Source organism: Microcaecilia unicolor, chromosome 5, assembly GCF_901765095.1.
Source record: "Microcaecilia unicolor chromosome 5, aMicUni1.1, whole genome shotgun sequence".
Lineage (NCBI taxonomy): Eukaryota > Metazoa > Chordata > Amphibia > Gymnophiona > Siphonopidae > Microcaecilia > Microcaecilia unicolor.
The window spans coordinates 333,392,918-333,465,006 of NC_044035.1; the positions used below are offsets into that span (position 1 = coordinate 333,392,918).

General features: G+C 42.0%; 1 protein-coding gene across 1 annotated transcript; it reads left to right on the forward strand.

Moving 5' to 3' along the window:
* The first annotated feature begins 24,165 nt into the window (after nt 1–24,165).
* Nucleotides 24,166–42,574, forward strand: LOC115471361 (cadherin-8-like). Its single transcript, XM_030205060.1, has 3 exons — nt 24,166–24,229; nt 24,362–24,613; nt 42,081–42,574. The coding sequence occupies exons 1-3, from the start codon at nt 24,166–24,168 to the stop codon at nt 42,572–42,574; spliced, it is 810 nt and encodes a 269-aa protein (XP_030060920.1).
* Nucleotides 42,575–72,089: the final 29,515 nt, after the last annotated feature.

Genomic DNA, 72,089 nt, shown 5'->3' on the forward strand with positions numbered 1-72,089 from the left:
TCTACAAAGAAACACTGATATAATTGAGGTAAACTCTTATACAGAAATGTAGTTCCTGCACATCTGCATTTTTGTTTTTATGTTTGCCTAGAGGAAAGTATGTAAAGAATACCAGGCAAAAGGGGAAAAATGAAATACTGGTTTGTTTTTTGTCCTTTCAGTCTTAAACAAAAAACTTCAAATTGCTTTTGATTGCGATCACTCAGTGCTCCTATTCAGAAGAGCTTATCCATCACTTTTCAGAAGTTTGCTTAATATTTCCTGTGGAAAATAGCCACTGAGCTGGTCATAATGCATTGCTGAATAGAGCTCTTACTGAGCTATGTTGAATGTACTTCAGATAGGAAGTTTGAGTGTTGTAATTCTCCATAAAGTACCAAATGCAGCTACAGGTCAGAGACTAGAAAGAGACTGTATCTAAACTCAGAAAAACATTGGTATGAATTCAGCTTTGTATATATCACACCTTCTATTCATACCCGTGATTTTCATTTGATGTCATACTCCTTCATGAAAAGTGTGGATAAGTCTTGGGGAGAGAAAACAAAAGTCACCTGAAATGCACAAAATGTAAGGGTTTCACATGAGAAGTAGTGTAGGCAGCAGGGTCTTTAAAAAACTAAACAACAACGGGAGGATGAAGGAAGAACAAAATAATTAATGGCCCCGTTACTAAGCCACAGTAAAAAGTGGCCTGCGGCAGTGTAGGAGTGTGTATTAGGCGCGTGCACTGGGCAGTTTTTACCGTGTCTGCAAAAAAGGTTTTTTTTTAATGTGACAGGAAAATGGCACGTGGTAAAAATGAAACCAGCACATCTAAAACCAGCCTGAGCCCTTAACATCACCCATTGATCTAGCAGTAAGGGCTCACAAGCTACGTGCGCAGTGACCAGTTGGCGTGCGCCAACTGTTGATTACCTCCGGAAAAGGCATGCATAGGAGAAAATAAATAAATAATTCATCCAGGCTTTATGGGGGCACACCAAATCTGAAATTACCGCCAGGGGGCACACTGGCCTGGCGGTAGTCTCATATTGGCATGTGCTGCATGAACATAGAGCCTACATGGCTTAATAAAAGGGCCCCTTAATTCTTGAAAATACCCGACATGGCACCGTGTTTCGGCAAAGTGCCCGCCTCAGAGGTCTTAATACGGTTGGTCAATCTCTTTAATGTAATGTGGATAAACACGCACTGTCTTGAAAAAGACGCGAGGATGAAAATAAGGTGAATCAATCCAATACAAGGATATAAGTGTCACAACCACATTAGCTTAAAGAGATTGACCAACTCTATCAAGACCCCTGAGGCAGGCACTTTGCCGAAACACAGTGCCATGTCGGGTATTTTCAAGAATTAAGTAGTTTATCCTTCCTTCTTCCTCCCTGTTGTTTTTTTGGAAGAGCCCTGCTGGCTACATTACTCCTCTTTTGAGTATCTTTATACATAGTGAGCTACAGGTCTTCCGCTTCTGTGAATTTCCTCTAAAATGAAAGGGGACCATGTGATCAGTTCCCCTTTTCAGCAGACCATACAGCACAAATTGGGACATCTGGTGTCTTTCATCCATGTAGGACTAAATTCTATATATGGCACCTTAAAAAACCAGCACCAAAAATATTTCTGCCTAGGCATATTCTGTAAACTGTGCATAGATTTAGGTGCATTATATAGAAAACACATAGCTGGTTTATAGATTACGCCTAGCAGCCATGCCTACACATAACTCTAGGTGTGTCCATTTACACAAGTAAAAACTTGGTGAAATACAAGAACCTAATTTGGCACAGAGCAGGTGTATTCTATAACTGTGCATGTAGATTTTCAAAATGCCCAGAGTCCACCATGGCCATGCCCCTTTTTTTGCAGCATGCATTAGAATTTACATGTACCACTGTATGAATATGCCTAGCAAGTTGTGTGTGTAAATTCTAATTAATGCTAATTAGTATCTATAATTTCTTGTTAAGTGGCAGTTATCAGCACTGATTGGCTTGTCAAGTAATTAAATTGCACATGCAAATATAGAATACGACTGGATTTGACCTATATAAAATCCAGGGGGATATTGTGTATCTTTTTTTGTTTATTGATAGCTTTTGGAACTGAGCTTCACCACCATTTGCTCCACACTAGAACTGTCACTTTTTGAGGACTATCTGGCCACTTTATATTGTAGGTGGGTCTCAGAAAGTGCTGGTAGAATTGCTAAAATTGCCTTATCAATTCAAAGCGGATTACAATTTTAAGAGGCTAGAACCAATTTATCTAGGAATGCAAGTTCTATGAAATCAACAATTGAAGTGTATTAAACATTGATAATTTAGAGTATAGATAGGATTTTAGTAGAGCTGCATTTTGATTAAAAATTGTGATAAATCACAAGATTGAAAATTTGTGATTGCACTTAATCACACAATTAAAGTTTATCTATTTATTTATTTCTCTGAACAAATCACTTAAATCTTCATTGCCCCAGGTACAAAATAAATACCTGGATATAATATGTAATCCACTTTGATTGTAACCACATAAAGGCAGTATATCAAATCCCATCCCTCTTCCCTTCCCTAATCGACTGATAATCTCCCTCCCACCCACCCCCTCAGATCCACCATATCTCCCTTTCTCTTCCTTCCCTCCCTTTCCTCTTCCCCCCAGGTCCATTATCTCTTTCTCTCTCTCCCTTCATCCTATTGTTCAGCACCTCATCCTCCCTCCCCTCCACCCTCATGAGTAGCAACACAAACTTGCTGGTGAGCAGAACAAAGTTCTTTTCATGGCTGATGGAGCTTACCGTTTTGGCAGTAGCTTCCACTGGTGACCCCTCCAGTTCTGCTTACAGTCTGCAGCTCACTCCACTCCCCCCACTCAAAGTTTAACATCTGCCCCCTCTCAATTCCCCTCTCCACCTAGTCTTCCGTCAAGCCAAGGTGGTCTTCTGTTGGTTCTTAACAGTGGTTGCCTGTATCCAGGTCAGAAGCTTTCCCTCTAACCCATCCCACCCATGCAAAAACAGGAAGTGATATCAGAGGAGGCAGAATGGGTCAGAGAGAAAACTTTGGAGAAGACCACAGGCAGCAAATGTGAACTACTGGCACTGCTGGGAACCAATTAATGCATTAATCATTAATCGTGATTAAAAAATTAATTGTGATTGAAGAATTTAAATGCACTGCAGCATCTCCTGTCTCCTCCAAATGTCTTTTTGTTTTTGCTCTCTTCCACTCCCAACCCCTGTCCTCAGCATGATCCAGCATCTTTCCCTCCAACCAGTATTCAATATCACCCCCTGCATGTCAGCTTACCTTAAAAACAGTCTTCTGTAAGAGTTTGATAAAAAGCATAAAAGCTAATGGCTCAAAATATTTCCGTATGGTTCTTAGAGGGGTCTTTTACTAAGGTGTGGTAGCATTTTTAGCTCATGCTAAAATCAGCTGGCGCTAAACACTGAGATTCCCATTATGAAGGAGATTGTATATATGGCATCTACAAAATCAGTGCAGAAATCAATGCTGACTAACAGTATTCTATAAGCAACACCTAGATTTAGGTGCCATATATAGAATACGCTTAGTTGATATCTCAGCATATAACACCACATACCTCCATTTACACCAATGAAAATGTGGCATAAATCCCAGTACATAGATTTAGACACACTGGGCCATATTCTATAACTACATGTGTAAATTTTGGAACGCCCATGAAATGCCCATTTCCCCACCTATAACCACGCCCCATTTTGCCTGCACTTGTTAGAAGTTAGGTGCACTACATAACAGAATGTATTTAGTGAATTTTGCATATAAATTCTAATTATTGCCAATTAGTGCCAATTATTGCTTGTTAAGAGCTGATAGCAACTCACATTAGCTTGTTAAGCCAATTAAGTTACACACACTGTTATAGAATCCACTTGAATTTTGGCACGAATCTCTAGACACACTAGATAGAATCCAGGGGACAGAGTCAGCATGGGTTCAGCCAAGGGAAGTCTTGCCTCACCAATTTGCTTCATTTCTTTGAAGGCATAAATAAATGTGGATAAAGATGAGCCAGTTGATGTAGTGTATCTAGATTTTCAGAAAGCTTTTGAGAAAGTCCCTCATGAGAGACTCCTGAGAAAATTAAAAAGTCATGGAATAGGAGACATTGTTCTGGTATGGATTAGGAATGGTTATTGGAGATAAAACAGAGGGTGGGTTTAAATGGCCATTTTTATCAATAGAGGATGGTGAATAGTGGGGTGCTGCAGGGATCTGTACTGGGACAAGTACTATTTAAAATATTTATTAATGATTAGGAAAACAGAACGAGTGAGGTTTAACTATTCAGAGTTGTCAAAACACATGCAGATTGTGAAAAAATTGCAGGAAGACCTTTGGAAACTGGAAGAGTGGTCATCCAAATGACAGCACTCAAGAGAAAGATTTAGGTGTCATTGTAGACAATATGCTTACATCTTCTGCAGAGTGTGCAGCAGCAGTCAAAAAAGCAAACATGATGCTAGGAATTATTAGGAAAGGGAAGCAAAATAAGATCAAGAATATTATAATGCCTCTGTATCACTCCATGGTATGACCTCACCTTGAGTATTTTGTTCAATTTCAGCCACCGTATCTCAAAAAAGATATAACCAAATTAGAAAAGGTTCAAAGAAAAGTGACCAAAATGATAAAAGGGATGGAACTCCTCCCATGTGAGGAAAGGCTAAAGAGGTTAGGGCTCTTCAACTTGTAAAAGTGTGTGTGTGTGTGGGGGGGGGGGGGGGGGGGGGGGACGACACATGACTGAGCTCTCTGAAATCCTTAGTGATGTAGAATGAGTAGAAGAGAATCAATTCTTCAATCTTTCAAAAAGACCAGGGCACATTCAATAAACTTACATGGAAATACCTTTAAAATAAATAGGAGATATATTTTTTTCACTCAAAGAATAGTTAAGCTCTAGAACTCGCTGCCAGAGAATGTGGTAACGGTGGTTAGTATATCTGGGTTTTAAAACGTTTTGGACATGTTCCTGGAGGAAAAATCCATAGTCTTTATGGATAGTATTTATTTATTTATTTGTTACATTTTCCTACCTATTTGTAGGCTCAATGTGGCTTACATAGTACTGTGAGGCGTTAGTTGCCTTTCATGATGAAACAAATGCAAAGTGATGTTATTATCAAAGAGGTTCATGTGTTACAGACACATTAGGAGAATCATAGAGAAGAAGAGTTATACAGTGTTCATTACGGGCTTTCATTTCATTGTGTTGCTGGGTTCAGGCAGTTGAGTTGGGTCAGTAGGGTATGCCTTTTCGAACAGGATGGTCTTTAGCGATTTCCGGAAGCTAAGGTGGTTGTAGGCTGTTTTTATGGCTTTCGGTAGTGCATTCCATAGTTGCGTGCTTATATAGGAGAAGCTGGATCCGTAAATTGATTTGTACTTGAGTCCCTTGCAGCTGGGGTAGTGACGATTTAGGTATGTTTGTGATGGTCCAATTGTGCTTCGCCATAGATAATTTTGTGGACCAGCGTGCAGATTTTGAAAGTTATACGTTCTTTAATTGGGAGCCAGTGCAGTTTTTCTCGGAGGGGTTTGGCACTTTCGAATCGCGATTTTCCAAATATAAGCCTAGACATGGGGGAAGCCCTGCTTGACCCGGGATTGGTAGCATGAAATTTTGCTACTCATTGGGTTTCTGCCAGATACTTGTGACCTGGATTGGCCACTGTTGGAAGCAGAATACTGGGCTAGATGGACCATTGGTCTTAACCAGTATGGCTATTCTTATGTTCTTATGTTCACCTTAGTAAACGACCTCCCTTAGTTTCCTGAGAGAGTAAAAAGATTTATTTACAATAATTTGAGTATAACTAGGTGTTGTCAAATTCTACATAAAGTATTTTAGCCTGTAAGTCTAATTTATATTGGTCAGAGCAGTTTTCACTATAAAGTTCTAGAAACTCTTACTACATTTTGACAGGGTTACTGGTATTCTACTATTCCATGTCTCATATATAAAAGTGTAAAATCTAATGAAAATGTTTAGGGGATTATAAAGAATAGGTGCACATGAAAGAAGGACTGGATGATCCATGGTTTTGAAATGCGACAAGGCATCAACTATGGGTGATGTGCATGAGAAAGAAGAATTGTTTCAGGATATGTATATTCTATTTGTACCTGGGATGGAGAGAAAAGAAGTGGCATCTGGGACTGGAAATGGTATGAAGAAAGAGGACGAGGACTAGGTGAAAGGATCCTAGGGGTAGCAGATCTGAAGCATAGAAAAGGGAACAACCTTCTTATTCACCCAAAGCCTCCGAAGATCCAAGAACTTCCCTTCTTTCTTCTCCTTCCATAATTCCAGAATATTAATTTCCTTATCTTTTCTCCCTATCCCTAATACTACTTTATTCTGTTCTCCCCATTCTAAACTTTGTTGTTTTCCTTCATTCTTGCTTCCTTTTCCCTTTATTGCTTCTCCCTCTACTTCTCTGATTCCTTTTCCTTAAGAACAAAAGTATTGCCATACTGGGACAGACCGATGGTCTATCAAGCCTAGTATCCTGTTTTCAACAGTGACTAATCTAGGTCACAAGTACCTGGCAAGACACCAAAAAATTAAAACAGATAGGCTTCTTATCCTATAAATACGCAGTGAAGTTTCTCAGGTCCATCTTAATAATGGCTTATGGACCTTTCTTTTAGGACTTTGTCCAAACTTTTTAAAACCATGCTAAGCTAATTGTTTTTACCACATTCATTGGCAATCAATTCTAGAGTTAAAATACACATCGAATGAACAAATATTTCCTCTGATTTGTTTTAAATTTACTACTTAGTAGCTTCATTGTGTGCCTTGTAGTCCTTTGTATTTTTTGAAAAGTAAACAAGCAATTGACATCTACCTGTTCCACTCCGCTCAGGATTTTATAGACCTCTATCATATCTCTCCTTAGCTGTCTCTTCTCTAAGCTGAAGATCCCTAGTTTCTTTGGCCTTTACTCATAGGGAAGTTGTCCCATCCCCCTTTTTTAAAATTTCCATTCCACTTCTCTGCACCTTTTCTAAATCTGCTATATCTTTTTTGAGATGTGGTGACTAAAATTATACAAAATATTTGAGGTACGGTCATACCATGGAGCAACACAAGGCATTATAATGTTTCAGTTTTGTTCTCCATTCCTTTCCTAATAATTTCTAACAATCTATTTACATTATTAGCTTCCGCTGATCACTGAGCTGAAGGTTTCAATGTATCATCAACCTAGATCCTTTTCTTGGCAGGTGACTCCTTTTGTGAAACCTTGCATCATGTAGCTATAGTTTGGATTCTTCTTGCCTGCATGCAACACTTTTCACTTGCTGAAATTAAGGGGGGAATTCATCAAGCTGGGGTAAAGATCAGTTTTTACCGCACCTTGATTCCCTGTAGGAATCAGTAACCTGCTAGATCCCAGTAACGCAAGTTTCTGAATCCCATGGTAAAGCAATATGACTCATGGTGGTAGTCACATCATTTGGATGCCTGGCAACTACTGGTTGCAGGGAGGCCTTGGGTTTTGAAAGACACTGGCTGCAAGTTTTTGAGATTTTCCCATTGAATATGCATGAGATCTATTTGAATACAATGGAGGCAGTGCATGCAAATAGATCTCAAGCATATTCTTTGGACAAATCTTGAAAACCCAACTAGGCTGCGGCCCTCGAGGACCGAGGATGCCCACCCATGAAATAAGGGATAAGGCAGAGCCTTGAGGGACCCCAGTTTAAAGGATGTTATTTAAGCACAGGACTGCATCTTCCAAAAATAGTTGCACTTTTTCATCTATGACAGACATGAAGACATTTTGTAGTATACATAAATATTGTAGAATAAAATTAAAATAAAAGTCAATTGCATAGAATTTCCATGTTAAAGTGTTCATCTTTTTACTTGCAAGTGTTGCAAGGCAGATTGCTTTCATGTACTGTTCATTCTACTTAAATCTATATCAGGAATATTTCAGGCTATTTGAAAACTTTGATGTTCTAATTTTAGAAGGCCCTTATTCATATTTCTGTCTGCTTTTTCATTCATGTTTTATGGCTGGTGTTTTAGAAGATGATTTTATAACTGTGTACAGGTAAAAAAAATATGGTCATACTTTTCTCTCATACTTTTTCTGATCGATTTTCAAAGCAGAAATAATTACACTCTTTTTATGAGAAAAAGGCTAAAGAGGTTAGATTTTTTTTTTCAGCTTGGAAGAGAGGGCGGAGGAGGGATATGATAGGGGTTTACAAAATCCTGAGTGGTGTAGGTTAGGTAGAAGTACATTTATTTTTTACTCTTTCAACAATTACAAAGACTAGGGGACACCCAATGAAGTTACATGGTAATACTTTTAAAACAAATGGGAGGAAATAGTTTTTTCACTCAAGAAATAGTTAAGCTCTGGAACTTGTTGTCAGAGGATGTGGTAACAGTGGTAAGCTATCTGGGTTTAAAAAAGGTTTGGAAAAGTTCATAGTCGGTTACTGAGATGGATAGCAGAGCCGGTAGTGGGAGGTGGGGCTGGAGGTTGGGAGGCGGGGATAGTGCGGGGCAGACTTATATGGTCTGTGCCAGAGCCGGTGGTTGGGAGGCAGGGATAGTGCTGGGCAGACTTATACGGTCTGTGCCCTGAAGAGCACAGGTACAAATCAAAGTAGGGTATACACAAAAAGTAGCACACATGAGTTGTCTTGTTGGGCAGACTGGATGGACCATGCAGGTCTTTTTTCTGCCGTCATCTACTATGTTACTATCCAGCTTATAATCGAAAGTAATCGCCGGCTATTTCCCGACACAAATTGGGATATGGCCGGCGATTTCGCAAAAGCGGCGAAAAGCATATATTCGAAAGCTACATTTGTGATAGCTTCACCGCTTTCCCTTCGCCTTGCCGGCGAAAGTTCAAAGGGGCGTGTTGGCGGCGAAGCGAAGGCGGGACATGGGCAGGCTTGGGTGTGGCTACCAGATGGCCAGCTTTCGCGGATAATGGAAAAATAAAACCCGGCGATAAGCAGTATTTCGCCGAGTTTACTTGGTCCTTTTATTTTCATGACCAAGCCTCAAAAAGGTGCCCCAACTGACCAGATGACCACCGGAGGGAATGGGGGATGACCTCCCCTTACTCCCCCAGTAGTCGCCAACCCCCTCCCACACTAAAATTATTAAAATACAAACCTTTTTTGCCAGCCTGTATGCCAGCCTCAAATGTCATACCCAGAACCCAGACAGCAGTATGCAGGTCCCTGGAACACTTGTTGTTGGTTGCAGTGGACTGCAGAAAGGCAGAGCCAGGCCCATCCCCCCCCTACCTGTTCCACTTGTGGTGGGTAATGTTGAGCCCTCCCAAACCCCCCAAAACCCACTGTACCCACATGTAGGTGCCCCCCTTCAGCCCTTAGGGCTAGGGTAATGGTGCACACTTGTGGGCAGTGGGTTTTGGGGGGGATTTGGGGGACTCAGCACACAAGGGAAGGGTGCTATGCACCTGGAAGCTAATTTGGTTGTTTATAAAAGATGTTTGAAGTGCCCCCTAGGGTGCCCGGTTGGTGTCCTGGCATGTGAGGGGGACCACTGCACTACAAATGCTGGCTCCTCCCACGGCCAAATGCCTTGGATTTCGCCGGGTTTGAGATCGCCGGCATTTTTTTCCATTATTGCGGAAAAACAAAAGTGGCGATCTCAAACCCGGCGAAATCCAAGGCATTTTGCCGGCCCACACCGTATTATAAAAAAAAAAAAGATGGCCGGCCATCTTTTTTGAAAATACGGTTCCAGACAGCTGTTGCGCCGCCACTAAAATAGATCGCCGGTGACCTATTTCGCCGGCGACGTTCGATTATTCCCCTCTATGTTACATGAGGGAAGCCACTGCTTGCCCCGGGATTGGTAGCATGGGTTTCTGCCAGGTCTTTGTGACCTGGATTGGCCACTGTTGGAAGCACGAAACTGGGCTAGATGGACCATCGGTCTCACCCAGTATAGCTGTTTTTTATTCTTATGCAACACGTCTTCATGCAATGACTAAATTTGACACATGTACTTTATAAGTGCCCATGATTAACATCATATCAGGCCTTAATTTTATAAGAAGTCATTTCTGCTTAAAAAGCACTTGGCTACCAAAGGAAATGCCTTGGGTTTCTGCTAGGTACTTGTGACCTGGATTGGCCACTATTGGAAGCAGGATATTGGGCTAGATGGATCATTGCTCTGACCCAGTATGACTATTCTTATGTTCTTATAGAAAACCAACCTGTTTTAATAGGAAATTGCCCTAATTCTGTTTTTTATTTTCTTAAAACTGGTCACATTTTCATTCTATTGTATTTGGTTTAAGACAATTATGTTATTTGTCTGTCTGTCTTTCTTTCTTTCGTCATAATAATACAATGCCTCTATTAACAAAACATGAGATGGTTTAAAGCATAAAACACAATCAAAATATCACTTAAATTCACTTTTACAATATTTGTCCACCAGCTCCCTCTAACTAACAATAATAGATAACTAGCCACTAATAACCCATTCACAAAGATCATTATTTTAGAAGCCCTATTCCTGATTTATATGGCATTTACATATGCATATCACATACATGTATAAACCCCAATTTTAGACAATGGTATTTACAGATAGATTTTAGGCATGAATCTTGCACCTAAATTTAAGACATGCAAATGCAAATCTAATTAGTGCCAATAATTGCTTGTTGAAAAGCTAATTATTAGAGCTAATTAGCTCATTATTCAATTAGGGGTCCTTTTACTAAAGTGCGCTGAAATATGGCCTGCAGTCGTGTAGACGTGTGCTTTGGGAGTGTGCAGCATTATTTTTCAGTGCACCTACAAAAAAATGGCTCTTTTGTTTTTTTTACCCAAAATGGGCGTGCGGCAAAATCAAAATTGCCACGCGTCCACTTTGGGTCTAAGACCGTACCATCAGCCATAGACCTAGCGGTAAATAATTTGGGCGGTAATGACCTATGCGCATCAGATTCCACTTGGCGTATGTCCGCAACGTGTGCCAGAAAATAAAAAATATTTTTCAGATGTGCGTAGCGGATGCACGCCAAAATTGAAATTACTGCAAGGGCCACATGGTAACCAGGCAGTAATTCCAATTTGGCGCTTGGGCACACGTATGCACCTACATGGCTTAGTAAAAGGGGCCCTTAAATTGCATGCATAAATTGGTCACGCACCCAAATTTACACGTGCACTTTTTGGCAACTTTTCTAGAATCAGGGGGGTTAGTGCATACTAATCTTTAGTTAAAGAGCCCCATAGTGCAGTTATTTATTTATTTATTGCATTTGTATCCCACATTTTCCCACCTATTTGCAGGCTCAATGTGGCTTACAAGTTCCATCATGACATATGCCATTTCAGAGTGCAGATACAATTGGAAATATATATAGGAACATAAATGATGTAATGAACAATTAGGTACAAAAGAGAAGAACCTGCAACTGGTGTTACATATTGAGCATGAAATACGTGGAGGGGCATAATCGAACGTGAACGCCCATCTCCATGGGCGTCTATCAACAAGAACGGGTACGTGAAGGGGTGGGACAAACCGTATTTTCGGGAAAAATGGGCATCCATCTTTTTTCCGATAATACGGTTTGTGCCAGCCAAATGCATGGGATTTGTGCGGATCTGAGCTGGGAGGTTTCGTTTTTCAGCAATAATGGAAACTGAAGGTGTCCAGCTCAAAAACGAACAAATCCAAGGCATTGGGTCGTGGGAGGGGCCACGATTCGTAGTGCACTGGTCCCCCTCACATGCCAGGATACCAACCGAGCACCCTAGGGGGCACTTGTAACAATTTTTAAAAAGTTAACGACCTCTGAAGTCCATAGCTCCCTTCCCTTGGGTGATGAGCCCCCCAAATTCCCCCCAAAACCCACTGCCCACAACTCTACACCATTACCACAGCACTTATGGCTGAAGGGGGCACCTAGATGTGGGTACAGTGGGTTTTGGGGGCGGTTTGGAGGGCTCCCATTTACCACCACAAGTGTAACAGGTAGGGAGGATGGCCTTGGTCCACCTAGCTGAAGTCCACTACACCCACTAACAACTGCTCCAGGGACCTGCATACTGCTGTGATGGAGCTGGGTATGACATTTGAGGCTGGCATACAGGCTGGAAAAAAAAAGTTTTTAAAGTTTTTTTTTTGGGGGGGGGGGTGGGAGGGAGTTAGTGACCACTGGGGGAGTCAGGGGTGGTCATCCCCGATTCCCTTCGGTGGTTGTCTGGTCATTTAGGGCACTTTTTTGGGACTTGTTCGTGAAAAAAAAGGGTCCAAAATAAGTGACCCAAATTCGCGCTGAAAATGCCTTTCTTTTTTCGATTATCGGCCGAGGATGCCCATCTCTCCTCGGCCGATAAACACGCCCCAGTCCCGCCCTCACCACGCCTCCGACATGCCCCCGTCAACTTTGGCCGTTTCCGCGACGGAGTGCAGTTGAAGACGCCCAAAATGGGCGTTCGATTATACCGATTTGGGCGCCCATGGGAGAAAGACGCCCATCTCCCGATTTGGGTCAAAATATGGGCGTCTTTCTCTTTTGAAAATAAGGCGGATAATAAATTAGGCAAAACTACATAGGGAGAAAATAATCTAATTGTTAAGTATATGGTGGAGAATTACAGTCTCATTATGAATCATAATGGTATGTCATGTTAAAGAGATGTGTTTTCACAGCTTTACGGAAGTTAATTAGGTTTTGAATAATTTTCAGGTCAAGAGGTAAAGCATTCCACATTTGCAAACTCAAGTATGAAAAGCTGGATGCATGCATTATTTTATATTTTAGACCTTTACAGCTGGGGAAATGAAGATTTAGGAATGTGCATGCTGATCTTATAGCATTCCTGGGTGGTAGGTCCATGAGGTCTAACATGTAAGTCGGGGCATCACCTATCTTGTGACTCTGGGCAAGTCACTTAACCCTCCATTGCCCCATGTAAGCCGCATTGAGCCTGCCATGAGTGGGAAAGCGCGGGGTACAAATGTAACAAAAAAAAAAAAAAAACTTTTATTATTTATAAAAGTCCTTTTCTGTACGTAAAATGGTCTTTACACATGAACAAGTGTATTATAAAATGCCTTCCAGTGTGTGCTGCCTGGGTCAGAGTCATCTAAGCCTCGCTCTGGCTCAGTCATCTAAGCCACTCTCCTGAACTTTGATTTGTTTTTAATCACTTCAAGCACTGCATTATTTTATTTGCATCAGAGAATATGTTAGTTAATGACTAGATACATACAGTACATCATCCCTTTTACACTGGAGCACTGCCCGTAAGAACTAATTAAAGGCATTTGACCCTATTTCACCTATGTGAGTTTTCCAGACTTGACATCTAACACGCTCCCCTGCTACAAATGGCTCCTGTTATTCAAAATGACCTCAGAGGAAACTCCAAGGTATATAATGTATTCTAGACAGGAAACATGAAATGATGCTAGAATCTACTGTGCATACTTATTAATTTATTTAATTCCAATTAGAATAGTAGATTACAATTTATGCATTTTTGTTCATTCGTGTAATTTGATTCACTGAACTCTACTTGATATTTTCTTACAGTGTTTAATATTCCTTGACGTGTCTACTCAGCCAAAATTAAGTTTGATGTACTAAATGTTACTCCTAAAGATTGAGAAATGGAGAAAAAAAACCTTAGTAAATCCGTTTTCCCTTGTGACTGATACAATTTCTTATTCCTTGGCTATCATGCTTGCTCAAGATTTAGAACATGAACAAGAAACTCTAACAAAAAAGGGAAGCTGATTGTTTATACCTAGCAGTGACACGCAGTGTTTCAGTATTCTTATCGCTTACAATAAGATAGCAGACTAGCAACGAGGTTGATATTTTTGGTAACTAAACTAATTTTTTTTTGGTTAACTTGACTTCCTGTTTCTCTAAAGAGAAATTAGTGGCACTCTGTTATGCTGCGGAAAAAAAAAAAACCTCCATCCATGCATCAATGAAGAAGCAATTTTATAAAGTGTTTTCTGCATGGAAAGCATATTTGACATGCTTAAAATGACTGTTATAAAATGGTGTGGGCAAATAAATGCATGACTAAAAAGTAGGGCCACTGGAAGATAGCATCTCCTGTTGGACAGTCTGTACATAGGCACTCTTACAGGCATGACTTGGGCAGAATTGAGGCAGTTGATGTATAATTGCCCTTATGCAATATGTCTGTAGATAGATAGATAGATAGATAGATAGATAGATAGATAGATAGATAGATAGATAGATAGATAGATAGATAGATAGATAGATAGATAGATAAAATTTGGAGCATTTGTACTGGATTATGTGTGCACTATTGTAGATATTTCAGGGACCTTATATTACCTTCTTTTACCACAATAACTACTACTACTTAACATTTCTAGAGCGCTACTAGGGTTACGCAGCGCTGTACAATTTAACAAAGAGAGACAGTCCCTGCTCAAAGAGCTTACAATCTAATAGACAAGTGAACGGTCGGTCCGATAGGGGCAGTCAAATTGGGGCAGTCTGGATTCACTGAACGGTAAGGGTTAGGTGCCGAACGCAGCATTGAAGAGGTGGGCTTTAAGCAAAGACTTGAAGACAGGCAGGGAGGGGGCTTGGCGTAAGGGCTCAGGAAGGTTGTTCCAAGCATAGGGTGAGGTGAAGCAGAATGAGCGGAGCCTGGAGTTGGCGGTGGTGGAGAAGGGTACTGAGAGGAGGGATTTATCCTGTGAACGGAGGTTACGGGCGGGAACGTAAGGGGAGATGAGGGTAGAAAGATAATGAAGGGCAGCAGACTGAGTGCATTTGTAGGTAAGAAGGAGAAGCTTGAATTGAATGCGGTATCTGATCTTTTACCACAATAACACCTGTATTTGTTCATACCGCAACTGGCAAATGCCGTTGCAGTACCATGTAAGCCACATTGAGCCTGCAAATAGGTGGGAAAATGTGGAATACAAATGAAATGAAATAAATAAATAAATAAAGACATGTAGGTACCCATAGATTTTTTAGCACAGGCAGTATGAAAATTGCCCCATGCAGTCTAGGTCTTGTAAGAAAATTTTTTTTTAATGATCCAATTATTAAGATCCATTTACTGAATTTAGCCCATACTGTCTTTCAACTGTTGAATCAAGGTAGTTAACAAATAGCTTTGAAATACAGATAAAGATAAGAATTCCATAATAAAACAAGATAGAAAAAGAGAAACAATATGTTGAAGACAATATAACACATTTCTTTGCTTAATAAGAAATTTGAGGGCATTAATGCTGAGGCTAAAGGTGGTTCAGCCCATCCTGCAGGCCCTTGAACAGCCTGAAGGTCATGTATCAACACCAAGGCCTCAAGGGGTATCAGGATCGGTACAAACTGTGTTGGTATCAATCTCCAGCTCTTCAGGGAAAGACGTTTTTCCAATTCAGCTGAGGTTCCTAGTGACTCAGTGCCCCAGGTCCAGGTCTCAACTAGAGGTCAGTTATTTGAGGCAGACAGAGACTCGGAAGTCTCCAGGGGTGTAATTCTGTGAGTTGCATTCTGAGTTCTGCTGAGTGTCTGAGGAAGCACCAGTGCTCTTCTCAGTGGATGTATCCCTTGATTTTCCCTCAAAGTCCTTCCCACCATGTTAAGAGTGCCACGAGTGGAAAGTTTTGCGTGATTGCTATGATCTTGCTATCTTGGATACAGTTTGAGAACCTTTTCCCCTGACACAGCCTATAATGGTGAAACAGGGAACGCCTGTATTTATTTATTTATTTATTGCATTTGTATCCCACATTTTCCCACCTCTTTGCGGGTTCAGTGTGGCTTACAATAAGATATGAATAGTGGAAATACAATTGTACAGCTTGGTTATGGGTTACATTGTACAGGTTATGCGAGAGGTAGGTATTTTTGGAATGAACCTTGGTCAAGTGTAAGGGCAGATGATACCTTCCAAGATAAGTACTGCATTTCCATTGAGTGGCAACATTTTTTTACATTCTTTCTAACGCTTATGCTATATTCTGTATCTTTAAAAGGATTTTTGTCATTTTGTTATATTTTCAAAGTGGAGGTTTTTTTATGACTAATAATAATGAGGAACCTCCTACGTTTGTGAAGGTTTTGTCTTACAAGTAGGTTTGTTTACAGTTTACTCTGAAGTATTTTTTCTCTACTTTTTTGTTGTTTATATCTTATATGACATCTTTTAGGATACAGAATAATATTGTAGAAGTTTTTTGAGGTGTCTGATCGTGAATTCTACAGATTCTATCTAGTGAGGTAGAAATATCCCCCATAGGAGCTGTCATTCTTTAATTTTGTGAGAGAGATAGTGAAATCCATCCTATTTGAGTTGGAGACTGAGCATGAGCCCAGGGCAGAGGCATTTGGCATCCTCCAGTTTGTCAATCCCCCAAAGGAGGCTGTGACAGTCCTGTGCACAGAATCCAGAAACTAACACAGATGAAGATGTGGGAGACCTCCCTCTCTGTCAGCAAATAAACAAGTAGGTCAACTCTATTTATAGAGTCCAGAAGGTTCTAGGATTTGGCATGCTGGGTAATTTTATAAGAGACCCCAGTAAAAGTCCATGTCCAAGTGCCTATTTTGAGTCAATTTTATAAAGACAGGTAAGTATGTCTCCGTAGGCATGCTGACTTCTGTGACAGTGCCACCCCAGAAGGGGCAAAAAAGGTGAGGGAAGTCATGGAACACCATGGAATGAGGAAGAGCGTAAATATTGAACGCCAGGGTGGGAGGGAAAGAAGGGGAGATTTTGAATAGTGGAAAGGGAAGAAAGGAAAGAAAAGAGATACTGGACATTAATCGGGGAGAATAAGGAAGCAGAAAGATGCTAAATAATATGAGGGATAGAAGAAGAGAAGCTGTACACTATCGGGCCAATATTCAAAGCGATTTAAACAGACCGGAGAGGCTTTTGCCTGCTTAAATAGCTTACTGACACCTTACTGGGGATATTCATTGGCACTTTATCAGAGAGTACTGCTGAATATCCCCTCAGACCACCCAAACAAAAAGTGGTTAGGTCAGGGGCGGTAATGGGGGCGGTACTGAGGAGGAGCCCCACATTATATGGGTGCTGGCAATGTTCAATGCTGGCACACGCATAGCTAAGTGGATTCATTTAGGACAGCTCAAGAACTGTCCTAAATAAGGCCGCTTACCTATGTGGGTGCCAGCTCTGAATATTGGGCTGGCACCCACATGACTTTTTTTTCTTTTTTTACAGCCCTCAAGCCCCCTCAAGCTCCCCCCACCAATGTCCCCTCTTTCCCTCCCCCAGCCCCTGTTAAGACACCCCCCAGAAGACTCCCTGCCCCCCCAGCTATGCAATCAGGCCCTCCCCGGGCCCACCTGTATCCCTGGTGGTCCAGCGGGGTCATTGTGGGCAAAAGTGCAGCCCCATCACTCCTGCCTCTTGTGGCGCTTCCCTAAGAGCCCCTTTTAGCAAGCTGCAGCAAAAGGGGGCCGGAGCTGCCATCAGAGCATGTTTTACATGCACGCAAGGCCCCCTTTTACTGTAGCTGGTAAAAGGGAAGGTATCGCTTTCCTGCAGGAAATGGCCGGGCAGCAAGTAAAGCACTTGCCGTGCAACCATTTCTGGGGCAGAGCCCTTACCAACACCCATTGAGTTGGCGATAAGGGCTCCCACACTAATCCGGTGGTAACCAGGCAGTGCAAGGCACTGCCTGATTACCGCTGGGTACTGTCCATAGCTACAAAAATTAATTCATTTTTATAGCGCTGGAAATGACAGCAGGGGAGGGGTGGGAAGTACCACAGGGCTGCTGCGGTAGCCTGGCGTTACTTCCTTTAAAGCAAGCGGTAAGCCCACCTTGGGCTTACCGCCGCTTAGTAAAGGGAGCCGTAAAATGGCTGCCACAACCTTTCGCAGCAGCTCGTGGTACTACATTAAGTAACATGAACTGCCAAGAGAGGTTGCGGCAGCCATTTTTGACTGCAAGGTGCCGCAAGGGGAAGGAGTGATGGGGCTGCGCTCCTGCCCCCAATGACCCCTCTGGACCACTAGAGATATAGGTAGGCCCAGGGGGAGGTCCTGCTTGCACAGTTGTGGGGGAGGGTCTTCCAGGAGGGTGTCTTGATGCGGGCTTTGAGGGGGAGGGAAAGGGGGAAAATTTGCAAGGAAGGCTTGAGGGGGCTCGGGGGCTTTAAGAAAAGAAAAAAAATTATGCGGGCCGACCGGCCTGCTATTCAACGGGGGTCACAAATCTTTTATGAAGTCCTAGCTAAATATCGGCTGGGCCGTCATAAGTGCTGGTGCCCAGCCCGCCCAAAATTATCCCTTGATATTCAGCCTAGACATGGCCCAGCATTGAATATAGGGGGATATTTTAGTTGGTGAGGATCAGCATTTAAAAAAAACATTGACTTCCACTGGCTGAATACTGGGGGGAATATTATGAAACAGAAAAGGAGATATTGTATTAGGGAGGGGTATGGAAAGTAAGAGAAGATGTTGGACATGAGTGGGGAGGGAGGAGTGCCTTGAGCTACATTGGGGTAGGGAAATGGCCTTGATCCACCCCAAGCTGAAGATTAGCCTTGGATGTCAGAGATCTGGGGACTGGTCTGGGTCATTCCATCCTCTTATTCATTTTTGCTCACTCTTCTCTGTACAATTTCATTCTTTCCAGTCCTTACTTTCTGTACTTATTGTCTCTAGCAAATACATTTCATTCTGCAAAAAACAATCTTGGAACCTATAAATAAGTTTTATTATACAAGTATGCAGAACTTTTAAAATAATGCATTGGTTTAAAATTTTAAAATAATAACATTTATTGTTTTCAGTAAGTTTCCCTTGGAAATATCAGTGCTAATGAAACTACCTGTGATAGACCTACAGGCTTATTTTCGAAAGAGAAGGGCGTCCATCATTCAACACAAATTACAAGATGGGCGTCCATCTCACAGGGTCGCCCAAATTGGCATAATCGAAAGCCAATATTGGGTGTCCACCTCAACTGATTTCTGTCGCGGGGATGACCAGAGCTCACAGGGGCATGTTAGAGGTGTAGCGAAGGCGGGACTGGGGCCTGCCTAACAAATGGGCGTCCTCGACCGATAATGGCAAAAAGAAGGGCGTCCCTGGCAAACAGTTGGACAACTTTACCTGGTTCTTTTTTTCTTACGACCAAGCCACAAAAATGTGCCCTAAAAGACCAGATGACCACCAGAGGGAATTGGGAATGATGTCCCCTTACTCCCCCAGTGGTCACTAACCCCCTCCCACCCTAAAAAAAATTGTAATATTTTTCCAGCCTCTATGCCAGCCTCAAATATCATACCCAGCTCTATGACAGCAGTATGCAGGTCCTGGAGCAGTTTTAGTGGGTGCAATGCACTTCAGGCAGGCGGACCCAGGCCCATCCCCCCCTACCTGTTACACTTGTGGTGGTAAATGTGAGCTCTTCAAAACCCACCAGAAACCCACTGTACCCACATGTAGGTGCCCCCCTTCACCCATACGGGGCTATGGTACTGGTGTACAGTTGTGGGGAGGTTTGGGGGGTTGGGGGGCTCAGCACACAAGGTAAGAGAGCTATGCACCTGGGAACAATTTCTGAAGGCCACTGCAGTGCCCCCAAGGGTGCCCGGTTGGTGTCTTGGAATGTCAGAGGGACCAGTGCACTATGAATGCTGGCTCCTCCCATGACCAAAGGGCTTGAATGTGGTCGTTTTTGAGATGGGTGTCCTTGGTTTCCATTATCACCAAAAATCAGAAATGACCAAGTCTAAGCACGACCATCTCTAGGGACAACCTAAATGTCAAGATTTGGGTGTCCCTGACCATATTATCGAAACGAAAGATGGACGCCCATCTTGTTTCGATAATACGGGTTTCCCCGCCCCTTCGCCGGGACGTCCTGCAAGGACATCCTCATGAAAACTTGGGGGCCCTTTTCGATTATGCCCCTCTATGCATAATATACCTAATTAAGGGGTTCTTTTGCCAAGCTGTGGTAAAAGGGACCCTGTGGTGGCATCAGTACATAGATTTGCCATGCGCTGAGGCCCCCTTTAATTGCAGTGGGTAAAAGGAGGGTTTTTTTTTTAAAGGAAACAGCTGTGTAGTAAATTAAGCACTTGCCGTGTGGCCATTTCCTGGGAGAGCACTTACCGCCTCCTATTTAGGAGTTGGTAAGGGCTCCTGCATTAACCCAGTGGTAACCGGGCAGCACATGGTAAGCTCCCGGCACTAAAAATATATATATTTTTGGAGCATCGGAAATGGTGTGTGGCACACACCATAACTACCACCGGTAACCAGGCAGTAGGGACAATTTGCCATGCACCATTGCCACAGTGGTCCTACAGCAGCTTTATAAAAGGGGCCCTAAACCAGGGCAGCTTCTTTAACAATACCATCTTAGAGGGGTAAATAAATAGCCTTAATTGCAATTCGGAGAAAAGTTAGAATAATTTACCTTATACATCATAATTAACCCCATGTGATGTTTCATAGTAACATATAGAGGGGCATAATTGAACGAAAACGCCTATCTCCATGGGCGTTAATCTCCAAGAACGGGTCCGTGAAGGGGCAGACCGAACCGTATTTTGGGAAAAAATAGACGCCCATGTTTTATTCAACGATGTGTGAGCTGGGCGTTTTTGTTTTTCAGCGATAATGGAAAATGAAAGCGCCCAGCTCAAAAACGAATACATCCAAGGCATTTGTTCGTGGGAGGGGCCAGGATTCATAGTGCACTGGTCCCCCTCACATGCCAGGACACCAACCGGGCACCCTAGGGGGCACTTTTACAAAAACAAAAAAAAAGGTAAAAGAGCTCCCAGGTGCATAGCACCCTTCCCTTGTGTGTTGAGCCCCCCAAATCCCCCTCAAAACCCACTGCCCACAAGTCTACACCATTACTATAGCCCTAAGGGGTGAAGGGGGGCACCTACATGTGGGTACAGTGGGTTTGGGGGGGTTGGACGACTAATAAGCATTAAGCAGCACAATTGTAACAGGTAGGGGGGATGGGCCTGGGTCCACCTGCCTGAAGTCCACTGCACCCCCTAACAACTCCTCCAGTGACCTGCATACTGCTGCCAGGGAGCTGGGTATGACATTTGAGGGTGAAAATAAAAAGTTGAGAAACTTCATTTTTTGTGGTGGGAGGGGGTTAGTGACCACTGGGGGAGTCAGGGGAGGTCATCCCCGATTCCCTCCAGTGGTCATCTGGTCATTTAGGGCACTTTTTGGGGCCTTATTCGTGAAAAAACAGGGTCCAGGAAAAGTGTCCTAAATTCTAGCTAAAAACGCATACTTTTTTCCCATTATCGGTGAAATGCGCCCATCTCTGTTCGTCAGATAACCACGCCCCAGTTCCGCCTTCGCCACACCTCTGACACGCCCCCATCAACTTTGTCCGCATCCGTGACGGATTGCAGTTGAAAACGTCCAAAAATCAGCTTTCGATTATACTGCTTTATTCATTTTTGTGAGATAAACGTCCATCTCCCGATTTAGGTCGGAACTTGGGCGTTTTTCTCATTCGATTATAAGCAGGATAGTAACATAGTAGATGACGGCAGAAAAAGACCTGCACGGTCCATCCAGTCTGCCCAACAAGATAAACTCATATGTGCTACTTTTTGTGTATACCCTACTTTGATTTGTACCTGTCCTCTTCAGGGCACAGTCCATATAAGTCTGCCCAGCACTATCCCTGCCTCCCAACCACCAGCCCCGCCTTCCACCACCGGTTCTGGCACAGACCGTATGTCTGCCCAGCACCATCCCCACCTCCCAACCACCAGTCCCGCCTCCCACCACCGGCTCTGGTACAGACCGTATAAGTCTGCCCAGCACCATCCCCGCCTCCTGCCACCGGCTCTGCCACCCAATCTCGGCTAAGCTCCAATATGGTACTTTAAAGTAAAAAAAGAGGTTTATTTTAGACATAAGCCTACAGATACTACTTTTGCCTTCCTCTCCTTGCCTCTTGCATGACATATTAATATTATAATAAGAAGACAACAACATTTTTTGTTTCACATCGGTCCTTGGAGAATTATTTCTTTTTAATTTTTGTTACTTATTCAATTTACCAAGAAAAGAAGATATTCTACACATATCCTTTTGTGGACAAAAAGCATTACTTCTGGGAAGAAATGAACATATTCATGGCACAACTGATGACCTAGCTTAAGTTTTGCAGAATGAATCCCAAAGGACTTGATTCTGCAAAAGTCCTGAATGGCTGCATATCTGGAGTTATTCAGCCTGTGGCATTTTCCTTAGGCTGCAAAAAGAAATGTGCTCAGGTCACATGGGACTTGTATGACTTGATCCTGCAGAGATTTACTCTTGTACTTAACGTTTTGCATACGTTGGGGTTTTGCAAAATGGACCCCGATGTAAAAAAGGGATATTTTAACATAGTACTAGTGTAATTATAATATTTTATATACATAATTGTGAATAAATAAACAGCAGTCCTTGAGTTTTTATGTCCTCAGTCTTAGCCAAGGTCTATACTAATAATATGTTACCAAAGTGATCTGAATGTCTTATGCATTTTCTGCTATGTGAAAGGTACGGTTAAACAAATATAGTAGTAATCAATCTGTGACTAAAAATCTACATTTCCTTGGTTTTATTGCTTTGAAATATTTCTTTTTATAGCAAAACCATCTGAAGAAAGTGTTTTGTCTCCTGCCCCTCCCCCAATAAAATGTAAAGGTTAAAAATATCTAGATTGTAGCCTACAGGGTATTCATTACAAGAGCAGCATCCAGGTCTCTTTTTCAAGGACAACCAGAAATGCTAACTAATTTGATTCATAGACCAAAAATAAGCAGCTCTGCCTGAAAAGTGTTCACTGTGGTTAAAGCTGGCCAGTATGCAGTCTCAAGTACTTTAAAATGAATATCATTGCTATTTTTGAACATCAAGGGCCTCATTAATTCCAGGTTCAAAGTCCATTATATATGACTGGAAAAGAAAATATATGGAAGGCAACATTTAAACCCAAGGTTGGCATTTCTTTTTAAAGGTTGGCCGTGATGTTTAATCTAAGGCTGCCAACCAGATCCAGATTTGCAAGACAGGATTGATCCAGTCCTGGGTTTTGCCTCTCTGTATGATGGGACTTGCAGTCTTACTTTTCTTAGGGAATACGATGGGGAAATCAGTGTATAAGTCCTTGCTTGCAACAGGATAAACCAAGGGCTGGACCAACCCTGTCCTACAGATCTTGATCCAGTTGGCAGTCTTAGGGCCTCTTTTATCAAGCCATACTAGGGATTCCCACTCGGCATTGCTATTGGAGCCCATTCAAAGTGTGGCTTGATAAAAGAGACCCTTAGTTTAACCTTATACCTGAATATTCATCTCTGGATTATATTTGAGATCAGGGTTGAATATCTGAGTATGGTGTCCAATTTCAGCCCTCACCAGGTCAGGTTTCAAGATTTCCCTAATGAATACACATGGGATATCCGCCTACAGTGGAGGCAGTGCATGCAAATAGATCTCATGTATATTTGGGAAATCCTGAAAACCTAACTGGATTGTGGCCCTTGAGGCCCAAGGTTTTCAAGGTGTCCCCAATGAATATGCATGAGATCTATTTGCATACAATTAAGGCAGTACATGCAGTAGATCTCATACATATTCATTGGGAAATCCTGAAAACCCAAGTGGATTGCGACCCTCTAGGACTGAGGTTGAACAATCCTGATCTAGACAATGGTGATATTCAATGCTATTTTCTGGATACAAAGCTGAATAACTTTGGGCAGTTTGTTTCCTGTCCTAAATTAGCCAGTTGTTTGGATACTGGTTTTGAATATTGCTGGTCTCTAGATAAATTCCAGCTCTGCCCAAGCTCCGCCCATATCCGATAGTGCCTGGGCAGTCTGTAGTAAATTTCAGCAGCATTATCTGCATAATGTCACTGAACATTATTGATTGGCCCCGGTTAGTGCTAGTTTTCCAGAAGCAGCACCTTCTACCCAGATAAGTAGCTTTGAATATCAGGCCTATAGCTTTTATCCACTAGTTTCCATGAAACTCACTCATGCCAGATCTTGTGACTGTTCATAGCCTTAAAAGCACAGTGTAGACAATGTATGATGTCTCTGTGAATGTGCCAGCATGCAAATCTTCATCACTTCATTCAGTGGTTATGTGTATGAATGAGAGAGAGAGAGAGAGCATGCAAAATGTGTATTTATGCAGAAGATTTATGAACTAGAAAAAAATGCCTTACTGTCAGCAGCTATTTTGAAATGGTGAAATTATTTAAATTTTCACTTTTCCAGATAATTCCCTCAGCATTTTGGCAAAGCATAGTGGATTCAACCGTCTGAAGCAAGAAGTATATCATTTGCCAATCATAATAAGTGATAGTGGAAATCCTCCCCAGAGCAGCACCAGCACCCTCACCATTCGGGTCTGTGGTTGTAGCAATGATGGTGTTGTCCAGTCCTGTAATGTTGAAGCTTTTGTTCTTCCAATTGGGCTCAGTATGGGAGCCTTAATTGCTATATTAGCATGCATCATTTTGCTGTTAGGTATGTATTTTACTTACAGCCTGCTGTCCACAATTTTTCTGGTTCATAAATGACTAAGTCGCTGTAAAAAGTGGCCTGCGGTAGCGTGAACATGTTTTTTGTGCGCTCGCTGGGCCGTTTTCTTTACTGCATTTAGTAAAAAGGGCCATTTGTTATGGGCCAGAAAATGGACATGCGCTAAAATCGAAACTAGTGCATGTCCATTTTCGGCCTGAGACCTTACCGCCACCTATTGACCTAGTGGTAAGGTCTCCCGCAGTACCCGCGCGGTAAGCATGCAGCATGTGCCAACTGCTGTTTACTGCCGGGTAAGCGGCCCACGGTAGAAAATTATTTTCTACCGAGGGATTCGGCGCGCACCAAATTCAAAATTACGGCCCGGCTCACGCACTAGCCGGGCGGTAGTGCTGACTTGGTGGGAGCTGTACATGCATAGGCCCTCCTGCGCCTTTGTAAAAGGTCCCTTAAGTGAACAAAATCAAATCTAAGAATACTATACTATTCAGACAAGCTATTCTCTAATATATGAAAACAAAATCCAACAAATCGCATCAAGCTTTATAACTGATGAGTTGCAAGGTGAACTAATAACACACTGTGGATGTCAGAAAATGGATTATTTAGCAAATTTATTGTCTTTTTCTGAAATGTGAATGATCTGACGCCATATAGTGCTGACTCAGGGGATGACAAAGTTCCAAATGATAAGCACAGCGGTTTCTGAGCAAAGCACAAAACGTTTAAACCTAGTTTAATAAAGTAAAAACACATGCAATGCATTTTTGTATATTTCTTTGCTTTCTGAAATAATAGGTATTTAGGAGCTCTTTTACTAAAGTATGGTTAAAAATGTTCAATTACTGCATATTACTTGGACAAATTAATATGTGATAACAGCAAAGTCTCTACATTAACCACTGATCTATAAAAAGCGCTAAAAACTGTATATGCAAATTTGGGCAAATGCCCAATTTGTACATTCAATTTAACTGGATAAAAAACTATTTTAGTGCCAATAATTGACATTTTGTAGAAGCAATTATTGATACTAATTAAAATGAATTAAAACTTACATGTGCAAATTCAGGCGCAGGACATACTCCTAAATTTTGTGCAAGAGTGCAGAAATGAGAGGGTCATAGACAAATCAGGGGGCATTCCTTTCAGTTAGGCACATGATTATAGAATAGGGTGGTGTCCGCACGTAAGTTATGTATGTGGATTATTTTGTATGTAGTACATAAACAAATTACACATATTTGCAAAGGGGTGTACACATGGGTGGAGCTTGAGCAGGGCTCAAATTTATGCACATGGAGTAAGTGCTTGTACCTAAATGTTAGGTGCATGTATAGTGTATCATAAAGGAAAATAGATCCCTATGTTCCTTTTACCGGGGCCTCTTATTGGAAGCTATTGAGGTGATGTTAAGTGATCTGCTCTGCCTCGTTCCAGGCTATACACTTAGCATGTGAATTAGTGCATACTAATGCATACTAAGAGGATAATTTTATAAGGAGCCATCTACTGTTAGGTGCTAAGGAGTAGATTAAAGAAAGAGAGCCAAACATTAGATGCTAGATTCTATATAAGGTGCCTAAAAAATCCACGCAGTAAACATTTCCGCCTAAGTGTATTCTATAAGTGGCACCTAGATTTAGGCACAGTATATAGAATATTCTTAGTTGATATCCATCACCTAAAACTACACACCTCAATTTATGCCATTGAAAATGTGGCGTAAATGGAGGTGCATAAATGTGGCATAAATCCCTGCGTGTAGATTTACTCACAGCGGCCATATTCTATAACTACATACATAAATTTTGGAATGCCCATGAAATGCCCAATTCCCTGCCCATAGTTATGCCCCCTTTTGAACTTCACGCATGGCGCAGTTCATTACAGGATATGCTTAGCGAGTAGTGCGTGTAAATTTTAATTATTGCCAATTAGTGTTTGTTATTGCTTGTTAAGTGCTGTTATCAACGCTGATTAGCTTGTTAGGCCAATTAAGTTACACACACTATTATAGAATATACCTGGATTTTAGAACGGATCTCTAGTCGTGCGATATAGAATCTGGGAGAAGGGAAGAAAAAGTATGGGCGCTTAGGGCTGTTTTCTATAAAGGTTATGGCTCTAAATTTATGCTCCTAAATTATGAGCGTAATCTGTTTTGGAGCATACATTTAGGAGCATAACCTTTATAAAATAAGGCTCTAAACGCCAATTCTATAACGGCAATTGCACATGAAATTGCTGTTATAATATAGAAAATCCTTCAAATTATATCAGTATAACAGCAAGTAATACTCTCCACAAATAATTGTCTCTTCAATTATCGTAACAAAAGACTTCAGATTCTCAGCGTTGCGCCCTCGTTAGTATCTTGCAAGCTACTACTACTACTACTACTACTACTTAACATTTCTAAAGTGCTACTAGGGTTACGCAGCGCTGTACAATTTAACATAGAGGGACTACCTCTCCTCTGCAGATTAATTGCCTGTTCTGCTTAGGATTAGGTGCAGAATCGTCATTAGTCTAAAAAACCTCCGCTAGTCTCTATTTATATTTCTTTGTACATGGTATATTCTTTGTACTTAGTTCTTGCATACTTTATTATATAGTTGCTGTACACTTATCTGGGCTGTAGAATGGTCTGTCGGGAACGCTCAACAGAGAGCCTCCATTTCTCAAATCGCTTCCTCAGGAGTCGTACCCTCGACTACTACGTCTGCCCTTACGCGGGTCCTGCTATTTCCTTCTGCAGAGGTTTTTTTTAGACTAATGACGATTCTGCACCTAATCCTAAGCAGAGCAGGCAACTAATCTGCAGAGGAGAGGTAGCAGCTTGCAAGATACTAATGAGAGCGCAATGCAGAGAATCTTTTCCTCCGATAATTAAAGAGACAATTATTTGTAGAGAGTATTACTTGCTGTTATACTGATATAATTTGAAGGATTTTCTATTAGCAAGTACCAACTGAGAGATTAAATGTTATAATATAGAGCTGTGGTTCCCAAACCTGGTCCTGGAGGCCCCCCAGCCAGTCTGGTTTTTAGTATATCCACAATGAATATTCATGATATAGATTTACATGCAGTGCAGGCAGTGAATGCAAATCTCTCTCATTAATATTCATTGTGGGTATCCTGAAAACCTGACTGGCTGGGGGGCCTCCAGGACCACGTTTGGGAACCACGGATATAGAGCATAAATCAGAATTCATGCATGTAATTGTAAACGCAAGTACTTACACCATGTCAACGGTTGGTAGAATCTAAAGTTTGCAGTTGCATGACAAGTGACAGTATTCTATAACTTATATATGCTACTGTATGACATGCCCTGATCCACCCACAGCACACTCCCTTTGAACCTACGCGCTATAGCATTTAGGCGCTAACCAGCCGATATTCAAAACTATTTAACTGGCCAGAGATGGCCACTGACCGGTTAAATAGCTTGTTTGTGGCTACCTGCGAATATTCAGCGGGTTATTTCCACTGAATGCACGTGGTTAGAGCCTACCGTGAAACTGGCTAACTTGGGGGTCTTATGCAGTTAGGCGCTGATATTTAGCACCTGGCCACATAAGACCACCAGTTAAATCGGGCTGCATAAATAGCAATCCTGCCTTTGACCGTTTTAAAGTAAGAAGTCAGGTGCTGAATATTGCCTTAAGTGGTTAAGTTTTAGAGGCCATAAGTAAAACTGGATATTCAACGCTGGTGGCTGGATATGGCCCAGCACTGAATACCCAGGTTTAACGCTGGCAGTGGACATTGAATATGCTGCCTGCCGCCAGCTGAACATCAAGTGGTAAGTTTATAGAAGAGTGCTTAAGTACTGTTATGTGTGTAACTACAAATTAGTACCAATTAATATCACTTAAGGACTATTATTGATACTTAAGACCAATTGGTACCTAATTTAAGGGTCCTTTTACAAAGCTGTGGTAAAAAGTGGCCTGCAGTATTGTGGGCATGTCTTTTTGGTGCACGCTAGGCCAATTTTTACTGTGACTGGGAAAAGGGCCATTTTTTAATGGGCCAGTAAACTAGAGTGTGCCAATTTACTACCTGAGCCCTTACCGCCAGCCTTTGACTTAGCGGTAGGGGCTCATGCACCTCCTCCGTGATAACCATGCATAGCATGCCAACATGGCTGCGTGGATGATTACCACCGGGAATGCCTCTGTGTTAGAAAATAGAAAAAATATTTTCTGCCACAGGATTGAGCACACATCAAACTCAGAATTACCACTGGGCACACTTGCTCCTCCCCACCTTCCTAAAATCAATACACCTCGACTGGAGGGCAGAATCAGGACAGACGTGTGATGAGAAACAGAAGCCGCTCCTCTGCCCAGAATAAGAGACTATTGTGCTACTTTGAAGATTTCTCTTCATCATTTTTTCAGAAACATTCTGCGAAAGACTCCTAATGCAGGCTGAAAACGACGTTGTGTCGAGTCTTCATACTTCAAATAAACTTTCTCATTTAATGTACATCTTCCTGTCTTTGGTATCCTTGGTCGCTCTCCCACTTTTTTTGTTGTACACTTGCTACCCCGACAGTAGTGCCAATATGGTGCACACTACCCCCACATTTCCCCTCCTGAGCCTTTGTAAAAGGTCCCCTTTACAATTAAGGGGGTCCTTTATAAAGCTGAATTCTGGAACTACCGCCAGACTACCGCAGCAGCCCGGCGGTAGTTCCCACCTCCAGCGCACACCACTTCTGGCCCCCCCCCCCCCCAAAAAAAAGACAGCCTTTTGACCCACTGAGATAAAAGAGGGCATCAGCGTGCGTCGAAAACATGCACTGATGCGAGTGCAGGTCCCATTTTACCACAGTTTGGTAAAAGGACCCCTAACTAGCACTATTCTATAACTTGTGTACCCAAATTTGCACAGAAATTTAGGCACACAACTTTATAGAATATGGGGTAAGTGTGTGTGCACAAATGCCAGTATTTTAGTCATTTATGTGCATATACGTGGCCACTTAAGTGCGTAAATAACCTCTTATGAAATAGTGGACCGGCCTGATCGTATACGCATAAGTTTCATGGTGGTGCACTTTTGCTGTGGGTGTGCACAAGGGAAGAGTTTGGATATAACATGACGAAGTTTGTACTTACCTGCGTAGATTATAAAATTCCATAATTTGTGTACAATATATGAAATGTACACACTAACATTTACACTGTCCTGGAGCTAGGGTAAGTGGTGGCACCTACAGGTATATATATATACAATGAATTATTGTGGGGGGTTTTTAACTGACATGCCTTAAGCATAAAAGTGCTTATTTATTTAGTGTAAGTTGATAATACACTGCCATACTAATAATTACTATATTAGTGTGACATAAAAATTCACTTATACATGTAAGTGCTACAAGTTCTAGGGACAGTGTAAATGTTAGTCTTTCAGCATTCAAATAACATCACAGCTCTATAGACCTTTGGGGAAAAGGCAGCCTATAAAATTAAGAACTAAATACTGAAACATATGTTCTGATACAAAGATTTTAGCTGGAATTAAAAATTAGATTGTGCATAAAGTTCAACGTTGAACTTGAACAAACAAATGCCATAAGAACATAACATAAGAATAGCCATACTGGATCAGACAATGGTCCATCTAGTCCAATATCCGGCTTCAAATTGTAGTCAATCCAGGTCACAAGTACCTGGCAGAATCCTAATTAGTAGCAACATTCCAGGCTACAGATCCCATGGATAAACAGTGGTCTTCCCTATGTCTGTCTTAATAACAGATTATGAACTTTTCCCCCAGGAACTAGTCCAAACCTTTTTTTTAAACCCAGATACAATTACTGCTGGTACTACGTCCTTCACAACAAGTTCCAAAGCTTATCTGTTGAGTGAAAACATATTTTCGTCTTATCCATGATAGTTCCCTGGTCGTTACTCTATCAAAAAGTACAATCAATTTACGTTTCCTGTTCTACTCCATTCAATATTTTGTAGACCTCTATCATACCCCCCCCCCCCCCCCCCGCTGTCTCCAAGCTGGTCCTAACCTCTTAAACCTACCCTCGTATGAGAAAAGTTCCATCAGCTTAATCGTTTTAGTCACCTTTCTTTGAACCTTTTCTAATTCTGCTATATCTTTTTTTTTTTTTTGAGATACGGAGACCAGACTTGCACACAATACTCAAAATGACGTCACATTATTTTTTTTCCAGCAACTTTGTGGAAACTCTGGCTGGATCAGATGCAGATTTGAAATAGATTCACCAGTCCATTAGAATCAAATCTGGTTGCTGGGGAGTCTGTGAATTGGGCAAAACTGCTTCAGCTCCAAAATATCAATACAAGAAGGACACAATAAAAGACTATACAAATTGAAAAACTCAACTGATGAACCTGCTTTAATGTTTGAAGATTTGAGAAACAAGTTTGCAAATTATTGTTAAAAGTTCAGTTTCTCTAAGTTATCACAACGATAATTTCATAACCAGCTGCTTAAGTATGCACATAAATTACACCAATTTAAAAAAAACAAAACAAAAACATACGTATACTTTTTCTTTCAAAGATATCTATGAAAGAACACACAAATTTATATCTGCAGTTTAGTAAATACAATCCCCCAGATATTCAGCTGGCAATAGCATTTTTTTAAACGCTAACCATCGCCGGCTAAATTAGCCTCCAATATTCAGTGCCGGGCCTGAATGCTGGGGCTACTTATGGATGGGCTGGGTAGCGGAGCTTATGCAGGCCCAGGTGATATTCAGCTGAGGCCCACAAAAGAGTTATGCAGGCCCAGACTAAATATTGGGCAGAGACCTGGAATAGCTTTTTTAAAAATATTGTGCCCCCCCCCCCCCAGCTCCTGATGTATACCCCCTCTCTCTCTCTGCCCCCCTCACCCCAGCCAGTGGCCACAAGTATAAACACCTCTGTAATTCAGTTAGGACCAGCCCAGGCCCAACCCAGTGGTTGTTATTGGGTCAGAAACACAGCCCCCCTCGCTCCTGCCCCTTGTGGTGCCTTCCCAAAATGGCTGCTGAAATCTCTTGTGATACTACATGAAATATCTTTTGAGCTGTCCAAAATTCACCCGTTTAAGCTTATGTGGGACTTGGCTGAATATCCAGCACCTGCATAAGCCCCAGTTTCTCCCCAACATGCCCCCTGGACCTCCCCTGACCAACCCACTTTTTTGAGGCTAGTCAGTGGTGATATTCAGTGCTACTGCCCAGTTTGGTGCCTCTGAATATCGTTGGTGGAGACAGGTGATTTAAGTGGGCCAGAGTCTCTCCAGCCCACTTAAGTCCCTCTGAATACCGATCCCAATGTTCTTAGTTTAACTTATGGGCATATGCTTGCATTTTATAAACTACAGCCCTTGTTTACTAAACTCATTTAAGGTTTTCCAGTCGACACATGTTAGCTGCAAAAGTTAACCAGTGAAGTCTGCAAAACACCCACAGCAGGGGCCATTTTTGTCACTTGGGTGAAGGTTAACAGGGGCAATGGTTACCTCCAATGCATTAGTGGCTCAGCTGCTGATGTGAAAAGCAGTTAGCTATACTTTTGGATGAATAGTTAACTGTTTCTATTATTATGATTTATTTACTGCCTTTTTGAAGGAATTCACTCAAGGTGCTATACATCAAGAATAAGTCAAACATAAGCAATAGACAATTACAGCAGTAAAATTATTCAAACAACAACATAAAGTATGACATAGAGGGTCATAATCGAATGGGGCTGGCCATCTCTAACGGCAGCCATTTCTAACGCTGGCCCCCTCAAGCGGCGTACCCGACTGTATTATCGAAACAAGATGGCCGGCCATCTTTCGTTTCGATAATACGGTCGGAGCCGGCCAAATCTCAACATTTGGCCTGCCCTTAGAGATTGCCAGCGTAAGAGATGGCCGCCATTGGTTTTTGCTGATAATGGAAACTAATGGTGGCCATCTCAAACCCGGCCAAATCCAATGCATTTGGCCATGGGAGGAGCCAGCATTTGTAGTGCACTGGTCCCCCTCACATGCCAGGACAGCAATTGGGCACCCTAGGGGGCACTGCAGTGGACTTCACAAATTGATCCCAGGTACATAGCTCCCTTAACTTGTGTGCTGAGCCCCCCAAAACCCACTCCTCACAACTGTACACCATTACCATAGCCCTTATGGTTGAAGGGAGCACCTAGATGTGGGTACAGTGGGTTTCTGGTGGGTTTTGTAGGGCTCTCATTTACCACCACAAGTGTAACAGATAGGGGGGATGGGCCTGGGTCTGCCTGCCTGAAGTGCACTGCAGTACCCACTAAAAACTGCTCCAGGGGCCTGCATACTGCTGTCAGGGAGCTGGGTATGACATTTGAGGCTGGCATAGAGGCTGGCAAGAAATGTTTTTTTTTTTTTTGGGTGGGAGGGGGTTAGTGACCACTGGGGGAGTAAGGGGAGGTGATCTCTGATTCCCTCCGGTGGTCATCTGGTCATTTAAGGCACATTTTTGAGGCTTGGTCGTGAACAAAAAAGGACCAAGTAAAGTCAGCCAAATGCTTGTCAGAGCCGGCCTTCTTTTTTCCATTATCGGCCGAGGCAGGCCATCTGTTAACCACGCCCCGTCCCGCCTTGGGTACACTTCCAACACGCCCCCTTTAACTTTAGCCGGCCCTGCGATGGAAAGCAGTTGAAGCATGCCAAAATTGGCTATCGATTTTACCGATTTGGCCGGCCATAGGAGAATGCCGGCCATCTCCCGATTTATGTCGGAAGATGGCTGGCCTTCTCCTTCGAAAATAAGCAGGATAGTACACTACAATACAATGTCAACACAATGGGGGAGATTCTATTTATGGCACCTAAAAAATTAGTGCTGAAATCAGAGCCAACTAAGCGCGTTCTATAGATTTAGGCGCCAATTATAAAATACACTTAGTTGATATTTCAGTGCCTAAATCTACGCACATCCACTTACACCAATGAAAATGTGGCATAAATCCCGGTGTGTAGATTTAGGCGCACTGGGCCATATTCTATAAGTAGGTGCATAAATTTCAGAACACCCATGACATCCATTTCCCCTCCCATAACCATGCCCCTTTTTGCCTGTGCTTGTTAGAAGTTTGGTGCATATTGTTACAGAATAAGCTTAGTGATCTGTGTGCCTAAATTCTAGTCAGTGCCAATTAGTGCTCGTTATTGCTTGTTAAGTGCTGTTATCAGCACTCTTTAGCTTTTTAAGTTGTGCACATTGGCATGAATCTCTAGGTGCGCTATATAGAATCTGGGGGAATATGCAATAAATTGCTTTAAAATACAGTATAAGGTGTAAGCAAAGATGGAACATATAGATAGATAGATAGATAGATAGATAGATAGATAGATAGATAGATAGATAGATAAGATACTAATTTAAAGAAAGTTACAAATGAAGTCTGAAAGATGCTGGAAAATTATCATAGCTAGTGAGGAAGTAGGAAGACGTGTCCTGCTATAGCATGAGCAGATGTTATCATTATTAAAAGTGTGGCCCAGTTATGTTGCCACTAATTTGTTGGTCTATTATTGTGTGGTGTGATGGTGAGGTAAGCACTGCGAAGTGTGAGTGCTGATGTTATGTGCAGTAACACCGCTAGCCACATCATTTTACCACTAGTCCGATTTTGTGGAATGAGATGTAGTTACAAGGGATATGCTGGCCAAATATTTTGTTTTATTTAGCTTTTTCTTCTCACGTATACAGATTTTCATTTTGAGCCAATATCATGAGCAGTGTGCACTATCCATGAAGGCTTTGCACTATTTGCAAAGAGTGCACGCTGTTTTTCAGTAGTGAGTGCTCTTGTACATAGTGTGCACTATTGTTGGATACAATATGGGCCCTTTTACCAAACGGCGGTAAACAGTGGCCTTAGCGCACCCTTATGCAGCTTATTCCCACAGCTAAAGCCATTTTTACCTCTAGTGTAAAATGGCCGATTTTTAGTGGTAATGGCCGTATGCTAACGTTTCCATTAGTGTGTGAGCCCCTACTGCCACCTATTTTGTAGGCAGTAGGGACTCACGCACTGAACCTGCACTAATTGGGTACGGCACGGTAATACCCACATGCTGACCGATTAACACAGAACATGTCCACTCTCCACCCCCAGATAAGATACCTCAGCTAAAAAATAATTAAAAAACAGTTTAACATATGAATAGTGTGCACATATCACAAATTACTGCAGAACACCGCCCCTTTCTTTCTGAGCACTCTACCAAAACCCTCATCCACACCCTTGTCACCTCTCGTTTAGACTACTGCAATCTGCTTCTTTCTGGCCTCCCACTTAGTCACCTCTCCCCTCTCCAATCGGTTCAAAACTCTGCTGCCTGTCTCGTCTTCCGCCAGGGTCGCTTTACTCATACTACCCCTCTCCTCAAGTTGCTTCACTGGCTCCCTATCCATTTTTCCATCCTGTTCAAACTTCTTCTACTAACCTATAAATGTACTCACTCTGCTGCTCCCCAGTATCTCTCCACACTCGTCCTTCCCTACACCCCTTCCCGTGCACTCCGCTGCATGGATAAATCCTTCTTATCTGTTCTCTTCTCCACTACTGCCAACTCCAAACTTCGCTGCACCCTACGCCTGGAATAAACTTCCTGACCCCCTACATCTTGCCCCATCCTTGGCCACCTTTAAATCTAGACTGAAAGCCCACCTCTTTAACATTGCTTTTGATTCGTAACCACTTGTAACCACTCGCCTCCACCTACCCTCCTCTCCTCCTTCCTGTACACATTAATTGATTTGATTTGCTTACTTTATTTTTTGTCTATTAGATTGTAAGCTCTTTGAGCAGGGACTGTCTTTCTTCTATGTTTGTGCAGCGCTGCGTACGCCTTGTAGCACTATAGAAATGCTAAATAGTAGTAGTAGTAGTAACACCTTAGCCTGCCCCACAGTAAGTCATTAATACTCATTAATGCTTACTGCACCTTTGTAAAAGGAACCTCTTTATGTTTTATTTAAAATTTGATATACTGCCATTACTATCAAAAGGCCAAGGCAGTTTACGTAAAAGGATACAATCCAATAATAGGAAAAGGACTACAACAACAATAGGAAAAATAATCTCATACCAAGCACAGTCAATCAAAATCATGCAACATAAAAGGCAGGAACTCAGTGGCCCCATACTAGGCAAGACTTAGAGGCTAATCAGAAGAAATATTAAAGGCTATTTGGAAATAATGGGTCTTCAATAATGCTTTAAACCGGGTAAAAGAGAGCTCTGCTCTAATATTGGGCGGTTGTTCCATAGATATGGAGCCAAGTAATAAAATGCAGATGATCTTGTAGACTCATAATGAGCTCTCTTAGGTGGAGGCAACACCAGCCGATGCAGATCCAAGGAACAGAGTGAACGTGTTGGTGTGCCGCCCAACAATCTGGAGCTACCTACCGCTGACCCAACGCAGCTGCTAGCAGTAGTTCTATCTTGAGCGTGCACCATTTCCTGCACTACAGAGAATAATTCTGTAATTTCTAGCACGGAGCTAACCCAGTGATAATTGAGCTGCACCATGCACTGCCCGGTTATCGCCAGGTTACCGTGGGAGCCCTTAGCACCACCTCAATGGGTCATGGTAAGTGCTCCCCCCGCATGACCATGCGGTAAGAATAATCTTACTACATGTCCATGCTTTTTTAAGCAGCAAAAAACAAGTGGGAAAATGACCATTGACTCCAGATATTAGAGAGACAGCCTTGATACTTTTAAGAAAATGTATCAATAAAAAGACTCAACACGGCACCGTGTTTCGGCCCATGGCCTGCCTCAGGAGTCTGTTGATTGAAAACTCTCCAATGTAGGTGTCATTTAGCAAAAAAATGTTAAGAAGCGGTATCAGCAACTTTACACATTACTATATACAACCCATCGCTACAACCAATTTTTCTACAACTCCGCTGCGCTGCCACAAAAAGCTGATAGGCTGATATACTGTATCTTCGCACTAACTTAGCAGTCTCCGTCTCGCAAGCTGACCCACTTATAAGCTTTTGGGGGCAGCGTAGTGGAGAGTGTTAATGGTGTTAATACATGTTAATGCTGTATTGCTCATTAGTAATTCTGAGGCCCTTTTACTAAGCTGCATTAGGTGGTAGACATGACTGGTACAGCTTAAAATGATGTACTATGAGACATGCACAGGTATGGTGTGGAAAACGTCAAAGGTGCACAAGCTAATCCATGTGCTAACAAAATTTCTATGTTTTGGGGAGGGGACATGTCAAGGGCATTCCTGTGCTAATCAGATATGCAGCTACATTACCCTTACTGCCTACAAAATGAGTGGTGGTAAATGGTCACATGGAGGCATATTTTCAAAGCACTTTGGGAGGCTAAGTTCCATAGGTTTCTATGGAACTTTGGGAGGCTAAGTGCTTTGAAAATGAGCTTGATGGTAATCCTTGCTAATGGCCATACACTAGATGCAAACAATACAAAAGAAAAGATTCTCTATATTCTATGCAGTAAGCAATAGAAAAAAAATCTCAGGGATCAGTGATAATGAAAAACAGGGAGGAAAAAGCCTCAAGAAGCTCCCAGCAAAAAGCTGACAGAGCAGGACTTCTTCATGGTAGGCGAAAAACCTCCCTGATCAACTTAGTCTCAAGAGTAGGAGCTGAACAGACACAAACTTGTTTAAAAAAAAAACAACTTAATACCTAGCTGTGGAGTCTCTTTCCCCTGACTATAGCACACCCAGAACATGACCATTAGCGCATGACTATCCATATAAAAAATGGAAAATGGGCCTTTTAATGGCCATGACAAAAATGACAAAGAAAAATCCCACACAAAGATGCGCTAAAGAAAAATGTTTGCCACAGGTAAGTAAAAGGGCCTCTCTGTTTGTTTTCTAACTACGTTTGACTCATTACCTTTTATACTTTATTTTTGTAACTAAGAGATCCTTTTACTAAGGCACGTAGGCACCTATATGAGTACAACTTGCCTTAAATTAGAACTACCGCCTCGCTACTGTGTGCCCGGGGCGACAATTCTAATTTTGACGCATGTCCAAAACGTGTGGCAGAAAATAATCTCTATTTTCTACCATATAGCGCTAACTAGGTGGTAATTGGCAGCGTACGTGTGCTGATGGATTACTGCCCGGTTACCATATGAGACCTTACTGCTAAGTCAACGGGTGGTGGTAAGGTATCAGGCCCAAAATGGATGTGTACCAAGTTTTATTTTTCCGCAAGTCCATTTTCACCCCCCCCCCCCCCTAAAAAAAGGCCTTTTTTTGCAGGCACACTTAAAATGGACCTGCGTGCATCCAAAAAACGCTTCAACACCAGCACAGGCCATTTTCTGGTGCACCTTAGTAAAAGGACCCCTAAAAGTCTATACCTTTCATTATAGCTATGAAATGTTCCTCTGTTCTCTTGATTATACTCATTAGTTCTTCATGTGACAATCATGTCATATTATTGTGTTTTGATGAATTTCTGTACTGTAGAATTCAAGTTTACTGAGAGGCTTATTTTCAAAGCACTTAGCCTCCCAAAGTTCCATAGAAACATATGGAACTTAGCCTCCCAAAGTGCTTTGAAAATATGCCTCTTAGGGGCCCTTTTACTACCCAGCGGTAGGGCTACTGACGGGTTTGCCCATGGGAAATTGGCCCAACCGCCAGGCTCGCTCAGGAAATGCTTTTTTTTCTAGTGCTGGGGGGGGGGGGGGGCTGTTACCACTGGCTTAGCGGAGGAGCCCTCAAGGGATCCAGCAGTAAATGGCCGCATGCAGGGTGGTTTTATTACTCTACAGCCATTTACTGGCCCTTAAAAAAAAAAGCCCTTTTACTGATGGCAGGTGACCTTTTACTGCCATTTTGTAAAAGGACCCCTTAGACTGAAATAACAGACATGGATAAATAAAAGATGTTTCTCACAAATTAAATGCTATTACCACTTCAAGGAAATAAAAGCAAAATGAAAACAAATTTAATTTTAAATGATTTTTTCCCTTTGACTACATGATCTCAACTTTAATTTTGGTTGTAGTGCAGTTGTTAACATAACATAGAGGGTGAGGCAAAAAAAAACCTTCATAGATTTTTTTTTTTATTGTTTTCTCAGCAATTGCTTGGAATTTCAATGGGAAATTTTACAGTTCTATTTCCTGTCACTATCTACGTTCATGTGCTGAGTGGAACGATATTATCTTTAAAGACGGCAAAGTTCACCAAGTGATTTTTGCGTGTTCAGAAATGTTTGCACTCTTCCATTATGCTTAATGTTAACCATGTCGTTGTGATGTAGACTTTTGTCTTGGGAGCAATATTGGAAGTCTATCATAAGTTCAACCCAAACTCAAGGAAGCACTGCAGATGATCCAGGTCAGCCTGACATAGGGACCGATCAGCAAAACTGTTAAGAACTTCCCAAAACAACTGAAGGCCTTGATAAAGCTGGGGGTAGACACTTTGACCATTTAAAGTTACTGTAAAATTCAGACTCATTGGGCTCCTTTTACTAAGCGGCAGTAAGCCCTTACCGCTCGCTATACAGGAAGTACCGCTGGACTACTACAGCAGCCTGGCGGTCCTTCCCACCCCTAGCGCACCATAATTTCCGGCACTACAAAAATGTATTTATTTTTGTAGTGCTGGAATGTACCTGGCGGTAATCGGGCAGTGCCATGTACTGCCTGGTTACTGCCAGGTTAACGCGGGAGCCCTTACCGCAACCTCAATGGGTGGTGGTAAGGGCTCCCTCCAAAATGGCTGCATGGCAAGTACTTTACTTGCCACCTGGCCATTTCCTGTAGGAAGGTGAGACTTCCCTTTTACCAGCTACGGGACATGTGTGAAACACTCGCCGACGCCAGTGCTGGCCCCCTTTTGCCACAGCTTTGTAAAAGGGGCCCATTGTTAATTATATCATTTGAAAGGCATTATTTTACTGTTTCAGTTCAAACATTTTGAATGCACAAAAATCACCAAGTAGTAATGGTAAAATGTCAGGGGCGCTTTTACTAAGCCGTGTAAGGGTCTATGCGCACCTAACATGTGCCAAAATGGAATTACCATGTGACTCTTGCGATAATTTCATTTTTGACGTGCATCCGATACGCGCATCTGAAAAATAATTTTTCGTTTCAGACACACGTATCTGACACGTGCCAAGTGGCATTTGATGCGCATAGGTCATTACCACCCAGTTACCGTGTGAGACTTTACCGCTAGGTAAATGGCTGGCAGTAAGGTCTCAGACTCAAAGTGGATATGCGGCAATTTTTATTTTGCCGCATGTCCATTTTTGGCAGAAATTTAAAAAATACATTTTTTACAGGTGCTTTGAAAAATGATTCTGTGCACCAGAGGCATAGCCAGACTTCAGCGGTAGGGGGGTCCACAGCCAAAGTGAGGGGGGCACATTTTAGCCCCCCCCTGCCACCATTGCCGACAACCCCCCACCATTGCCGACAGCTGCAACAACTTTGATCCCCCATGCCGACGACCCTCTCGACCCCCCGCCCGCCGTCACCTACCTTTGCTGGCGGGGGACCCCAACCCCCGCCCCCGCCAGAAAAGGTAGCAGGCGGTGGGTTGGCAGCGGTGGGTTGGCAGCGGGAGGGGGGGTTGAAAGGGTCGCTGGCAGGGGGATCCAGGGCCAAATCTACGGAGGCCCAAGCCCCCGTGGCCCCATAGCAGCTACGCCCGTTGCGCACATCCAAAACACATGTCTACACTACTGCAGGCTATTTTGCAGCACGCCTTTGTGAAAGGACCCCTCAGTAACATCAACAAAGCTTAAGATAATTAAGGTCTTTTACTATGGTGCGCTAGTGTTTTTAGCTCATGCTAAAAATCTGCTGGTGCTAAATGCTGAGGCATCCATTATATTCCTATGGTTATCTCAGTGTATAGCATCAGCTGATATTTAGCACATGCTAAGAACGCTAGCGCACCTTAGTTAAAGACCCACTAAATATTTACTACTAATAATATGTAAGTATGATGACTAAGGGCCCTGTTTACTAAGCAGCGCTAAGGGCATGTTAGCATTTTTAATGCACGCTAATAATTAGACATGTTAAATGCTAAGTCACCCATCCAGCTCATTTTCAAAGGAGATCGCCGGCCATCTTCCGACACAAATCGGGAAATGGCCAACGATCTCCTGAACCCGGCTAAATCGGTATAATCGAAAGCCGATTTTGGCCAGCGCCAACTGCTTTCCGTCGAGGAGCCGGCTAAACTTCAAGGGGGTGTATCGGTAGGGTAGCGAAGGTGGGATGGGGCGGAACGGGGCGGGACGAGGGCATGCTTTGAGATGGCCGGCTTCTCTCGATAATGGAAAAAAGAAAGCCGGCTTCACTTGGTCCCTTTTTTTTTAGGACCAAGCTTCAAAAAGGTGCCCCAACTGACCAAATGACCATCGGAGGGAATCGGGGATGACCTCCCCTTACTCCCCCAGTGGTCACCAACCCCCTCCCCCCCCAAAAAAAGAAAAATATTTTTTGCCAGCCTCTATGCCAGCCTGAAATGTCATACCCAGCTCCCTGACAGCAGTAGGCAGGTCCATGGAACAGTTTTTTGTGGGTGTAGTGCACTTCAGGCAGGTGGACCCAGGCCCATCCCCCCCTACCTGTTACACTTGTGGAGGTAAATGGGAGCCCTCCAACCCCCCCCCAAAAAAAGAAAATCCACTGTACCCACATATAGGTGCCCCCCTTCACCCATAAGGGCTATGGTGGTGTACAGTTGTGGGTAGTGGGTTTTGGGGTAGTTTTGGGGGGCTCAGCACCCAAGGTAAGGGAGTTATGCACCTGGGAGCTATTTTTGAAGTCCACTGCAGTGCCCCCTATGGTGCCCGATTGGTGTCCTGGTATGTGAGGGGGACCAGCACACTACAACTGCTGGCTCCTCCCACGACCAAATGCCTTGGATTTGGCCAGGTCTGAGATCGCCGGCATTAGTTTCCATTATCGGCGAAAAACCGATGCAGGCCATCTCAAACCCGGCCATCTCTGACATTTGGCCGGCCCAAACTGTATTATCGAAACAAAAGATGGCCAGCCATATTTTTCAATAATACGGTTTGGGACTGTTCTTTGCGGCGCCGGCCAAATAGATGGCTGGTCATCTATTTGGCCAGCGCCGTTCGATTATGCCCCTCCATAGGAACATATGGGTGACTCTAGCATTTAGCACATGCTAAAAACGCTAGCACAGCTTAGTAAACAGGGCCCTAGGTATGTAAATTTCTCACTGAAATTCAAAGTGGTTGCTGAGAACATGGCAAAAAACTTTAGGGGTTACTTTTTTTTCACGTAACCCTGTACAACTCTCCTTAAGGATTGACATGTTCCGTAACATCATCCAAAAAATGTTACACATGTTTACTATGCGAACATCATCACTATATTTTTCTAATTATATCACTATTTATTTTCAGTTATTGTAGTGCTGTTTGTAACTCTTCGAAGACATAAAAATGAACCTCTAATCATTAAAGATGATGAAGATGTGAGGGAAAATATTATTCGTTATGATGATGAAGGGGGTGGAGAAGAAGACACAGAAGCTTTCGATATTGCAACATTACAAAATCCTGATGGTATTAATGGATTTTTGCCTCGAAAGGATATAAAACCAGATCTTCAGTTTATGCCCAGACAAGGTCATGCTTCAGGTCCTAATGGTGTTGATGTTGATGAATTTATTAATGTAAGGCTACATGAGGCTGATAATGACCCCACTGCACCCCCATATGACTCTATTCAGATTTATGGTTATGAAGGAAGAGGATCAATGGCTGGCTCTCTGAGCTCTCTGGAGTCTTCCACATCAGACTCAGATCAAAATTTTGACTACCTCGGTGAATGGGGTCCTCGTTTCAAAAGACTTGGAGAACTTTACTCAGTTGGAGAAAGCGACAAAGAAACTTGACACTGGATTACAAACTTTTTCACTGCTGACTTGACAATTATATAATATTTTAGGGTTACTATCGTTAGATATGGCTGATGTGGCCATTTGTTTTAGAGGCAAGTTTAGCGCCAGTCATCTATAAAATCAACCACATTGTAATGTGGAACGAAAACAAAAGTATATGTTAGGAGGTTTATGAGTCTTGTGGAATGTGAAGTAACGTTTGTGGAGTGTCTAGAAGTCTTTGGATATTCAGTATTCATATGACCACAAAAAAAGAAAAGAATTTGGACCTAAAGTTGTTCTAAAGAAAGAAAATACAAAATATAAATGTTCTCCTAGACAATAGACCTGAAAAAAACATTTACTCTGGAATAACAGTTAGTATGGTTTATTTCCATATTGACAACACAGATCACACTACATGATTTTGAAGCAATATCTGTTCTTCACAATGAGGGATATAAACAATGTTGTAACTCTCAACTGGCTTCAGCTGTGCAGTGACCATAAAATTATACATAATTTGTGGCCACGATACCATAAAACATCATTTTTGTAAATGTTACATCAAGCCTTAAAATATTCACATGTTCTAACTCCATTCCAGTAATGGAATTGTATATGTATAAAATGTTAGCAGTCGAGGCCAAATTCCAAACAGAAAAAAGGGCCTGTTTTCTAGTAGAAAGGATTATTCTTATCCTTCACTTCACCTTCCGCAAGGGGCGTACTTTATAAAGGAATAAACACCAATAAATTGTTAATTTTATTGCTAAAGTTTATTATTAATCTTTAGGATACATATTGTATTGATCTATTATTTATTAAAGAAAATAATTATAAAGTGAGAGATTATATAAGAACTTAATTGTATCCACTAATAACCCTCTAGATTTATTTTTCAAAATATAATAAATATTAAAAGTACATAAACCTTTTTTGGGATATAGAACATTACTGTGTGCAGGTGATGTCTTAAAAGACAACCTGTATATTTACATAAGTTGAATTTATAGCAGAGGCTGGCAGTAATGAAATCTTTTCCAGAGAGACTTTTGACAGTTTTATATTTTATCCATAACTGTAGTACAATGTCTAGTGTTTTTTTACTACAAGCACAAACAGCTGGGGATAAACAGGTTCATGTGAATATTTAAAACTTTAGACTTTTAGAAATCCACACATTACACAGTATAGTAAAAATAAAATAAACATTGCTTAAAGTCCTCCATACTAGAGCAGGATCCGGTGTGTATATAATTTTAATGTTTATGTTGATAGTATTTTCTTTATACAATGTTCATAGTTATGCACAGAAACTCTTGCACAGAGAAACAACAGCAATATACGCTGCAGTGATACTCAATTTGTAATGAAAACTTGCCATTTAGAAGTAGAGATTGTAAAATAAAACTATTACACACAGATCATTTTAACTTTCTACTTTACTTTAAAATTATATTATCATTTAATTACTCCATGTATTGTACTCAGAGAAACTCCTGTATCGTTTCCTACTTTGTGAAATATATTTTTATAAATACTTTTTGTGTTTGTTTCATTTTTTCTAATAAATGTATAGATGTATAAAATAGCGTAGGCATTCACACCATTGTCTGTTCATACATCATTAACATGCATGCAATTCTGAATGGAAACACAACACCGTATATTAGTGGTAAACAAGGCCACAACTTTATTTAAAAGTCAATCCAACTACATCGTAATCACCCCTCCCAGATAAACTTCAGCATGAGACAACGTACAAATACAACAACAAAAATTAAAGGGAAGGCCAACCTGTGTTGATACAAGGAGGCCACCTTAGTAACATAGCAACATAGTAGATGACATCCAGTCTGCCCAACAAGGTAACTCATAGTATAAGGTATGATGTGATACTACTTGATCTTGATTTGTCCTTGCCATTTTCAGGGCACAGACCATTGATGTCTACCCGGCACTGGCCTTGTTCTCCAGCTACTGAAGTTTCATCAAAACCCCACTCCAGCCCATCCAAATCAGTGCTGGTACGATCAGGACACAGGTCATAGAATTATGCCCAGCAGTGGCTTTGTTTCCCAGTTACTGGTGTTGCCATCTAATCAACACTAAGGGGGATATTCTATATAAGGTGCCTAAAATATTGGAGCTGAAATCAGTGCCAACTCAGGGGGTCTTTTGCTAAGGCATGCTCACGTTGTCGGTGCGCGCTAAAATTGTAGACACGCTAAATGTTACAGATAAGTACATAAGTACATAAGTACATAAGTAGTGCCATACTGGGAAAGACCAAAGGTCCATCTAGCCCAGCATCCTGTCACCGACAGTGGCCAATCCAGGTCAAGGGCACCTGGCACGCTCCCCAAACGTAAAAACATTCCAGACAAGTTGTACCTAAAAATGAGGAATTTTTCCAGTCCATTTAATAGCGGTCTATGGACTTGTCCTTTAGGAATCTATCTAACCCCTTTTTAAACTCCGTCAAGCTAACCGCCCGTACCACGTTCTCCGGCAATGAATTCCAGAGTCTAATTACACGTTGGGTGAAGAAAAATTTTCTCCGATTCGTTTTAAATTTACCACACTGTAGCTTCAACTCATGCCCTCTAGTCCTAGTATTTTTGGATAGCGTGAACAGATGCCAATGCATTCCTATGGGTGTCTCTAACTTTTTGCAACTGCACAATTTTAGCGTGCCCTAAAAATGTGAGCACACCTTAGTAAAAGATGCCCTGAGCCTATACTATAATTGGTGCCTAGATTTAGGCGCCGATTATAGAATAAACTTAGTTGATATTTCAGTGCCTAAAACTACACACATCCATTTATACCAACAAAAATGTGACATAAATCTTGGAGTGTAGATTAATGCTCACTGGACCGTATTCTATAACTACGTGTGTAAATTTCAGAGTGTCCATGAAATGCCTATAACCCATTTTCCTGCGCACATTAGAAGTTTGGTGCACTTTGTTACAGAATACGCTTAGCGAGTTGTGCATGTAAATTCTAATCAGTGCCAATTAGTGCTCATTATTGCTCGTTCAGTGCTGTTATCAGTGCTCATTTGCTTGTTTAGCTTGTTCTGTTACATGCATTGTTATAATCCAGAGTAAGCTTGTATGGTTCCATGCCTTCTATACAGAATTCCTTTGTGTTTCACACACATTTTTTAATCTGTTCCACTAGCAACATTCCATGTAGAAGGCTGCGCAGGCTTCTGTTTCTGTGAGTCTGACGTCCTGCACGTACGTGCAGGACGTCAGACTCACAGAAGCAGAAGCCTGCGCGGCCACATTGGTGATCTGCAAGGACCGACTTCTACATGGAATGTTGCTAGTGGAATAGCAACATTCCATGTAGAATCTCAAATAGTAGCAACAGTGGAGGAGTGGCCTAGTGGTTAGGGTGGTGGACTTTGGTCCTAGTGAACTGAGGAACTGAGTTTGATTCTCACTTCAGGCACAGGCAGCTCCTTGTGACTCTGGGCAAGTCACTTAACCCTCCGTTGCCCCATGTAAGCCGCATTGAGCCCGCCATGAGTGGGAAAGCAAGGGGTACAAATGTAACTAAAGTAAAAAAATAAAATAAATTTAGTAGATTGTTCTCTGCTTCTCCAATGGCTTCCTGAAGAGCATATTTCTAGTACTGCCATTAAATGGTTTCACACTTATCTAACTGGTAGGTATTGTAGGGACTGTGGTTTGGGTTTGCATCTTCCAATCATTCACTTCAGTACAGTGTACCCCGAGGCTTCATCTTGAGTCTAATATTTTCTAGCACTTTTCTCACAACTTTCGATCTACTGATACAGTCACTCAGCTTGACATTTTTCATCCAACCAGATGACACTCTGCTTTTGGTTCCATTAATTCCTCCTTAAATTACATTTTTTTTGAGCTTACATGTAAATTTAATACCAATGCATATTGTGTTGCCTAAAAGGATTTAAAACTGAACCTTTTAAAATCTGTTTTATTTTCTTGGTGTTCAGTATGACACATTGAAATTTCCATCAATTCAAGGTACTCTTATTCTCCCAGAATCAGTGAATGTACTTGGAGTTACCCTGGATAAACATCCAACGTTTGGGACTAAATTCAATAAATGGCACCTAACAAATTGGTGCTGAAAGAAAATAGCTCAAAGTCAGGCGCCATTTAGAGAATAGTGCTTAGCGCTGGGAACCGGGACTACTTTTAGGCGAGACCATTTACACCAATGAAACCCTGGTGTAAAGGTGTGGATCCCCTTTATTCTATAACAACATGCAAAAATTTATTTATTTATTTATTTATTTATTTATTTGGTGCATTTTTACCCCACATTTTCCCACATAAGCAGGCACAATGTGGCTTACATTAAGTCAAAAGGATACAATGCAACACAAAGATGGCACAGAAACAGAATGTGACAGGAGGGGAAGGAACATGGGTAAATGACAGGGGTGAAGATCCAACATGTGAGAAAGGTTAACCAATGGAGGAGCCAGGAGCCTTGGTGAACAAGAAGGTTTTTAAGGACTTCTTGAACTGTTGATGGTCAATGAGCTCCTTAAACTGTCTTGGCAGAACATTCCAATTGTGGGAATACCCCCAATCCATCCATGACCCTCCCATTGCCGTTCCCCATTTTTGGATCCACACATAAATTTAAGTGTGTAAAATGTAATTGTTGTCAATTAGCACTAATTGATAGGGCCCAGTTATTGGCACTAATTGGCTCATTATTCAATTATTACACACACAAATTGAGTGTGCCCAAAATTTGTACACACAATTTTTAGCACTAGTTATAGAATGTGGAAGTTTATGTGCATCTTTCAAATTTTGTCAAATCATGTTTTATTTTGAAGTAATTATGCTCTATTCAGTCATTTAGGGCCCCTTTTACCAAGTTGCGGCAAAAGGGGGCCTGCACGGTAGATAAAAGGTAGGTCTTTTGTTTCTACAGGAAATGGCCATGCAGGAAGTGAAGTAGCGCTGGATATGATGGCATGCTGGGGTGGGAACTACCACCGGGCTGCTGCAGTAGTCCGGCGGTACTTCCTTTTTAGCGAGCAGTAAGCCCGCATTGAGATTACCACCACTTTATAAATGGGCCCCACATTGATCAAAGAACATTATATCCACTGATTTATTCACATGTTATATCATGACTTGATTATTGTAATTCACTATTCCCTGGCCTGCATCACTGTCAACTTCACGATGCTTCAGCTAGTGCAGACTACTGCTATTAAGTAATTATTTGGTAGAAAGAAATTTGATAGCTTGCCCCCATTGCTTGTTGAAGAACATTGGCATTCTATTACAAATTTTGTTTCATATAAAATTGTTACTATTACACATCAGTCATTCTATATTAGTTTACTCTATTTCCTCTACAGTTCATTAATTCATTATGCAACTGAGCATCCACTCCATTGAGCATAGAAAAATCTCCTACACTGGTATGTTGTCAGGATGATATTTGGAAGACCTATTTTAAAGGCCCTTTTACAATGCTGTGGCAAAAAGCGACCTTAGAGTACCCTTACATGGGTCTTTCACATGCACTAAGGCCATTTTACCACAGGTGTAAAATGGCCGACATTCTAATTTTTCCATTAATGGCCACATGTTAATTTTCCAATTAGTGTGTGGCCATTAGCTTGTGAGCCCCTACTGCCACTTCTTTTGTTGACAGTAGGGACTCAGGTGCTAAACTAGTGCTAATCAGTTTGAGTGCAGAAATTTCAGCATGCTAACCAGTTGACATAAATATGCCCACTCTCCAGCCCAGAGATGCCCTCTCTGCAAAACAATTGAAAAAAAATATTTTAGCACATGGTTTCGCATGCAAAATTTACTGTGGGATATCTCAGGATGTACCACGAAATGCCATTTTTAGTTGCAGTAATAAGCATTAGTTCTTACTGCGCTTTGTAAAAGAGTCCCTTAGCATGGTGATCCCCACACTATGGAACTGCCTCCCCCTTAATCTCTGGTTTAAAAGTTCTTAGAATTGTAAAGCCACTTTAAATACCCATTTTTTTTTTCATTCTCTTTCCAATGGTTTATAAATTGTGGCTGTTATTGGACCCCTAGATTAGCAAGTTTATTTTGCCTAAATGTGGACCAATGACAGCAGTTCCCAATATTTATCTTTACTCTTTCAACCTATTGCTTCTTACAATATTTATATAGATTTTATTTTATATAGGCTTCCTCTTATGTTTTCATCCATTTTCCCCATCATTTTTTAAATTGAGTGTGAACTACTATGATTCACAATGAAAGGTGACATATGAAATACAGTAAATGTAAATGTTTCTCAAACTCAAAACCTCATTAGAAGTCACATTTGATCAAAACTTGTCCAACCTAATTGGTACACCTTCCATGTGTTAACTGACCGTGACTGTCTCAACAATCCAGTACATTGGTAACAGATTCCAAGGGGGGCAATTCTGTAACTTAGTGCCTCTAGTTAAGTACACTGATGCCTTTCACTGAGTGTCTACTCTTTAATGACATTTGTGTGCCATAATACCATTATAAAATATTAGTACCCTTTTAGTTGTAACCATTTACTCCAGGTTAATGGCACGCATAAATGAGTGTTCCTCAGTGCCCAATGCAACATGGGTAACTTATATTTGATAAGTTATGCACATGCGTTGGAGATATGGCTATGCCCCTGCCTTGCTCCATCCACATGTATACCCCTCTTTCAGTTAAACACTAAGGGGCCCTTTTACCAAGCTGTGATAAGCATTAACGTGTACTTACTGCAGCTTAAAATGGTGCACTGAGGCACCCCTCACTAAGTTGCAAATGTGCACATGCTTTTTAACTGAGGGGGCATATCTGTGCTAAATAGCACATTGGCTTTGCCGTGCAGTAACTGGTTAGTGCAGAATTAGTGCATGAGCTCTTACCATCTACAAAATAGGTGTCAGTAAGAGGCCATGTGCTAACTTTTATTAATGGTCGCACACTAACGGCAACATTAGGGCATGCCCATTAAATCAAAAATGGAAAATCAGCCATTTTCTGGCCATGGCAAAAAGCAGCCTTAGTATGAGGGAAAGACCCACGTAAATGCATGCTAAGACCACTTTTTGTTGCAGCTGTGTAAAGGTCCCCTATAGTACTTACATGTTACATTATAGAACACTTACTTACATTATAGTGCACTTACTTGTGTAAGTTCCAATTTTGGTGCATCTGACAAATATATTTGGCACATAAATGTAGGTACCAAGTTATAGAATTGGTCTGCGAATGTGCTCTGACATTGTTGTAGGATTCTCTTCTATTTCTGGTGCTAAAGCTCAAAATCATTTCCACTGAAATTGAGACAAAGAGTCAGCAATGGAATTAATATCCCCAGGCACATGTCTTGCAGATAACATGAAATTCCAAAGCAAACAATGCAATATGAAAGCTGGCAACAAATCTAAGAATCATAGAAAAATGTAGACAGATAAAGACCATCCCCGATATTCAATACATTTAACCGGCCAGGATTGGCACCTGGCCAGTTAAATGCCCCCTTACCAGCTATCCACTGATTTTCAGCCCCTCTATATTTGGCCATCTCAATATGTGGAATATCTTTGACAGGTTAGAAGATAATCGGCTAAGTCTGAATATCAGCATATTTATTTTATTTATTTATTAGGATTTATTTACCACCTTTTTGAAGGAATTCACTCAATGCGGTGTACAGTAAGAATAGATCAAACATGAGCAATAGGCAAATAGAGCAGTAAAAATATTCAACTAACAATAGAAAATGTATGGCATAGTATACTACTTGCAATGACAACACTATCCACCTTATAATTGAATGAGAAAAATGCCTAGATTTCGACCCAAATCGGGAGATAGACGTTTATCTCACAAAAACGAATAAATCGGTATAATGGAAAGCCGATTTTTGACATTTTCAACTGCACTCCATCGCGGAAGCGTACAAAGTTGATGGGGGCGTGTTGGAGGGGTGGTGAAGGTGGAACTGGGGCGTGGTTATCGGCCGAGGAGAGATGGGCGCCTTTCGCCGATAATGGAAAAAAAAGTATGCGTTTGTAGCTAGAATTTAGGGCACTTTTCCTGGACCCTGTTTTTTTCACAAATAAGGCCCGAAAAAATGCCCTAAATGACCAGATTACCACCAGAGGGAATCGGGGATGACCTCCCCTGACTCCCCCAGTGGTCACTAACCCCCTCCCACCACAAAAAAATGATGTTTCACAACTTTTTATTTTCACCCTCAAATGTCATACCCACCTCCCTGGCAGCAGTATGCAGGTCCCTGGAGCAGTTGTTAGGGGGTGCAGTGGACTTCAGGCAGGTGGACCCAGGCCCATCCCCCCCTACCTGTTACAATTGTGCTGCTTAATGCTTAGTCATCCAACCCCCCCAAACCCACTGTACCCACATGTAGGTGCCCCCCTTCACCCCTTAGGGAATAGAATGTTGGGTGTTATTAGGAAGGGTATGGAGTCCAGGTGTGCGGATGTTATAATGCCGTTGTATCGCTCCATGGTGCGACCGCACCTGGAGTATTGTGTTCAGTACTGGTCTCCGTATCTCAAAAAGATATAGTAGAATTGGAAAAGGTACAGCGAAGAGCGACGAAAATGATAGTGGGGATGGGATGACTTTCCTATGAAGAGAGGCTGAGAAGGCTAGGGCTTTTCAGCTTGGAGAAGAGACGGCTGAGGGGAGATATGATAGAAGTGTATAAAATAATGAGTGGAATGGATCGGGTGGATGTGAAGCGACTGTTCACGCTATCCAAAAATACTAGGACTAGAGGGCATGAGTTGAAGCTACAGTGTGGTAAATTTAAAACGAATCGGAGAAAATTTTTCTTCACCCAACGTGTAATTAGACTCTGGAATTCGTTGCCGGAGAACGTGGTACGGGCGGTTAGCTTGACGGAGTTTAAAAAGGGGTTAGATAGATTCCTAAAGGACAAGTCCATAGACCGCTATTAAATGGACTTGGAAAAATTCCGCATTTTTAGGTATAACTTGTCTGGAATGTTTTTACGTTTGGGGAGCGTGCCAGGTGCCCTTGACCTGGATTGGCCACTGTCGGTGACAGGATGCTGGGCTAGATGGACCTTTGGTCTTTCCCAGTATGGCACTACTTATGTACTTATGTAGACTTGTGGGCAGTGGGTTTTGAGGGGGATTTGGGGGGCTCAACACACAAGGGAAGGGTGCTATGCACCTGGGAGCTCTTTTACCTTTTTTTTTTGTTTTTGTAAAAGTGCTCACTAGGGTGCCCGGTTGGTGTCCTGGCATTTGAGGGGGACCAGTGCACTACGACTCCTGGCCCCTCCCATGAACAAATGCCTTGGATTTATTCATTTTTGAGCTGGGTGCTTTCATTTTCCATTATCACTGAAAAACAAAAACGCCCAGCTCACAAATTGTCGAATAAAACATGGACGTCTATTTTTTTCGAAAATACGGTTTGTTCCGCCTTTTCACGGACCCGTTCTCGGAGATAAACGCCCATGGAGATAGACGTTTTCATTCAATTATGCCCCTCAATATGTACTAGAACATTATAATTGGTAGTGAAGGGTAAGGCAAAGTTGTAACATATAGATGAATAAGAAAGCAGGAAGAATTAGAAAGTAAGGTGATTGATTTGAAGAAAGTTGCACGTGAGGTCAGAGAGATGGTTAAATATTATCTCAGCTAGGGTAGGAGTGGATAAACATGTCCTGCTGCAGTATGTGCAGCCCAAGTCACTCTTTGTGTGTGTGAGTGAGACTAACAAGTTAGTTACTTCTTCTATTAAAGGCTTGGTTGAACAGCCAAGCTTTCACCTGCTTCCTGAAGTAGAAGTAGTCTTGTGTTAAGCGGAGCCTTTCAGGCAATTCATTCCAGAGTGTGGGGGCTACTCTGGAGAAGGTTCGTTTGCGGGTATCACATCGTGTAATGTCTTTTGGACATTGTGGTTTGACAGCAGTGCATCTGCTTGCGTTGTGTTAAGAGTCACATCATTTTGGGCATCTGCTGTATGAGCTGGTTTTTTCCAATCTATTATACTACTACTTAGCATTTCTATAGCGCTGCCAGGGTTACGCAGCGCTGTACAAGTTTAAACATGGGGAAGGACAGTCCGTGCTCAAGAGAGCTTACAATCTAAAGGTAAAAACTATGTAGTCAGTGTAGGTATCAGGAAAGGGAAGGTGGTTAGGCACCAAAAGCAAGGGAGAAGAGATGGGCCTTGAGTAAGGACTTGAAAATGGGAGGGAGGGCGCATGGCGTATGGGCTCAGGAAGTCTGTTCCAGGCATAAGGTGATGCAAGGCACCACAAGTTGTCCGTTATTAGAGTTGCTCCTTTCAGAAGGTTTCAAATTAGCCCCTGACACAGCCCTTGGTGGGCGAAACACGGCCTGTGTCTGGCAATTTGTTTACATACAGTATCTTCAATAAAATCTTTCTGATGTTATATTGATCTGCTGGCTTCTTTTTCCATATTGGATTTTGCAGATCGTTTGCCTCGCTGTTTTTTGGGACCTTCAAGTTGAAAACCCAAAAGATGGAGTGAGTCAGAATGAACAGGCAGTATAGGGGATGGGACTTGATATACCGCATTTCTGTGATTACAATCAAAGTGGTTTACATATTATATACAGATACTTATTTTGTACCTGGGGAAATGGAAGGTTAAGTGACTTGCCCAGAATTACAAGGAGCTGCAGTGGGAATTGAATCCAGTTCCCCAGGATCAACATTCACTGCACTAACCACTAGGCTACTCCTCCACTTGGAATGCAGATTCAACATTCATCTTTGCCATCATGGTGTAATGAATCTTCTGCCAAATCAAATGATGCATATTGAACTCAACAAAAAGCAAGGTCAATAAAAGAATTAACAATCCACCCCACCAGATAAGATAAATTATGAATTAACTGAACTTTCATATTGTCTCTGTAGAGATAGTCAAGTTCTCCAAATGTAGCCTATCAAAAAGCTCAGCTATCCAGGCCAATTCAATTTCCTTTTGCAACTTCAAAACAACAATATGTCACCAAAGCTGTACTGACAGCGAGTTTTGTGCTCTATGATGTAATGAGTTTGAAAGCCCTGTACTCTGAAAGGGCTGTCCTCTATCTGCTCCCATTCCCATCATACACTTAGAAGAATATGAACTGCATCTGTGATGAAATCAACATATCAGTTGATCACAATGCCCAGCATTAAAACTGAAAATATTCATTTCCATATGCAGCTAAGTATGCACTAAAAGGTCCCACCAATGAACTATTAGGAGCACCAAAACTTAATTGCCCACCATGACCCTCATTAACATCTGTGATTCCATTGCAGATCTTGCCTGTGGCTAGTATAATCTTATACTACCCACAGGCAAGATGTGCAATAGAATCACATTCCTCAAACCAACCAACCAAGCACACAGATATCATTTTTGCCAACCAAATATCAGTATTCTGAAATCCCCATGTTTTATCTTTATCCTTAGTCAAACTATTTCTGAACTGTGCATAATAGATCTGTCACACCCATCCTCTAAAATTAAAATTGTATCAGAATAGCAAAATATACTAGGTTATAATTCTGGCTTAGCTGCACATGAGATACTAGACAACAAATGAAAAGCCAAAATCCAATATTAGTTTTTGGTACCCTAGACATCTTTTGCTTTCCCTCATCTTTAACCTCATCTATTTTCTTCAAATTGATAACATCTTGTTCCCTTTCTTACAAAGAATATATATTAATTTACTTCTCTCAATATTTTGTGAATTCTTACTTATCGAAAGGTGCAATAACACTAAGCATATGTGGCTATAAAGAGCAGTCCTGAACAACCCCTCCCACTTTCCAACATCTATCCCTTCAGCCTCAGCCTGAAACACCCCTTTTCCAACTTTCCCCAAGTCTTCTGATTTAGAATACAATGTCAATGAAGACAGTTAAATCAATTGAATCAGAAGACTCCCCATCAAACTCTGGCATAATCCCCTTCTGTCTACAATACGCTATTCCACAATCATCATATTTACTGCTCTTCTCAAACTTCTATGACATTTTTTATCTCACAAGTGCTTAATCAACACCCCAACCCCTTTTTTTCACCATTCATCACAACCATGTCAACATGATGCCTATCATGCGACCCTCCCTCCCCCTCTACTAAATACTGACCTTGCTCCCTGACCTCTTTAACATTAAACTGACCAGTAATGCTTTCCTCCTCACTCCAGCACTTCTTCTGTCCAATATTCTGGGAAGTGGACACCTGGTTTATATAATAAAACTGCTGTCCAGTGTTCCCACAAATGCTACGTGTCTTTCATCCCCACCCTCCCTAGGGGTAGGGGTAGGGAAAGAGCTGGGTATGACATTTGAGGCTGGCAAAAATATTTTTAAAGTTTTTTTTTAGGGTGGGAGGGGGTTTGGGATCACTGAGGGAGTAAGGGGAGGTGATCCCCGATTCCTTCCAGTGGTCATCAGGTCAGTTCGGGCACCTTTTGGAGGCTTGGTCACATGAAAAAACGGACCAAGTAAAGTCGGCCGAGTGCTCGTCAGGGATGCCCTTCTTTTTTCCATTATCGGCCGAGGATGCCCATGTGTTAAGCATGCCCCAGTCCTGCCTTCACTACGCTGCTGACAAGCCCCCGTGAATTTTGGTCATCCCCGCGATGGAAAGCAGTTGATTATGCCGATCTGGGCGACCCTGAGAGAAGGATGCCCATCTCCCGATTTGTGTCGGAAGATGGGTGCCCTTCTCTTTCAAAAATAAGCCTGAAAGTGCTTCCTCTATTTTAGACATCCATTTATCCAGAGCACACACAGCACCCTTGCTCCTTCTTATGAGGTGCCGTGCATCCTACTTTGTATTCCACATTTTAAGCCTTTACTGACCAATACCTATTTCAAACTTCAAAATTCTGTCCTTTTTTTCCACAGTCCACTTCAAATCTCCAAGCAAAAAACAAACAAACAAAAAACCAAACCTTCCACTCAAATATCAAAATTGTCCCATTTAAATGAACACTGAACCTTTAAATTTTACCTACTTACAGCTGTCAGTGACAAAATTCCATGTTTCCTCTATGGCAGGTGTGGAGTATCAATGGTACAATCTCTGTAAACCTACAGTACAAGCCTACTCAATAAGTACTGATTCCAGCATTTTGCCAACCCTATCAATACCATGGGCTGAGTTTTGTTCCTGACAAAACTGCTGATGTTCACACTATTGAAATAACTGTAAGCTATGATTCCTTCCCTGCAACCCAACTCAACAAGCATTGCTGGCCCAGAACCAACTTGAGCCACACATCAATGGAACTAAAGCCTGGGCAACCTCACAGCAGTGGTGTAGGAAGGGGGGGCAGGGGCGGGGGGGCGGTCTGCCCCAGGTGCACGCCACTGGGGGGTGTCGGCTCCGCGCTGGTGCACTGCCCTCTCTGCCCCGGAACAGGTTACTTCCTGTTCCGGGACAGAGAGAGCAGTGAACCAGCGTGGAGCCGACACACCCCAGCAATGTGCAGTCGGGGTGGATCGGCCCTCCTGCCCGTCCCTCGCCGCAGGTATGCGCTCCGGGGGGGGGGTATGCGTTCCGGGGGGTGCGCTCCAGCATGAGGAGGGTGCGCCGTGCTGCACCCGGGGGGGGGGGGGTGCGCAGCGGCGACCCGCCCCGGGTGTCAGCTCCCCTCGCTACGGCTCTGCCTCACAGCTCTCTGAAACTCTCCCAACTTTCACCTTTTGCAATTTTACCTGCTCTGGTAAGTGTTACCTCAATTTTCTCACACACAAAATTCTTCCTCGACCCATCCTATTTGAACTCCATCCTATAACCTGTTAGCTACCCACTCTTCCCCTGAATTCATAGACTCAGACCATGTTATGGGCTCTCAACTTACCTGTTGGTTGGCCTAGGGGGGTCTAACATGCATTGAGGGACAAAGCCAGTTACCTCCTGAGAATTACAGTTGAGAAGAAAATGACCTAAACTGATTAGTTCTGATGATGTTCATTCATTTGCATGCATTCAGTTGAATATGCTACCAGAACCCTTGTCCAAACCCTTATCACCTCTCGTTTGGATTATTGCAATTTACTTCACACTGGTCTTCCTCTCAACCATCTCTCTCCTCTCCAGCCTGTCCAAAATTCTGCAGCATGACTTATTTTCCGCCAAAATTGTTATACCCACACTAGCCCACTCCTCAAGTCACTTCACTGGCTCCCTGTCCGCTTCCGCATACAATTCAAACTTCTCTTACTGACCTTTAAATGCATCCATTCTGCAGCTCCCCATTACCTCTCCACTCTCATCTCTCCCTACATCCCCCCCCCCCCGTGAACTCCGCTCACTGGACAAATCTCTCTTGTCGTCCCCCTTCTCCTCCACTGCTAACTCCAGGCTTCGTTCTTTTTCCCTCGCGGAACCTTATGCCTGGAATAGACTCCCTGAGCATGTACGTCTAGCTCCATCTCTACCTGCTTTCAAATCTATGCTGAAAACCAACCTTTTCACCACTGCTTTTGGCTCCTAGTTACTACTCAATTGCCTCCCCTTGTTCCCTCTCACCCAGTACTTCCCTCGCCCTTAATTGTCTTGTCTGTCCGTATTATTCTTAGATTGTAAGCTTTATGTCAGGTATCCAGCGCTGCATGCGTCTGGTAGCGCTATACAAATGTTAATAATAATAATAATAATTAACATCCCTCAAAAAATGTTGTGCATGGAAAATAGATTTAATGTGTACTAATCTTCGAATTAACACATATTAACAGGGCCCTGTTTAATATGCCATGCTATATGCATACTAGCATCTTTAGCATATGCTAATGCTAGAGACACCTAAAGAAATATACGGGTGTCTCTAGTGTTAGCACGTGCTAAAAATGCTAGCGTGTCTTTGTAAACAGGGTCCTTAATTTGCATAAGTTAAATGGTTATTACAGTTTTTATCACTGAAAGGTGTGTAATATAACTCAAGATATTAAATTAAATATATGAAAACAGGCAAAAAAAAAATCAAAATTGGGATAGCAAGCTAGGGGGGCCCTTTCCCTCAGCTGTGGTAAAACATGGCCTTAGTTATTCCTCAGATCATATTCTGCCTTTGAACAAGGTTTATTACCTTCCTTTTTTATTTTCAAGCAATACCCCAAGTGAAGGGCTCTTAAATAGGGAAGATAATGAGAAGCTTAAATAAGTTGACTGCTTTTCTGGAAAAATCAACAAATGAAGCAGTGGATAGATCAATTTTGCTTGTAATGTTTGTACTTGAGCAAGATCTGCAGGCCCTTTTGAGACTATATTTTAGAAAATAGAAGGGTCTCTTTTTTTGGTCAGAAAATATGGATTTAGCCCAATGTCATCAAAAAGACTCAGGAAAGATGAAAGGGATTTTTCGTTCTTAGATAACAAGCTAAGGGGGTATTTTTTAAAGTGGCAGTAAGTTCCAGCTGGAGCGCACATCATATCAGGCACTACGGGGAAAAAAATTCTCTATAGCAGAGCTAACCTGGTGGTAATCGGGCATTGCCATGTGGTGTCCGGTTACTGCCAGGTTACCGTGGGAGTCTTTACCGCCACCTCAATGGGTGGCAGTAAGTGCTCCCCGTCGCATAATTATGAGGTAAGGGTTATCTTTCTGCATGGCTTTTTTGGGGTGGGCTTTTCATTCACTGCGGTAAAAAGGGCCCTGGCCTGCAGGAAAAATGGCCCCCACTGCTACCACAGGGTCCTTTTTCCCGCAGCTTAGTAAAAGGACCCCTACGGATATTGGTGCTTCTTTTCTACTACCTTTTCCTAGGTTTTTTAAAATTATTATTAGATTCATGTTTCACAATTACACATCACGTTTCCATTATTGCTTTGCATTATCTTCTTGCTGGATTTCACACAGGATTTATTTATACACGTCCCTCACTGTTTCATCAGTTATAGAAGTATTTTCTCATTATATTCCTTTATCACCATAATAAGATTGTTTCATCAGTTGCATGACTGTTCTCTTTTTTTTTTTATCAGATTCCTTTGTCACCATAACAAGATTGTATTTTTTCAGTCACTGACTGATACAATTGATTATTTTCTCTGCAGAAGGTATGTACATTATGCACATCACCCACCAGTTTATTTTTCATTTAATTGATCTGTTCTTTATTTTTGATTCGCTCTTGCATTGTCTCATTTCTTATCTATTGTTTTATTCTTATTTATTTATTCATTCATATGAAAAAATTACTGAGTTTATGTCAATATTTTCTTGTCACTAGTATTATAATTGTGTGCTATAGGTTCACACGGATCATTATTTTAACTTAATTCCTTTTATTATTTCAATATATGTGATTTTTTTTTTGTATACTAATAATGTTTTTTTTTGCCTAGACCTGTGGTTCAGGTGATTTCACCGAAACACATATCGTGTCAGGTCTGTTTAATAAAGTACTGAACTGACTCCTTTTCTTGAAGGCTCCTTTTGCCTTTTGGCTATTTTACTATCTTATCCTTGCAAGTGTTTGATAAAATATCTTGGTGTTAAATATGATTTTATGATTCAACTCAGTTGAAATCTTTTTTGGACATGAAAAGGATTTCCATAGTTCCGAATTTGAGCTTTATATAATTGTGGTAGGATTTCGAGAATGGCTTGCTCTACTTATTTTCCTTTTATTCTTCTTATGTATACCTCTTACTGATAATTTGTACTCTGTCCCTTCCAATCAGTGGTCTAATGAACAACTTTTCCTCTTGATTTATCTTTGGGAATATTTGTTGTTTTCTTTTAGAACAGCTCTTCTGAGTTTCTTTTTGTGCTGCATGTATTTTGCTTGTGTAATAATGTAACAAATTCATATATAAAAATTATTTAAACCAATACAAATTTATAAAAATAAAAAGTAGGCTTATTGTACCCTTATGTGGGTCTTTTACCATACTGTATGCTAAGGCATTTTTACCCCAGCAGTAAGATGGTGGATTTTCTAGTATTTGCCAATTTGATGCACATTGGATGCATGTAGGCACCTATCCTGCTTATTTTCGAAAGAGATCCCCGGCCATCTTCCGACACAAATCGGGAGATGGCCGGCGATCTCCTGAAACTGGCCAAATCGGTATAATCGAAAGCCGATTTTGGCCGGGTTCAACTGCTTTCCGTCGAGGAGCCGGCAAAACTTCAAGAGGGTGTGTCGGTAGGGTAGTGAAGGCAGGACGGGGGCGGGATGGGGGTATGCTCACGAGATGGCCGGCTTCGCCCGATAATGGGAAAAAAAAAGCCAGGCTTGACGAGCATTTCGCCGGCTTTACTTGGTCCCTTTCTTTTCACGACCAAACTTCAAAAAGGAGCCCCAACTGACCAAATGACCACCGGAGGGAATCGGGGATCACCTCCCCTTACTCTCCCAGTAGTCAACAACCCCCTCTCACTCAACCCCCCCCCAAAATAAGTTTTTTACCAGCCTGTATGCCAGCCTGAAACGTCATACCCAGCTCCATGACAGCAGTATGCAGGTCCCTGGAGCAGTATTTTGTGGGTGCAGTGCACTTCAGGCAGGTGGACCCAGGCCCATCCCCCCCTACCTGTTCCACTTGTGGTGGTTAATGTTGAGCCCTCCAAAACCCCCAAAACCCACTGTACCCACATGTACATGCCCCCCTTCACCCCATTAAGGCTATGGTAGTGGTGTAGAGTTGTGGGGAGTGGGGTTTGGGGGGGATTTGGGGTAAGGGAGCTATGCACCTGGGAGGTATTTAAAAAATTTTTTAATTTTTAGAAGTGACCCCTAGGGTGCCCAGTTGGTGTCCTGGCTTGTGAGGGGGTCCAGTGCACTACAAATGCTAGCTCCTCCCATGACCAAATGCCTTGCATTTCACCGGGTTTGACATGGCCGGGCCCGGTTTCCATTATGGCTGAAAAATGAAGCTGGCCACCTCCTCTACACCCGGCGATCGATTTAGTCAGCCCCAACAGTATTTAGAAAATACAGTTGGCTCCGCCCCCTTGCGGAGCCGGCCCCGAAGATTGCCGGCCAGCTATTTGGCCAGTGCCGTTCGATTATGCCCCTCCAGGTGCCTCTGTAAACAGGGCTCTTAGTCAAACAGGGGAGTAGTGTAATCAACATATTTATGGAATAAAGTATGCATGGAGTGGGGGAGTGGCCTAGTGGCTAGGGTGGTGGACTTTGACCTGGGGAACTGAGGAACTGAATTTGATTCTCACTTCAGGCACAGGCAGCTCCTTGTGACTCTGGGCAAGTCACTTAACCCTCCATAGCCCCATGTAAGCTGCATTGAGCCTGCCATGAGTAGGAAAGTGTCTGCCATGAGTGGGAAAGCGCGGGGTACAAATGTAATAAAATAAAATGACATTTTCCATCTCCCTAGTGTTTTTGGAAGAGTTGTGTTGATCACACTACTCCCTTGTTTGACTAAGTGCTAATGTTGCCATTAGCATGTGGTCATTGAAAAGCAATTAACATGTGAGCACTGTCACCTATTTTGTAGGTGAGTAAGAGCGCACACATTAATCCTTTGTTAATTAGTTAGCACACAGTAAAGTAGATGCACTAACTGATTAGCACAGAAAAATGCAAGACAAGCTCCATCTGCAAAATAAATACAAATATTTTGTAGCATGCAGTTTGCATGCACAGATTGGGATCTTAACGCGGCATGCCTGAGCACACCCTGCGGTAAGCCTTTTTAAGCTCTGGTAAGCATGCACTAGCGCTTAGCATAGCTTAGTAAAAGGGCCTCTAAATAAACTGAAATTGTGTTGCCCTGTACAAATATCTAATGCGTTCCCATACGATGCTTTCACAGAACAGATTTCACAGTAATGTGGTGTAGCCTGTTGCAAAATGTTCTGTTTTTTTTTTTACTATGAATATAGAACTGTAGTTTCATTTACATTACACAAAGCCCAACTTCACTAATTCAGTTGGTCAGCTAAGACTTTCCTGATGCTCAGTCGAATTAAGGCATGACTCAGATTCAGAATAAGACTTAGCGAACATAATTATGTACTTGACTAACCTAAAAACTGTAGAAAGAAAGATCAATAAATAATTATGTGCTGTTTGCAGGATAAGGATTAAAGCATTTTGACTACCATTCTAGAGATCTTGTCACAACGTACCTTGACATTATTGATCAAAAGAGGAGAATATATTTCTTAAATGTCCAGAACATCTTTTGTACTGCAGTTAAGCCAATAAATCCACGGTATCTGTAGCTGTTCTATATCTTTCTTCATCCGTAATGGCACCAGAACAAACTTCATATTGTTTTTAACAAGCCCTGCACAGCCACACGGCAGTCGCAATATAATATTTTCTCTCTGTCTTGTTCATGAGACACTGCAAAGCTGCCAACCGAAAGTGTAAATGATCAAGCTAATAACTGGACAGTAAAATAAATCAGGTAAAAGTCTGAAATTGAAACATTTTCAAGACAGCAGGTTAAATTATATGTGAAGCCCCATTTTGCATATGTACATATGTGGAAAATGGGACATCCAGGTAGGAACATTCACATTTCCATGGTATTTTACACAAGGCTTTGATGAACTACTACTACTACTACTATTTAGCATTTCTATAGCGCTACAAGGCATACGCAGCGCTGCACAAACATAGAAGAAAGACAGTCCCTGCTCAAAGAGCTTACAATCTAATAGACAAAAAATAAAGTAAGCAAATCAAATCAATTAATGTGAACGGGAAGGAAGAGAGGAGGGTAGGTGGAGGCGAGTGGTTACAAGTGGTTACGAGTCAAAAGCAATGTTAAAGAGGTGGGCTTTCAGTCTAGATTTAAAGGTGGCCAAGGATGGGGCAAGACGTAGGGGCTCAGGAAGTTTATTCCAGGCGTAGGGTGCAGAGAGACAGAAGGCGCGAAGTCTGGAGTTGGCAGTAGTGGAGAAGGGAACAGATAAGAAGGGTTTTTTTTCTTTAATTAAAATATGTATACATGTAGATTTGCCAGTGCAGAATTTTATAAAAGCAGATCTAAAAATAAAAAGAGTGGCATCATGTTGCAGCTTCCACGCATATGTATAGTAGCATGATTTGTAAATACTATATAATCCTTATTTTAGAGGCACCCCAGATGCAAATGTCACCATTAAATATTATACAGATATCAAGGGGTGTAGGTAGGGTAGGGGTGGGAGTGTTCTGGGAAGGTCTGACCCAGTAAGGCTATTCATATTTTCTTATATACTGCATGTCCATTTCCTTTTTCAAACAAAAAAAGCCTTTTACCCGCTGTGGTAAAAGGGGGCCTCGGTGAGTGGCAAATCCACATGCCAATGCTACTGCAGGTCCCCTTTTGCTACAGCTTTGTCAAAGGGGCCCTAAGCTATTTACAACATTGAAAAACTCAAATAATGCAATAAAATAAAATAATAAATTACAATGAAAAGTGAATATATAAAACAAATCGGAGAAACTTTTTCTTCACTCAACACATAATTAAACTCTGGAATTTGTTGCCAGAGAACGTGGTGAAGGTGATTAGCTTAGCAGAGTTTAAAAAGGGGTTAGACAGTTTCCTAAAGGAACCCATATTTATTTATGGGTTACTTATATCCCACATTTTCCCACTCATGCAGGCGCAATGTGGCTTACAGAGAATTAAATAGAATTCACATAAGGAATCCACATCTGTACCAAAGAAGATAGATTTCAGTATTTACAGTTGCCCTGAGGCAGATCTGTGCTTGCTATAAGGGCACTATAAATCCTAACATCTTGCCCCCTTAAATAACCCCCCCCCCCAAATGTCTCTCCCTAATGATCATCTCCCTTACTTCAAAACCCTCTTGTTCCCCACAATGCCAACCTACCCCCAATGGATGCCTCCCCTAATGCTAGCCTCTGGATGACAGCTCCCCAGATGCAGGCCATCCCCCCATAATTAAGGGCCTCCCAATTGAGGCTATCCTGTGGCACCCCTAATTGTGAAACTCACATGGCAAAGGCTCCCATGTGTGGGCAACCAGCCAACACACTGCAAATGGAACAGCCTCTGGCAATCCCATCAGCCCACAGGCTCCGACCCACTCCATAGGCTTACCAGGGTCCTCGGGGTCTAGTGGTATGGGAGTGATGCCCACTCACTCCCCTTAAAGCTCAGTCCATTCATATTGGCCACTGAGACCTCTTGCAGTAATATCATGGCATTACTGCTAGGTGTCAGGCTTCCATATATTGGTAAACTTTATATGTATAAACCAAATATACAGAATCCACAGGAAAACAGGAAGAAAGCTCTATGGAGAAACAATAAAGGGTGACTCACGACACTCGAGACGGGTTTAACAGATGAAAAATTCTTTATTGAGACACTGAAGTTAGTCCGTGTTTCGGAGACTGTCTGCCTGCTTCAGGGGTCACAGGACTGTATTAAAATATTCATAAAATATATTACAAATGAACATAAAAATGTAAATGCAAGAAGGTATACCTAAAAGTGTGATTACAATAAAACAAGTGTGGTAATATAAAGGAAATGGGCGGCACTGTATGGAGCTGATAGTGCAACTAACGTTCACAGTAATATATCTCCTTAAAAATGTTAATTGACAAATACTGATTAAAAAAAAAGGGAATGACACATCATAGGAGTATGGCTTACATTCATATTATGGAGCCTCTATAGCAGTGATGGCGAACCTATGGCACGCTTGCCAGAGAGGGCACGCAGAGCCCTCTCCCTTGGCACATGCGCCATCGCTGGTCCGCCCACTCTCCCTCCTTCCCAGCACCAGGCCTGCCTCCCGCCCGCCATCCGTCCAACCAAACAAGCAACCATCAACCCGCCCGTCCTCCCTCCCTCCCAGCACCAGGAACCCCCCCCCCCCCTTCTCCTCTTAAATGTTAAAAGCGTACCTCCTCGGAGTTCATTCAGGTGGCGTGCAGCGGCAGCGAAGTGCATGTTCTTCGCTCGGTGCGCCTTCCCTTCTGTTCCTCAAGCTCTGCTCCCGCCCATAAGTCGGGACCAGAGCTTGAGATACAGAAAGGAAGGCACGCCGAACGAAGAACACATGCTTCGCTGCCACTGCCGACGCACGCCGCCTGAATGAACTCCGAGGAGATACGCTTTTAACATTTAAGAGGAGAAGGGGGGTTCCTGGTGCTGGGAGGGAGGGAGGACGGGCGGGCGGGCGGGTTGATGGTTGCTTGTTTGGTTGGAGGGAGGGAGGGCGGGAGGCAGGCCTGGTGCTGGGAGGGAGGGAGACAGGCAGGCAGGCCTGGTGCTGGGTGCTGCTGGGTGGGAGGGGGGCCTGATGTTGAGTGCTGGGTGGTGCTGGGTGCTGCTGGGTGGGAGGGGGGCCTGATGTTGGGAGCTGGGTGGGAGGGAAGCCTGATGGTGGGTGCTGGGAGGGAGGGAAGTCTGGTGTTGGGTGCTGAGTGGGAGGGAAGCCTGATGTTGGGTGCTGGGTAGGAGGGAGGCCTGGTGTTGGGTGCTGGGTGGGAGGGAAGCCTGATGGTGGGTGCTGGGTGGGAGGGAGGCCTGATGGTGGGTGCTGGGTGGGAGGGAGGCCTGGTGCTGGGTGCTGGGTGGGAGGGAAGCCTGATGTTGGGTGCTGGGTGAGAGGGAGGCCTGGTGCTGGGTGCTGCCGGGTGCTGGGAGGGAGGGCAGGGGGGAGAGGAGGGTGGCTGGACATTTGTGGCTGGAGGGGAGAGGATGGTTGCCGGACATGGATGGAGGGCAAGAAATGAAGAAGAAAGGAAGAAAGTAAAGAAATAAATGGAAAGGAAGCCCTGGAAACAGAGTTAAGAGAACAGATAGAGAGCAGCAGAATCAGCGACTAGAACCAATATGGATAGAAAAACAAAATCACCAAACAACAAAGGTAGGAAAAATCATTTTATTTTCATTTTAGTGTTTGGAATATGTCGAATTTGAGAATTTACATCTGCTGTCTTATTTTGCACTGGATATACTGGAGCTGTAACAGCTTACAGAAATGATTTATAATGGAAGAAAATCATGTTATTTGTTTCTCCTATACTAGTATAATATTTTCAATGATGTCTGTTTATATGCGCCATGGCTGGTGTAAGGGGTGTGGCTATCATAGGGGTGGAGTCATATGTGGTGACCCTGCCCATAATGAGTACTGGCACTTTGCGATAAATAATTCGATTTTGGGTTGCTGTTTGGGCACTCGGTCTCTGAAAGGTTCGCCATCACTGCTCTAGAGGCTAAAAACTAAAGATACTGAAAGCTAATGTAGAGCGGATAACACCATGGAGGAAATATATCAATCTACAAACATGTGTGATGGGGATTTCAAATGAAATGGAAGAACCCACATTCTGAAGCCACTGCACTGTGTATGGTACCTGTTTACAGGTTAGTCCTGGACCCCTTACTGCCTCCTAAATAGGTGACGGTAAGGGCTCCCCTAGAAAGTGGTTGTGCGGCAAGTCCGGAGAAAATTAAAAAGTCATGGGATAGGAGGTAATGTCCTTATGTGGATTAGGAATTGGTTATTGGACAGAAAACAGAGGTAAGTTTAAATGACTATTTTTTCTCAGTGGAGGAGGATGAATAGTGGAGTGCTGCAGGAATCTGTACTGGGACCAGTGCTATTTAACATATTTATAAATGATCTGAAAAACGGAATGAGTGAGGTGATTAAATTTGTAGGTATCCAAATGGCAGATGAAATATAATGTTGACAAATTCAAAGTGATGCACATTGAGAAGAGTAATCTGAATCATAGTTGCCTGATGCAAGGCTCATCTTAGGAGTTAGCGTTCAATAAAAAGATCTAGATATTCTAGACAATACACTGAAATGTTCTGCCCGGTGTGCGACAGTGTCCAAAAAAGCAAACAAAATGCAAGGAATTATTAGGAAAGTGATGAACTATAAGACCCAGAATATTATTATGCCTCTGTATCACTCCATGGTGCGACCTCACCTTGAGTATTGCATTCAGTTCTAGTCACCATATCTCAAAAAAGATATAGCGGAATTAGAAAGGGTTCAAAGCAGAGCGACCAAAATGATAAAGGGGATGGAACTCCTCCCGTATGAGGAAAAGCTAAAGAGATTAGGGCTCTTCAGCTTGGAAAAGAGATGGATGAGGGGGGAATATGATTGAAGTCTATGAAGTCCTGTGTAGAATGGGCTGAAGTGAATCGAATGGTCACTGTTTCAAAAAGTACAACAAGGGGACACTCAATGAAATTAAATGGAAATACCTTTAAAACAAATAGGAGGAAATATTTTTTCACTCAAAGAACAGTTAAGCTCTGGAATTCACTACTGGAGGATGTAGTAACAGCAGTTAGTGTATGTGGGATTAAAAAAATGTTTGGACAAGTTCCTGGAGGAAAAGTCCATAATCTGTTATTGAGATGGACATGTGGGAAGCCATTGCTTGCCCTGGGATTGGTAGCATGGAATGTTGCTACTAACTGGATTTCTGCCAGGTACTTGTGACCTGGATTGGCCACTTTTGGAAGAAGGATACTGGGCTTGATGGACCATTGGTCTGACCCAGTAAGGCTATTCATATTTTCTTATATACTGCATGTCCATTTCCTTTTTCAAACAAAAAAAGCCTTTTACCCGCTGTGGTAAAAGGGGGCCTCGGTGAGTGGCAAATCCACATGCCAATGCTACTGCAGGTCCCCTTTTGCTACAGCTTTGTCAAAGGGGCCCTAAGCTATTTACAACATTGAAAAACTCAAATAATGCAATAAAATAAAATAATAAATTACAATGAAAAGTGAATATATAAAACAAATCGGAGAAACTTTTTCTTCACTCAACACATAATTAAACTCTGGAATTTGTTGCCAGAGAACGTGGTGAAGGTGATTAGCTTAGCAGAGTTTAAAAAGGGGTTAGACAGTTTCCTAAAGGACAAGTCCATAATCCACTACTGAATGGACTTGGGGAAAAATCCACAATTCCAGGAATAACATGTATAGAATGTTTGTACGTTTGGGAAACTTGCCAGGTGCCTTTGGCCTGGATTGGCCGCTGTCGTGGACAGGATGCTGGGCTCGATGCACCCTTGGTCTTTTCCCAGTCTGGCATTACTTATGTACTTATGAATAAATTAAACCATGGGGTTCTTTTACTAAGCGGTGGTAAACGCTAAGGCTTACGGTGGGCTGCTTCCAGGTGTCCCATAGTAAGTTTTGGATTTACTAAAAAATATGTTTTAATTTTTCTGGGAGGGGTTGTGTCTGAAGATGGAGAGTGGGCATTTTTGTGCTAATCGGTACATCGACATTACCGTACAGTAACTGATTAGTGCAGGATTAGCGCGTGAGCTCTTACAGTCTACAAAATAGGTATCAGTAAGGGCTCAAGCCCTAATTTACTGCGTGTAATATCAAAACAGAGGGAGCAAACGTTCAGACAATAATCTCAAAATTCAGAAAAACGTTTGCTAAACTTGAATTCAGTGAACTCATATTACTATGACTCATTAAATTTAAATAAAGGAAACCTCAAATACTCCAGGGATAGGCACTCAGGCCTGACTAGGCAAACAAGCTTAATCCTCAAGTGGAGTCCTGTTCCTATCATAGGTTTCAGTGCCTCCTCTGTAAAAAAAAAAAAAAAAGAACCACAAAAAAATTCCCCCAAAATGGGAGAAAAAGTGGCTACTTCAAAAAATGTGTGTCAGACTCTCCAAATAACAGAAGTGCAATGTATAGTTCACCCAAACTGAAGAAGGACATAACTGAATTCAAAAGTGCAAAAAGCACTCAAAAAGTCAAGCATAGAGGGGTCCTTTGACTAAGCCGCGTAAGCATCTACTCATGCCCAACGTGTGCCAAAATGGAGTTACCATATGGCTACTGCATAGTTCTTGTGGTAATTTCATTTGGAGTGCGACCGATATGCGCAGCCACAAAATAATTTTTATTTTCTGCTGCGCGTATTGGATATGCGCCAAGTGGCATTTGGCATGCGTAGGTCATTACCACCCAGTTACTGGGTGAGACTTTACCGCTAGGTCAACGGCTGGCGGTAAGGTCTCAGACCCAAAATGGATGCGCAGCACTTTTGATTTTGTTGCACGTCCATTTTCGGCAAAAATTTTAAAAAGCTTTTTTTATAGGTGTGCTGAAAAATGATTCTGCACGTGCCCAAAACCTGTGCCCACACTACCGCAGGCCATTTTTCAGTGCACCTTAGTAAAAGGATCCCACTTGTCTTCCACACTTAATTGTATCTCCAATAACTTCCAAGAGCCTCCGAGGGTCCACTATACGACAAATGAATCCCATCCTGGGGCTTCAACCATGAGTGCAATCCCTGACAAGGGTTGCTTGCTACACAGAATAGCTCTGTCAGGAGGAAAAACTCCTTTATTTAAATTTAATGAGTCATAGCAATGCGGGTTCACTGAACTGAAGTTTAGCTAATTACAGCTCCAGTAAAAATGACAGCGCATGGGAAAGATCTGCATAAGGCTGCCTTAAGGCCACTTTTTACCACAGCTTAGTAAAAGGACCCCTAATGAACAAAGCTAAACTCTATGGGCAATATTCGGCCTGCAGTAGTCACTATTTTCTTTTTAAATTCCCAGACACTGATGCTGAATATCCAGATACTTGGCAACCATTGGAAATGATCAGGACACAAAATATCAGTTGGCTCAACCAATTCTATTTGAAAGTAAGGTATAAAAAGGTAAATGCAATTGTGTACTTATAGCCCAAAATGCTTTGGCAAACCATTATCTGAATCAGAGGCAACTATAAAACCTGCATTAAGGGTTTTTTTTACCAAAAAGTGGCCAGCGCTGGTGTCAGTGCTTGGGTTATCTGCGCTTTATGGCCACTTTTAGCACAGCAGTAAAATGGCCGCCATTCTATTTTTTTTATTGTAATAGCCACATGCTAATTTTCCCATTAACATGCTCTGCAGGATCCCTTACTGCCACCTATTTACAAGGCAGTAAGGACTCCCTTGCTACTCCCATGATAATTGTTAAGCACCTGGTAATGTGTCCACGCTATCTGATTAGCACGAGCATGTCTTCTCTCCTCCCATGGGCACGCCTCCAGCGCTGGAAAATAAAATATATTTTCCAGCATGGGATTAGCATGCGCTGAGTTGGAAACTGCCAAGGGATGCCTCAGCATGTCCCATGGTAGTGCCCTTTTAGCCCATGGTAGGCCTGCAGTAGGCCTACTGTGCCTTAGTAAAAGGGCTCCTAAGCTGGATACATATAGATAAATCAACTTTAAAAAAAATACCAAACAAAAATAAGTAGAAGAAAAAACACCAAACTAAATATAACAACATAGAAAAGACCACATGGACTGATAATCACGTAAACAATATAGGATGACATAGAATCAGAGAATTCTCATATCCTAATATGTATGATGCTACCAGGGAGTACAAAAGCATTTATGATAATCATTGATTTTAATTTTTCACACCTCAAGTGGCCAATTCTCTGTTTTTGTATCTTAAACCCAGGAAGGGCCATTGACACTTACTTGTCTCAAATTCAATCCTCTAGTGTGTGCTACAGTGAGTGAACAGTTTTTAAAACATTCCAGGCTCTGAAACAAATGCCAATGGCTTTTCAGAATATCCCTAATACATCTAGCCAAATGTGAAAATGAAATGACACACACTTTGGGTTTTTCATCTCTCTGCACATTCAACAAGGATGCATGATCTGTATGCTTGGCATTCATAGATGCCTTATCTAAACATTTTCAGAATAATCCTTTTTTTTTCCTTTTTTAATCTTGGGCCTAGATCCATCGCTTGATATTCAAACTCACCTAGAATCAGTATGTTACAAGAAATTATTTATTTTGGGGAAAATAGCTCTAGAGCAACTCGCCACTGCTTATAATTTAAGAGCAGGTGTTGTATTTATATTGATTTCTCCACCAATCACCAAAGGTGATAATTGCAATAAATTAAATAAATTAAGTATACTCAGAACACAAAGAGACCATATTTTTAGCTTCAAAAAGGTTGATTTAATATACAATTGCACACGAGAGGTAGGTTTTTAAGAGATCTTTACAGGTAATCTGTGCATAAAATAGAACAAAGTAGCAGGTAGGTTAACTTACAAGTCCTTGTTACAAGCATGCTGTGGTCCAGCTGGTTGATGAGCACATGTTTCAGGAGCAAGGCATCAGCAGACCCCAAAGAGAGCAGCAGGTTCCAAGAGGAGGAGGCAGGTCCCAAGAGGAGGAGCTGGGCTGTTTCCAGGCCTTTTATAATGTTAGCAGAGAAGCATGGTGTGTGCATGTCTTGGATATTTTGCAAGGCATTATGGTTAATGTAGTCTGTTCACATGACCACATTATAAGTCCTTCCTTTCTGCATATGTCTGAAAGCTGATGGGAGGGCCAGGTATACCTTTGACAAGCAAATGTCCTGTTTATGGTCTCCACTCTGAAGTCTTTTGTCTTCAATGGGTTCTCCAGACTCTCTGTCTCCTTGCATCCTCTGGTTAGGTCCAATCTTTGTTGTGTTGATCAGAGAAATAGAGTCAATTTAAAACTTTAAAGCAGTCTTAAGTCTTTTGTTTGAGGAATGAAAAAAGGCAAGGTGAGGCCCCAAAGGGAGAGGGAAGAGGGCTTTTGGAATGAGACTATTTTCTCTGCTGCAGTGTCAAATATATATTTGATACACAAATATATTGGTGTATATATAATCCAGCAAATATGCTACATATTTCAGTAATAAACTGATACCATTACAAGTACACAGTTTTCCTAACCATAAAAATGGTCTGACTGGTCAGTTGTCTTTTATATACTTTGCATGAAAGCTCTGAAAATATTATGATTTGTTTCTGTCAGTAGGTTTAAGGAAAATTGTAACTGTGAAACGGTCACCTTTGTTCTTTATCAAAATATCTCAATAGGAAATTTTATACTCAACACATGTCAATTGAAATATGATATTTTTTTTTCACATTGATTAAGCCATTGATAGAAATTGTCAAATCTCCGGCAGTCTTCTTTCTACAGTAAAAGAACATCATTGACATTTCTTTTCCGAAAAAATATAACCCTGACATTTGCACGCAACCATCCTCACCATATGAACCAGCAGAAATAAAACGTATCAAACATTACTGGCAGGAAATTGGCCACAGTTTTATTCTTACAAAATTTAAACAGTATGTAAATTCATAACAACAATAACTTCCCAAAATGCCCCCATCATTTAAACTTCATCCATTGTCCCCCATTCCCTCTCCCAAGGCTAGTCAGTGGCAACATAGCCATCAGACTCCCTAATAGGAACACTAACATCAAATCAGCCACAAGCGAGGGTTGCTATAACACAAAGCCCACGTTTTTGCTCGAGGCGGTATCACACTCTAGCTTTCTCCCAAATCACGTCACTTCCACTTTAATCATTCCCAGCCCACAAACCTTTCGTAACCATGAGAGACAAACAAAAACGTGAAATAGAAACAAGGAGGATATCAACCAATCTTTACTGGTAACAGCTGAAAGGTGACCCGACATGGCCACGTTTCAT

Bases quoted from the DNA above. Each gene is read 5' to 3' on its own strand.
- LOC115471361 (XM_030205060.1), top strand. From the start codon at position 24,166: ATGTATGATGTCTCTGTGAATGTGCCAGCATGCAAATCTTCATCACTT. The intron at 24,230-24,361 runs GTATGAATGAGA...TCACTTTTCCAG, and splicing joins ACTTCATTCAGTGGTTATGT to ATAATTCCCTCAGCATTTTG. The intron at 24,614-42,080 runs GTATGTATTTTA...ATTTATTTTCAG, and splicing joins ATGCATCATTTTGCTGTTAG to TTATTGTAGTGCTGTTTGTA.